This window comes from Leuciscus leuciscus (genome assembly GCF_965113295.1).
Source record: "Leuciscus leuciscus genome assembly, chromosome: 1".
NCBI classification, from domain to species: Eukaryota; Metazoa; Chordata; class Actinopteri; order Cypriniformes; family Leuciscidae; genus Leuciscus; species Leuciscus leuciscus.
Genome location: NC_138725.1, coordinates 77,052,694 through 77,124,782, shown reverse-complemented (window position 1 = coordinate 77,124,782; position 72,089 = coordinate 77,052,694). Strand labels below are relative to the sequence as shown.

Below are 72,089 nucleotides of genomic sequence, written 5' to 3'. Positions count from 1 at the left end.
GCTTTAGATGTTATTTTGTGTAAGTAGCGTTAGCTCTGCAGACGATGCATAATCTCAGCCTTGAAATGCATATTAAAGGACTAATTCTTCCAAAAATGATAATTCTGCCGTCATTTACTCACCTTCATGTGCAAACCCTTAAGTTTACTTTCCGTGGAAGACAAAGGGACATTTTTGAATTATGTAGCCTAATGGAGACTCTTCTTGTCGATGTAATGAAAGTGAATGAGTAACATTAGCCTACTGGGGGCTGTCACGCAAAAAATAATAATAATAAAAGACAACAAAACATCACAAAAGAATCATAAAAGTGATCTAACACTGTCACAGGTCGGGATGGGCCGAACCAGACTACACCCACCCCTAGACCAAGAACACTTTGAGGAGCGTGCCAGAGACGAGACCAGAGACAGAGAATAAAAGTAACAATTTTATTGAGAATAAAATAATTGATAATCCTAATCTAAAAGTCTTCTCCTCTCCCTCGTCCAGGGAGGATCCAAAGCGGGGCAAGCAGACACACCCTTCCCCACAGGCGGCGATTCCCAGTAAGGAGTGCTGGACAGGTAAGTATTGGACAGGTGAGTTCCTCACAGGTGGGTAGATAATCCAAGTTTCCCTTCCTCTTGCACGTGAGGGGAACAGTTCCCAGCAGTCAATAATAGGCAGGTAAGTATCTTACGGTAGGTTGTCAACGTTCCTTCTCCCAGGCTGGTATCAGGTGCACGGTGGGAGGTAATGGACGGGTGAGTTCTCCGATGAGCGGATGGTCAAAGCTTCCTCTCCTCTTTCGCGTAGGGGACAGTTCACGGCAGTCGATGATGGGCAGGTAAGTATCTTACGGTAGGTAGATTGACCGAGCTCCTTCTTCCACGCTGGTATCAGATTCACAATGGGAGGAGGTGAAACAGGTAAGTTCTCCGATGAGCGGATGGTCAAAGCTTCCTCTCCTCTTTCACGTGGGGAACAGTTCACAACAGTCGATAATGTGCAGGTAGGTATCTTACGGTAAGTAGGTTGACCGAGCTCCTTCTTCCAAGCTGGTATCAGGTTCCCAATGGGAGGTGGTGAACAGGTGAGTTCTCCGATGAACGGATGGTCGAAGCCTCCCCTCCTCTTTCACGTGGGGGGACAACTCACAGCAGTCGATAATGTGCAGGTAGGTATCTTACGGTAAGTAGGTCGACCGAACTCCTTCTTCTACACCAAGGGCAATTACAACGGTAAGAAGTGGACAGGTAGGACTGCAGCAGGTCCTCCGTAAACACCGTACGAGACTTCCCCTAGGGCAGAAGGGGGCAAGCTCAGGAGCGGTGTACAACTCTCACGGGTGTCTTGGACGGGTGAGTACTTCGCACCCTACAGATGGACTTCAGGGCTGTAGCGGACTCACGGTCACAGGTAGAACGGCTCACGTGTGTCGTAGGAAAGACGGGGACTTCACACCGTACCGGTGGCTTCAGGGCTGTAGCGAACTCACGATCACAGACTAAGCTGGGCTTTCTCTAGGGCAGACAGAATCATAACTTCACACAGCAGTCTAGTGTTTCTCACATGTGTCGTAAGGAAGACAAGAACTTCACGCCGTACAGGTGGGCTTCAAGGCTGTAGCGGACTCACAGTCACAGACTGAACTGGGCTTTCTTTAGGACGGACAGAATCATAACTTCACACAGCGGTATAGTGTTTCTCACATGTGTCGTGGAGAAGACAGGAACTTCACACCGCACAGGTGGGCTTCAGGGCTGTAGCGAACTCACGGTCACAGACTGAACTGGGCTTTCTCTAGGACAGACAAAATCATAACTTCACACAACGATATAGTGTTTCTCACATGTGTCGTGGGGAAGACAGGAACTTCACACCATACAGGTGGGCTTCAAGGCTGTAGCGAACTCACAGTCACAGACTGAGCTGGGCTTTCTCTAGGGCAGACAGAATCATAACTTCACACAGCAGTCTAGTGTTTCTCACATGTGTCGTGGGGAAGACAGGGACTTCACACCGTACAGGTGGGCTTCGAGGCTGTAGCGAACACAGTCACAGACTGAGCTGGGTTTTCTCTAGGGCAGACAGAATCATAACTTCACACAGCAATATAATGTTCTCACATGTGTCGTGGAGAAGGCAGGAACTTCACACCGTACAGGTGGGCTTCGAGGCTGTAGCGAACTCACAGTCACAGACTGAGCTGGGTTTTCTCTAGGGCAGACAGAATCATAACTTCACACAGCAATATAATGTTCTCACAGGTGTCGTGGGGAAAACAGAGACTTCACAACAACTGTCTTTTCAAACCCTTTCCTCTGTTGGGCATACTCGATCTCTCCAGGCTCTGATGATGTACAATATACCAGCCTGACTCTTGGGCGAGTGCACGGCAGTTAAAAGCAATCTTCCACACACCCACAGCAATTTCACTCCAATAGGAACTTCTTCATAGACATGAACTGGATTCGCTTCACCATCCGAACGGAAGGAGGAGAGAAGAACGGCAGAGAATCAGTTTACTTCACTCAGTGTTATTCATACAGCGCACTCCAAGCACTTCAACCCACATCTATCTCAGTATCAAACGTGCAATAGGAGATTCAATAATCAATTACTTATCTTCACTCTCCCATCCAGACGATGTGCTTTCCTCTTTCGCTCTCTCTTTCCGCCTTCAATTCCTCATACACACGATATTCCTTTTTCCTCGCAACAAGCCCTCAACGACACACTTCAGAGAACACTTCCCAACAGGAACAAGTCACATCCAAGCGGGGAAAGAACACCACAAACAGGGGAAGAACAACCCTCACTTTCTCTTCCTCTGACTTTTTATACTCTCATGAGCTAGTGTGGCCCCATTCAAACGCTCAGCGCAAATTACCCACACCTGCTGTCAATCCGCCACTAGGTTACCATAGCGACAGGCACTCACCCAGGCTTTGGGACGGTGTTTCACTTCCCAAATCTCAGCGGGGACATTTCTCTAGCAGGGATAGTCCCGGGCTTATTTGTCACCCCGTGACAACACGACTCGTCCGTTATATTAATATCGTTATTTATTCATATGATAGCTTTATGTGATGAACAAACTGCAATTTAAGTCGTTATAATCACTGATGAGCTTACCTCTTGATAGCTTTTAATCGCAGCCGAATTGTGAGTGAATCATTCAAAAAGATTCGACTCGAAAGATTCTTTCATTTCGATATTTGTGTGTATTAAACCTTCTCTCTGTAATTGAACATCTGTTCTTTCGGACAGATATGGCAGTCTTTTATGATATTCGGCTGATGTCTCTGGCTGTGCTGATGGACGGATTAGATAGATTCATTCATGCCAGCCGAACAGCTGCAGATTCATAGATTCATTCATGACATCGCCTCGACTCTCATGAACGCGCGCCATGAAGCTCTATGACTTAAGTATTTCTATATCATGAAAGGCCAATTGGGGCAAGTCTGGGGCAGATAATTAATGGACTAAAGAAAACTGGGGGTAACAAATAAGGATCGGAGCCTAAAATAGAATTTTTCTCCAGGTATCTCTGTCTCTCTCTCATTCAAATGGGCAGTTTGGGCGGCCATACCGGGCGAGTCGGTCGCAAATATGGCGGCGTTCTATTTGTAGTGACGTAGGTGGCATCTATGAATAGGGAGAATGTACAAAAATAGGCCTACTATAAACTTACCAAGCACTGCACAACACTGATGCTGCAGACTGATTATTTCAAGTATTTATTTCAATACTTACAGTATTTCTTACCATAATCAGTTACAGTAATCAACCAACAATGAAATCAATGAAACATAAAAATCTGTAGACATCAAAATTACTGCATGAATTACAGAGATGGGGGACTCGAGTCACATGACTTGACTCGAGTCAGACTCAAGTCGCAAATTTAAGGACTTGAGACTTGCTTGACTAAATTAAGAAAATGACTCGACTTGACTTTGACTTTGACTTGAGATCCAATGACTCGAGACTTGACTTGACTTGAACTGTATGACTCGAGAATGACTTGATATACATTTTTATATAAATCATCGCAACATCAATTGATGAACAAAATGAAAGCAACGGAACCATTGACGCCAGTCATCAGATTCTGCGCGATTGCGTGACGCTGCACAAGCCCAGAAAAAACATACATCGCGGTGAGCGCGCGCTTATACAAACACATCTCCCAGCATCGTTTCTTTTTGGATATAAACACTAGAAATTGACCATATTCATACAAGAAGATTTGCATAATAACTGGCAAGGGATATCGGACGACCATCACAACCTCGAACAGTCGAACTTCATTCACCACGTCTAAAAGTAAGCTATGGCTTGTTTAACCTGTTTATTATAGTTAATTTGACTATCTTTAAATCTAGAGAGAATATTGGTCAAAACAGCATGCCTCTTTATACACAATTATGTTTTTAAATGTAGCTTAATGTTGTCAATATTCAAATGATAATTTATGATGGCATATGTTTTGTATAACATTTGCCACATTTCTTTCAAATCATGCTTTAAAGCCAAATATGTCGTTCTTTCCAATGACGAAAAACAACATAGAAAACTGTTAATGTTTTGTCGTGTTTTATGTTTCTCTTAAAGCAGGGTTAGATGTTATCAGGGGGTTGGGGGCAAAATGCCAGCAGAATTAATATGCACCCAAAATTCAAAATGTGGTGGAAAAATTGCCCTAGTATGAGTTATTTTTATAATTATAACTTAAGATATTAAAAAATATTTCCAGAATATTGGCGCGATTGCAAATGTGATAATGATTTTATAAAACAGTTCAGTAAACAAAGAGTGAATATTGTGATGTGACATTTTAGACATAATATTCCAAATATTCTGTTTTTGCTCTATTTCTCCAATGACAATAGTTCCAAACAAGCCACAGAAAGAGTTATGCGTATTAGTGATTCAGTGACCTATAGTTGCTTAGTTCCAGAACGAATCTGCCGTTTTGAACAAATCAGTTGAATGAATGCTTCTATGAATCGTACATTAAGACGGTAATTTGGCGCCACCTATTGGCGGTTTTAACTTCATAAAAATATATAACTTATATAAAGGGGATGCCAGTTTGAAGAATGCCATTTGGTGGCATAGGAACCATTATACTTGAATTGTTTAATACCTTTTAATGGTCTTCCGCAATGTTTGAGGCATATTTATTTTTTCACGCTTTAATGTTGGCCTAATTTCAGTTACATTTAAGGCTATGTAGTTTGAACATTTGAGCTATGTAGTTTGATTTTTATTGTAGGAACCACTCAGCTGTATGTGGAAATGCATATAAAAAATATATATAAAAAAAAATATTGCAAATAAAACCATAGTCCACAACTTGTTTTAACTAGTTTAACTTATTTTAATATATAAATTCAGTGAAATCATCAAACGTTTATGACTTGCCAGTGACTTGTGACCCAAGCTACGACTTGACTTGCTTGACATAAAGCAGTGACTTGACTTGCTTTTCACAAAATTGACTTGGACTTGCTTGAGACTCGAAGGTTAAGACTTGAGACTTGCTTGTGACTTGCACATGTGAGACTTACTCCCACCTCTGTGAATTACAGTACATACACTTTGACTCTGAAGAAAAGTAAAGTAAACAGAAAACTACTGTAAAAGCAACAAGAATACTGTAACTATTCATCTCTCCGTCTGGCTGGATCAGGCCATAAGATTTCATCCACATCACAGGCTATGTCTTCATTGGGGCACCGTTGGAAGAATCACCTTGTGTGACGAATCCACCCCTGCACTGAAGCTGCTTCAATATGATCACAGGCCTGCTCCATGGCCTGAATGAGGGGCAAACGGTCATAGGGCCACAGGTCATATACCTTCCACCGCCACGCTGAAAAAAAAACTCTTCGGATTCAGGAAGGGGGAGTATGGGGGAAGGTATAAAACTTCAAAATCAGGGTGATCATGGAACCAGTTCTGGACCAGAGCAGCCCGATGGAATGAGACATTGTCCCAAACGACAATGTACCGCATCTGGTCCACTTGGTGTAATGCTGTGACAATCTCATGCAATCGGTCAAGAAATGCAAGTATTAGATTTGCATTATAGGGTCCCAGATTTGCATGGTGGTGGAGGACCCCATTTTGTGTGATAGCAGCGCAAAGGGTGATGTTACCCCCTCGCTGCCCTGGCACATTGGTGATTGCCCTGTGTCCAATTACACTTCTCCCTCTTCTTGTTTTCGCAAGGTTAAATCCAGCCTCATCCACATATATAAATTCATGTTGAATTTCTGCAGCATCCATTTGCAAGACTCTCTGAAACACATTAAAGACAATAGGATGCTATTCAATATCTATTGCACAGTATTTTTTTTGTGCCAGAACATTATGAGCAGTGCACAATACCACACCATAGTAAGATGAACAATACATACCTCCACATACTCATTGCGCAGATGTTTCACTCTCTCTGAATTTCTGTCAAATGGTACCCGATACAGTTGCTTCATGTATATTTGATTTTTCTTTATGATTCGACCTAATGTTGACAGAGAGACTCGTTGGATGTTATTGAAAATATTGTCATCATTGATGATATTGGCTTGGATTTCTCACAGCCTGATACAATTATTGGCCAAAACTATGTTCACAATGGCGGCCTCTTGTGCACGAGTGAACATAGGGCCCCTTCCACCTTGGTGTCCTCGACCCTCAATCTTATGTAAAAAAAAAAGAAAAGAAAAGGTATTATATATATATCACCCGCTGCCTTTTATAGGACACCTGAGTGCTGCGTTTTCAAATTAGCACATGTGTGCTTCCACACCTGGTGGATGTGATTATCCAATTTGTTCATTAGTGTGGTCATTGGCAATCCGGTGCTTTGTAATGACAAGGAAGTAATCTCACAATCCTTATCTGTGTCTAAAGGCGGGCATACACTGTGCGATTTTCGTCCGATTTTGAGCCGAATTCTGACTCTTGCGACTCTTTTTCGGGTCGGGCCGATTTTCAGGTTTGTCGTGCAGTGTTCGTGCAGTGTACAGGGGGAAACGAGAGGCGATTAACCTCTCACGACCGGCAATCGGATGGTCGGATGAATTTACTGGCATGTTAGAAATTTTGGTCGCTCCTCGTGACTATATCGCACAGTTGAAGCAGAGCTACGAACCGATTGCCCTAAACTCAGTGTTTTTTCCCTCACTGCGCCTGCGCGAAAACAGTTTCATCTGCAGCAAAAAGAAAAAAAAAGAAAAAAGGGAGATCTTTAAGTTCTGTAGTTCAACTGTTGCTTACCTCCAGTTCGTGTTGCAAAATGGATTAACCATTACCCACTTCTTCCAAGCCACCTGCGATGTACACTTTGCCTCTTTTATTGTTAAATATAATTTTTTTAAATAAAGCTGTTTTTAATTTTCATTGATGAATTATTGCAGTGTTCGGACATATTATAGACTGTTAATAATTAATTATATGTATGTAATTCATTGTAATCGACCTAAATGTTTTAGACAATTTTTAATGGGGAGAAGTAAGCTTCTATGTAATATTTTATTATCCTCACAGCGCGTTGGTTATGCGGTGATGCGCTATGAAATTGTTGCGTGGCAATTTAATTATAATAGCCTATCACTTTAATAATAAAAGTAGCCTAGGCCTTCCCTAATAATAATAATAATAATAATACAATAATATTATAATTTAATATATAAATTGGAAATGCTAAATCATCTTGATATTGATAGCTGATGCTTTTTTTGACAATATCTCTGGATAGGATACATGATATCGTTCATAGACGCAACCCGGCACGAGGGTTTATCGCGCTGATTCGCGCATATTTCACACGTATAGTGTGAGCAGTGAAGTCGCAGCTCGACGTTCGGACCGTACAGTGTGAGCACATAAATCCTGAGCTTTGGCTTTACATTGCATGCGATCTACTCGTTCAGTGTGAGTAGGTTCCTTGCTGAAATCGCACAGACATCGCACAGTGTATGCCCGCCTTAAGGTGTGAAATTGTGTGTAGAGTTTTACAAATCACTGTGTGTAATGTTTTGCAAAAAGTGTGAAGCAGACATTGTGTGTAATGCAAATCTGCCAAAGTGTGCAAATCTGTGGAGGTGTTTTGCTCATTGGAGTAGAATTTAGCAAATTGTGTGGACATTTTTATTTTAGTATGTAAACAATTGAAAAAAACTGTAAGTGCTTTGTTCTAATCGCAATATGCAATAGTGTCTTTAAACCGCAAAAAGACTGTTTAAATGTGAATCGTGTGTCTGTGTGTGCATGAATGAACTGCACAGATACTGTTGTTTACTACAGAACAGCTGGCATCTGTGCCGTTTAGCTTTTACCAAACTATATTGCTATACTGAGATGAGTAAAAATCGACTAAAATACGTTGAAATAAAATGTCTTTGTATAAGCAACGTATTAAACTGCAAATTAACATTTATATGCTAATATATCATAAAAACGTTTTGATACGTTACAGATATGTTACAGACGAAATATGAATGTTTTATCTCGTGGCAACAACATATTATCACGTTCCCACGAGTTTATATGTTGTGGCCACGACAAAACTAAGGCTACGTTCACACTGCAGGCTGAAACGACCCAATTCCGATTTTTTTGCCCCTATGCGACCTGTATCTGATCTTTTCATGACAGTCTGAACGACACAGATCCGATCTTTTCAAATGCGACCCAGGCCACTTGGGTATGTGGTCCCAAATCCGATACATATCCGATCTTTTCAAATGCGACTTCAGTCTGAACGGCCAGGTCGCATGTATCCGACCCGCACGTCATTGAAACGCGAAAAACGTCATAATTCTGCGTTGAAGTAGTCGTCGTTTTGAAAACGGACTGCATATTCGTCGAGCTGAGGTAAATCTGCCGAACGGGTCGACCTCGACGAGCCCGTTAATAAAAAAATAATAATAAAAAAGCCTACGGCCATTATATATACGTTATCAGGGCTCGCAAAATCGCCCGCCCGACGTCCCGGGGCTATTGTGTTTTCCAGTCGGGCTACCAAAATGCATAACCGGCCGGCCCGACGGGCTATCTGAAATAGTGAAATCAAATTCCTCCTTTTATTCACATTATTGACTAGTTAATTTCTTCCAAACTCGATAAAAACCACAAGGTTTCTTCACTATGATATTTTGCTTTTGAACAGCTCGTGCGCGCGTGGGTGTGGGGACATTATGTGGACGCGCTTGAGAAACTGAAACTAACGTTACCTCTCGTTGCTTTCATTCGGATTACTTAAACATAGAATATTTGTTTTTTATATAATTAACATCATTTAAAAATTAAGACATGTCTCATGCCAGTGTGGCAAGCATCCGCTGAGTTAGGGTAGACTAGCTGTGTAGAGTTGAGACCTGTGAAAGATCATTTTCTGTCGCGTTTCAGAATGAACTAAAGTGAGACGGCAGAACGCGCATCATGTTTATTTTCTTTATTTTACGAAAAACACAACATTTTGTTTTTATTATGAGTATACACAAATAAAAGAAGACATTTAACAGTTTTAAATGCTGTTTAACACTTGCCTGTATGAAGCAAAATATGACCACGCAAGATTTCGATCATGCTGATTTACTCGCAGCGCAATTTCTCAAGAATCTCCATGCCTGTTTTAAGAGAAACGGATGATCAATAAAAATGAAAGCTCCACTTTCACACGAATGCTTTAGTTTGCGTGTCACTGTAAAGCTGCTTTGAAACAAAACAATCTGTATTGTAAAAAGCGCTGCGTGAATAAATGTGACTGGACCATCATTCAGACCATTCTGCTATAGCTATAAACAGCATAAAATAATTAGAGCACCATTTTCTTGCCTCAAAAAAGTCTGGTATTATTATTATGTATGTATTGCTACACTTCAATATGTGAATTATTCAGAAAATTAACACTTTTAGCGCTGTCAGGATTTAAAACAGAGCTTCGCGCTCTGGTTTATGGCTGCTTTACATTTTACCTGCCACAAGGTGACACTGTTTTCAAAACTCCCGATGCTTAGAATCTTGTACCGAAACAGTCAGAGAAACATATCAAAGCTTCAAAGAGTAATTATTTCTCCATCCCATCCGGCATCCAACTGCAAGTTCTGAGCGTTTGGGAAAGACAACTGGTGCTTCCACCCCTTTATTGTTGTCAATTTATTGTTGCTAAGCGATTGCGTGCGGGCGAACATTTCGAACATCGCGTGTGCGCGTGTGACGATGTTAAGAGGAGCATGGATTTACGGCAGTATTTCAGTTCTACTCGGCCCCCAAAAAAAGTCCAGGATGAAGAGACATACAAAGAAAAACAGACAGCGACAAAGCGGAAGAGTTCAGAAAAATCTGACTATGAGACCAAAAGAAAGCGCAGCTTTTTGATGTCATGGACAAAAGAATTTCTGTGGCTTGAACATGACAAGGTAAACGAGACAATGTTCTGTCGAGTTTGTCGTCAATTCCCCACTATTTCTGACTCAACGAGTGTGTTTGTCACTGGAACCAGTCATTTTAGGAAAGACCCCATCAGAACCCATGACAAATCCCTGCATCACAAAAAGTGCATTGGTGCCCAGTCTGCAGTGTCTTTCCCAGAAAGAACGCCAATTGCAAAAAACATACTAAAAATGAGCCAAGCACAACAAGAAGTCCTGAAAAAACTTTTCAGAACAGCATACTATGTTGCAAAAAATGAACTACCGTTGGCCAAATTTAGCACTCTTTGCAAACTTCAAACGGCAAATGGCCTAGACCTTGGTTCCACTTACCACAATGACCATGCTTGCAGAGAGTTTATTGGAGCAATAGCACAAACCTCAAGAGACCAGATTGAAAAGGAAATTCAAGATAGCAAGTTCTTAACAATTCTTGCAGATGGCAGTACAGACACTGGTATCATAGAACAGGAGTTGGTTCAAGTCAGGTATGTGAAAGACAATGGTGACATATCCACATACATGATCAAATGTCAGCCAGTCAAGAGATCAAATGCTGCAGGTGTTTTAGAAGCTATTGATGAGGCAGTGAACACCATGGGTATCAGGGAAAACACATGGAAGGAGAAAGTAGTGTGTGCAAACTTTGATGGAGCTGCAGTGATGATGGGTGCGGAAACAGGTGTAGCTGGGAGACTGAAACAGAGGATACCCCACATCATAACAATCCACTGTGTGGCACACAAATTAGAGCTAGCCGTGCTGGATAGTGTGAAAGGCTGTGAGTACCTGGTAAAGTTTGAGGATACACTGAAAACCATCTTTAAGATGTACTACTATTCCCCAAAGAAGCGAAGAGACCTGGCTGAAATAAGTGAACTGCTTAATGAGAAAGTGGCACATTTCAGTGGGCTGAAAAGCACAAGGTGGCTCCCAAGCAGGCTAAGATGTCTGAAGGCTGTTGAAAAAAATTACACTCCCACTGTTGTACATATGGAGAATATGGCAGGAGGAAGTGATATTAAGTCAGAGGATGCTGCCAAAGCAAAGGGGGTGGTGCAGGAGATGAAGACTGAGAAATTTGTTCGTTTCCTACATTTCATGTTGGACTACAGCAACATATTATCCATGTGCAGTACTGGTTTCCAACATGACAACTTATACATCACCCGAACCAGTCAGTTGGTTGAGAGCACCACATCACGTTTACTCAGCCTGAAAACAAAACCAGGAGAATACCAGAAAGCCTTGGACACAAAGATCACAGTGAAAGATGATGGTAGCATGTGCTACTGTGGAACTGACCTCACAAAAAGCCAGCGACCTGCTAGAAGAGGTGAGGGCTCAGACAAAGACACCATTGGTGCTGAGTTTCAGAGGATTATTGACAACACAGTAAAGTACATGGACAGCAGATTTAAAAATCTGTCTGAAGAACCTCTGTCTTGTTTCAAAGTTTTTGACCCTTCTACTCTCCCCCACTCCAGAGAAGAGCTGGCAAATTATGGGGACGAAAAGGTGGATTATCTAGTCAAACATTTTGCCAGTTTGCTAAATGAGGAAGAGAAGGAGAAAATTCCACAGGAATGGATGGATCTAAAAATGGGGCTTTCAGAGCACCGGGGTATCAAGCAAGATTGCTTGTACAAAGATCTCCTCACTGAGAATCCAGAACACCTCTCTCATATCTTGTTGTTGGTGAAATTACAGTTTTTTTCAATTGCTTAAGCACAATTTTGAAAACAGGGCCCGGTTTTTCAAACCCCTTCACACAATTAGCACAACACTACACCAAAGTAGCACAACACCTCAGATCATTTGCAAAATGGAACACTTTTGTCAAAACTATACAATGTCTTATAAAAACCTTATTTTGTTATCATAACATAAACACAACCATCATATGGGCTGGTTCTGTTTGAATCAGTTAAACACTCCTGTGCTCAACCTAAAACACTTTTAGCATTTACACAGAGAAAGTGTAAAAATAAATTCACCAACACCAGATCACTGAAAATATCAGTCAATAGTCAGTCAATACTGACATTTCAACAAAACATTCATAACAAAACATTTTCCAGTTTTCATACAGTATTACTGAATGTATCAATGTACTGTAAGCTTACAGTAATACTGTAACATAAATTACATATCCAGTTCAGTACCGACCCCCCAGGGCCTCGTCAACATCACATGCTATATTTACATTTGCAAGGCAACGTGGGAAGAATCTTTTGGAGTGACGAATCCACCCTTGTATGGATGCTGCTTCAATTTGATCACATGCTTCCTCCATAGCTTGAATGAGGGGCATCTGGACATAGGGCCGGAGATCATAAACCTTCCACCGCCATGCAGAGAAGAACTCCTCGATGGGGGTTTTAGGAAGGGGGAGTATGGTGGAAGGTATTGAACTGTAAATTGTGGGTGTTGATGAAACCAGTTTTGGGCCAGAGCAGAACGATGGAAAGCTACATTGTCCCCGACAACAATGTATTGCATCTGGTCCCTTTGGTTTGCTGCTGTGATAATATTGTGTAATCGGTCTAAAAATGTAAGAATGAGGTCAGTGTTGTAAGGACCCAAGTTGGCATGGCGGTGGAGGACCCCATTCTGTGTAATGGCAGCACAAAGGGTAATGTTACCCCCACGTTGCCCTTGTACATTGACAATAGCCCTGTGGCCAATGAAGTTTCTTCCCCTTCTTCTCACTCTTGTCAGGTTAAATCTAGCCTCATCAATTTATATAAACTCATGCGGGACTTCCTCCGCATCCATTTGCAAAACTCTCTGAAATACAGCAAAATATTACATTTTGTAGATCAATATACTTTAGGTCTGCTATACAGTAAAATTACATGTACAGTAAAAAGGTTATGTGTGCAGTACACAATACTACAGTCAGTGAACAAAACGTACCACCACATATTCATGCCGCAGGACTTTCACCCTGTCTGAATTTCTTTCAAATGGCACTTTATACAGTTGTTTCATCAGAACTTGATGTTTTTTTTAAGGATACGGGCTATTGTTGACAGAGAGACCTGTTGGACATTATTGAAAATTGGGGGATCATTGACAATATGGGCTTGAATTTCTCAAGCCCATATCTGATTGCATTATTGGCCAAAACGAGGTTTATGATCTCTCTCTCTCTCTTGCTCATGTGTGAATATGGGGTCCCTCCCTCCTTGGTGTTCTCGACGTTCAATCCTATGTTGGCCAAACAAAATACATTTAGCTTACTGTAAAATGATACAGGAATAGATACCAAAACTGTTGATATACTACATGCAGTTAGCTATGGATTTTCTGTTGACAGAAGATAAGTTTCTCACCTGTGCTCTTAACGAAATGTCCGAACTATTGATGCCACCGTGTAACTGCTTAGGTTAGGCTGTACTCTCAGTCCAGCCTCCCTCAGTGTTAGTCCATGGTTTATTACATGGTCCACAATTGTAGCACGAATTTCGTTACACTGATTTGGTTATCTTCTTTTTTGTGCATGTCCTACCCCTCCTCCATTTCTTCCTCTCCCTCTCCCTCTTCCTCTTCCTCTACCTTGGCCTCCACCTGGTTCTCTCCGGATTCCCCTTCTCATCCGCACTCTCCCTCTTCCTCTGATTCCGTTAATTTTTGTTGAAGACAGGTGAACTTACCTGTTGCCTTTTTATAGTGCTTAAACCTGATTGGTGTGTCTACAATTAAGCACCAGTGTGTGTGCACACCATTGGCTGTGTTTAACCAATTGGTTCATGGGTGTGTTCATTTGAAAGCCTTTGCTTTGAAATTGCAAGGAAATGACATCATGATACATTTCTTTGTCAAATGCATACAAAGTGTGTTTAGTGTTTTGCAAATCACTGTGTGTAATGTTTTGCAAAAAGTGTGAAGCTGACAATGTGCTTACAGTTGTGTAAATTCAAGCCGGTGTTTTGCTCCTTGATTGTAAGGTTTTGCTAATTGTGGGAAAGTTTTAATTTTAGTGTGTAAGCAATTGAAAAAAACTGTAATGCTGACACTAAGTCCATCGACAGCCATCTGTGAGAGAGGATTTTCCTGCATGAACCGAGTGAAAACATCATATCGTACTTCTCTACAGTCTGAAACACTGAATGATCTCATGCAACTCTCCATAAACGGGAAAGAGGTTGAATCTTTTTGCCCCGACAAGGCAGTTAGTTCCTGGATGGTTTCTGGAATTGGTTCAAGACACCTGAAACATAAAACCCCAGCAAAAAAGAGCAGAGAAGTGGAGATTGATGCACAGGAGGAGAAAGCTGATGAAGACGCTATGCCCTCAACATCGAGTGGCATTTTCTCTGTTACTTCAGTGGAGATCTCCGATTCAGAATCTGACACAGACTGAATCATGTTCCATACTGTTCTCATAAATTTCAGTTCAGTTAGAACCAGACATTTGTATTGATGATTCTAATTTGATTATTTTATATCTGATTGTTGATATTTGTGTTTTGAAAAAGTTTTTGATTGATGTTTGGACTCAATTGACCAATTTTCTACAATAAAAATTCTCTTTTAATTTGGGCTAGTGAAATTCATTTCGGGCTACCAAAATCTGAAGAGTGCCTGCCCGAAGGGCTACCAGCGATTTTGAAATTTTGCGAGCCCTGGTTATGTTAACTTATTTGTGCTGAATCTGATATTAGATAGGTCAGCGGCTGCTGTCTGGCTCTTGTGTAACGGTCGCTGCGTGCGCTCGTGTGTGTGTGTGTGTGTAAGAGAGAGAATCACAGTTAAAGTTTAGCTACTTCCGCAAACAACAAGTGACGTCGTTGACCGTTGAGTACTCTTCTGCGCATGCGGGTCACTTCTGGGTCATTTCACGTTCACACAGGAGATCACAAAAGGTCGCATTTAATTGGAAATGTGAACGGCCTTGCAAAAAAATCAAATTTTTTCAAAAAATCGGAATTGAGCATTAAGCCCTGCAGTGTGAACGTAGCCTAAGTGAACCGAACATGTCCCCTCCCGGTCACCGTACGGCCAAGCCAATGAAGGACTTGTGTTGGGTTTGCCAGGAGAATAATAGTCTCATCTTCCGTAGTGCGAACTTGACAGACGTCCCGAAAAGAGACCGTGAAAAGCACTCTCATCTTTAGTATACTTTGCCATAATACTAAAATAGTTCAAATTGTAGAAAATTCTTCAGATCGTTCACATGCACAGAAATATTTGCAGATACACACACATGCTGTTGAAACATTTATTTTTTTATTTTTCATCAAACAAGTCAGTGCAACATATGCACAGCAGATATATTAAATATGATCACAAAAAAAACAAACAAACAACAACAGTAAACTGAAAAAGATTGAAGTGTTAACAATGAACTATTGAGGTGTTTGGTCAGGTGGCACATGCATTGGCCAGTTAGTTCATGGAGTGTCATTTTGAATGGCAGTGTTTTGAAATGGCAAACATGTGACTTTATGTCAGATTGTTGTGTCTTATGCATAACCGTGTTCAGTGCATTTAAAAAGTGCCATTTTGAATTGCAAAATGTGTGTTAAGCAGAAAATGTTTTTAGACTTTGGGAGACTTGAGAAGAGGTTTTGCTCTCTGTGTGTCAGTTTAAATAATTGTGCTGTGAATGTAATTTTAGTGTGTTAGCAATTGGAAAAAACTGTAACATGGTCACAGAGGCCAAGAAAGTGTGTGCTGAGAATGACATCAAAGACCTAAGCAGCAATCAGCCATGTAGTCGCAACATCACTATGCACTACTCGTTTGACTATGCCCAGCAAGTCCACCTGCCAAGTAACCCCTTGCAGCCAGGACAAATTTATTTTCTAGTGCCAAGGAATTATGGGTTGTTTGGTGTCTGCTGTGGATGAAGCCCATCTCATAAGTAAAGGCTCAAATGCGGTGATTTCATACCTGCATTTTTTCTTCAGCAATTATGGCATTGGAGAAACAGATGTGCATCTCCAAAAGCCAATGGCAACAAAGTTGAAAAAGGTGACAAACACATCTCTTTAACCTAGCATATACATAGAACATTATCAATTTCTATTATGCAAATCAGTTAAATGATTGTTAGGCTGCATAAACTAGGTCAGCCAGAACCAGGAACACTTCCTACACAGTAAAATCCCCAGTGTTAATTCAGCACTGCTCAGAGCAAATACGATTCCTGGCTGCATTTCAATATCCATGGATCACTGGATCTTTAGTTAAGTTGTAAGGAACACTATATCGAGTCCAACCTTTAGGTGAAACTGATAACTGTTTGTTTTACTCGCGTTATCCCAGTTTCCCCTATTAAATCCAGTCACGCAGCAGCTCTTTTGCCACTCAGTCTGGCTGAGCGGGTTGTGTTCCGGCAGGAGAGTGACGTAATGCATTCCCTCTATAAAACTCATGGCTACCAGCATGCATTGCAGCATGAAGCATGTCACCATTGTTGAGATTCATATGCTGATTCTTGATGTCTTTTTGTGTCTAAAAATAACCTTTATATTTACTTTTAGTAAATAACTAGGATCGCTGCTGTTCACTCTGTACATGCTACCATTAGGAGATATCATTAAGAAGCATGGCACAGAGTCCTGCACGGGTCCATTTTTGGAGACCCGCCCCCGCCCGTACCCGCAAAGTTCAGCACCAGATCCGACCCGTCACCCGTGATAATATCAAAATTAAATCCGCACCCGCCCAGACCCGTTAATATTTGGCCCGTTACCCGACCCGTGCCCGCGATAAACCACACAGGTGACGCATTCATGTAACATAAGGGTGCGCTGCCAATAACACACCTAAAAGCTGTCACAAAGAACTGGGAAAAGTAATGATTATTAATAGGCCTGTCAAATATATCAATGAGACATTTCAATTGTTTATTAATAAGCAAGTGTTTTCTGTGTCAAAGATGACGATGCTGACTCGCGATCTTCACAGTAGTGAACGCGCCAGAGAGAAATGCACATTTCATACGGATTATAAGCATAGAACAGTCTGTTTTCTTTCGTTTTGAATTGTTTTGTTTAAAAGTACACATTTCATGCTTTCTATTTCTCAGGTCTGTGAGGCAAGTAGCTTATACGTTGAGTTTCGGTTCATTTAAGAGACGATCAGTTCACGCGCGGGCGCCTCCGGCCGTGTCCTGATTATATTGCCTGCCTGCTATATTCTTATTTATTAAATCCATGAATTTGGTAGATGAAACATTGATTAAAATTAAGATACAATTAATACAAAACGAAATTCACTTTAAAGAAAGGCTTAACAAACTTAATGAAGTGGTCAAAATCATGTCTGCCCACTCCATTTGTCTCACGATATTCGGGATCATCTTATCTTATTCATGCTTTTCACTTTTCATATAATCAACATGAAATAAAAATAAAAAAGTATATTATTTTATTTAAACATGAATATGAAACTAAATAGTTTTTTAATGACTGGGCTACAACACATAGGCCTATTAGCCTACAGTACAGAGAAATTTAATGTCGCAACTTGGTCGGACTAAAAGGGGAGAAAAAAATTAAATTGGGTCGGTCCTAAATTGACAGGGTCGGTCGGGTTACGGCAAACAATAATATTTTTAAGGATGGCCTTACTAAAACACATATTTGCGTATGTGTAATGCTGGTAATTTAGACATACAAAATATTGCACATATTTTTCATCCGCTACCCGCCCGCAAGGAGTTCATTATCCGCCCGCGTCCCCGCCCGTGAATTTTAGGAATGTCACAATCCACCCGTTTTAGCCACTTTTATGCGGGTACCCGCGGATACCCGCGGGTACCCGACCCGTTGCAGGACTCTGGCATGGCATTAGTTTTCACTGTTATGCTGATGATACGCAGCTCTATATTTCTTCACGCCCAGATGAAACTTACCAATTCACAAAATTAACGGAATGCATAGCTGATATAAAAAATTGGATGACTAGCAATTTCTTACTACTTAATTCTGAAAAAACAGAGATTCTAATTATTGGACAAAAAACGTCCTCACGTAATAACCTAGAATACTATCTAACACTTGATGGCTTCATCGTCGGTTAGGAACCTGGGTGTGCTCTTTGATACCAATCTTTCATTTGAAAGTCACGTGTCTAGTATCTGTAAAACCGCATTTTTCCATCTTAAAAATATATCTAAATTACGTTATATGCTCTCATTGACAAATGCGGAACAGTTAGTTCATGCGTTCATGACCTCAAGGCTAGATTATTGTAATGCTCTACTGGGTGGTTGCCCTGCACGCTTAATAAATAAACTACAGCTGGTCCAAAACGCAGCAGCTCGAGTTCTTACCAGAACTAAGAAGTATGACCATATTAGCCCAGTTCTGTCAACACTGCACTGGCTCCCTATTAAACATCATATACATTTAAAAATATTGCTGATTACTTACAAAGCACTAAATGGTTTAGCTCCGCAGTACTTGAGCGAGCTCTTAACGCATTATAGTCCTTCACGTCTATTGCGATCTCAAAATTCCGGCCAGTTGATAATACCTAGAATATCAAAATCGACTGCTGGCAGTAGATCCTTTTCCTATTTAGCACCAAAACTTTGGAACAATCTTCCTAACATTGACAGGGAAGCAGACACACTCTGTCAGTTCATAGCTAGACTAAAAACACACCTCTTTGGCCTAGCATACACATAACACATTATAGACTTCTATAATTCCATATTAGGCTGCATAGATTAGGCCAGCCGGAACCGGGAACACTTCCCATAAATCCTGATGTACTCGTTACATCATAAGAAGAATGGCGTCTACGCTAATATTAGTCTCTCTGTTTATACCGAGGATTACCGCAGTCCGTCGGATCCAGGCCATATCCAGATCTGAAGAAGGACCAGCGCCTGGACGCGACGACAATGCAGTCCTGAAGTGTCAACAAGACTCTCCGTTTCCTGAAGTGAGGTGGACCTCGGCCGTATCCAGATCAGATGGTGGACCTGCACCTGGACCTAACCATGACGCATCCTGAAGTGCCAGCCTCATCAGCCCTGTGAAGGCCTCATCAACACGACCAATCTGACTTCTGACCTGTAACGCTGCCTGGATCATAATCATACACTGTTCGCTCGTTGGTCAGAGGAGAACTGAGCGACTGAGTCTGGGTTCTCCCAAGGTTTATTTCTCCATTCTGTCATCTGATGGAGTTTTGGTTCCTTGCCACTGTTGCCTTGGCTTTTGGCTTGCTTAGTTGGGGACATTTAATATTCAACAATATTATTGATCTGCCTTATTATGGGTGGATGATGATGCAATTTTCTTCTAGAAACAAACTTTGTTGTATTATTTTCATGTTATCAATGTGAAGCTGCTTTGATACAATCTGTATTGTAAAAAGCGCTATATAAATAAAGGTGACTTGACTTTAGTGAAGACACCTGATGATAATAAGCAGAATCACTGAAGAAAATAGTCACCATTATTGTGATCGATGTTTGATTTAGTTGGGCTCTTGACCCTTACATTTTTAACTTTAGATTTTGTTTGGCTGCTGTAACTGATTTAAAACAGCCATATGAACAAAGAGAAAATGTGATGTGATGGTGTTGGTTATGTTTTAACAAAGTTATAATTTTTGGACCTGAATCACTGAATTCATTTAGAGCCTAATTTCTGAGTTAGATTTACTTTATTGATTATAGCTGCACTTAATGAATCCCTTAATTATCTCATTAACTTTAACTCTGATTCAGTTACTTTAACTCTCTGTAAAGTGGGACCATATGTACTCTGAGCAGAGTTGATTTAAGTCTGGGGATTTTGCTGTGTTCACTAAAGACATATGTGATTACATGAAAACTGTCCGCTGTCTGAGAAGCGGCTTTCTGTGCGCGTGCTTAAGGTGTGAGTCAGACAAAGCGAGTACAGCGATGTTGTTTTCCACAGCTTATTGCGCTTAATAACTCTTTTTAACATCAAGCAAATCACACGCTCAGTCTATTCTCTGCTATATTCGTCGACCTGAAACTTCGACTTTTTACAACTTTTTTATGTAGCCTAGTAAAATTTACGATATCGCAAACCCCTGCGATATGCATATCGCGATATGTACATTTGCGATATATATTGCGATAATTTCGATATATAGTGCTAGTAACAGTGTCACAATGGACTTTTTTCATTTAGATTATCAGATTAAAGCACTGCTGGATCTCATGCTGTCACAGGGCTAGTATAATCAATGACTCTAATGAAATCAGTAAATGAGGCCAATATGTGATGATTGTCAATAAGAAGCCAAAATCATATTATCACTTTTTCTCTTTCTGTTCTGGCCGTAATAAGTGGGTACAGCAGCCAGAGAAAAACTAATGAATGAGGCATTTATATAGTGCTTTCATATGTACTACTGTAAACCCAAAACACTTCACAACCATGTCAGGGAATCTCTCCTCAACCACCACCAGTGTGCAGCATCCACTTGAATGAATAGAGCCAATTCAATGGAAGGGGATTATTAGGAGGCCATGATTGGCAAGGGCTCTGCTGGGTGGAATTTGGCCAGGGAATTTGGCCAGGGCACCGGGGTTACACCCCTACTCTTTACGAGAAGTGCCATGGGATTTTAATTCACAGAGAGTCAGGACCTCGGTTTAATCTTTAATCTTTAGTTTCATCTAAGGCTGTGTCTGGAAGTCAGTTGTTCTTGTGTTTCTCTTTTTTTCTGTTCTTGTTGTTTCTCTTTTTCTCAGTGATTCTGCAGCTATCTTTAATAAGACTCATTCATCACTTAATCACTTAATTATCTCATTAACTCCAACACTGATTCAGTGTTTCATTTAACACCCTGTAGTTTGCAAACTGGGCTGTGTTCATTTCATCTGGGCAAACCATGTGGAGCCTTAAAAACTGAGGACAAAACTGGCCGAGCCCCAGTTAGAGAGCAGGTCAAACCCATCTGGGCCCCATGGCTGTGCTGGCTGGGTAGGCATTATGTATTATAAACATTAACATCATGAATTTCTGCTTTGAAAAGCTACATTGAAACTAGTGTTGTCAAAAGTACCAAATTCTGTACCAAGTCAGTACTGAAATTAAAAAAATGTGACAATACCAGAATTTCCCTCAAGCATTTTGAGCGATGTTGAACGGATTCTCAAACACCTCTGGTTGGCAATTGCGTTCAGGCGCTCAGCATGTGTGTGTGTGTGTGTGTGTGTGTGTGTGTGTGTGTGTGTGTGTGTGTGTGTGTGTGTGTGTGTGTGTGTGTGTGTGTGTGTGTGTGTGTGTGTGTGTGTGTGTGTGTGTGTGTGTGTGTGTGATAAAGCCAGGTAATAAGGCATGCGGACACATGATTTCCAACAAAAAATAGTTTTTATTGTGACCAACCAATCAAAATTTTTTACTAATACAGAATACAAACTTAATCAACTTAATTCAAAAATAATGTAACAAATAATAGCTAGACTTAAAATAAACTTCAACCTTCACCTCAGTATAAGGAAAAACGAAGGAAAAATGAACAGAACAAAAACAGTGTTTAAGATAAACCGTGAGCCCACTTAAACAAGAAATGTTATACTTATAATTCCTCTAATCAAAGAAAATATAATAACAACCAAAACTGAATAATAATACAGAACAACAAATGTTGATAATATAGATAAAAACAAATCAAAATCAAGTTTTTTTCAATGCAAGCTAGCAAGTGTGAGCTCCAAAACAACGATGGAAGGACTTAAAATGACTAAATAATAAGTATTGCAATAGTGTCAACCAAAATCTGTGTAATGTTTTTATCACATGCATCATAAACCTTAAATATACAGTGTATTATAAACTAAATTAAAGTAGTAGGAAGAACTACTTCCGAAGGGTTTCGTACCCTCCGCTAATCAGTGTGTGAATGAATGTATAGTGAAACGTGTGTGTAATGAATGAATGCGTGCCCCCTGTAGTAGATTTCTCTTAATATGAAGATTAAACTGGTAGAAATGTATGAGGATATCTATAAAGAAAAGAAAAAAAGTCCCATTCACCCGTAGTGTGATAATAGTGTCACCGGTTGTGGTCATTTTCAGGACTTTCGTCCCGGGTAGAGATGTTGGCACACATCCCACGTTGTTCAATGGGGTCATATTAGTCTATAACAGTTGAGATATTTTCCGCTAAATGAAGCACATATATAGCATCATGCAAGGTTGGAAATGCCACCAAAATGAATAAAAATGCCCCCAAAATTCAGGATATAAATGACCAAATTTTGTGTTTATAAGATAACATATTAAGCAATATCACACGAGCACAAGTGTTATTTTCTCGAATATCAGCACAATTGCAAAATGTAAAATTCATTTTATACAACAGTTCAATAAACAGTTGATTATATGAATTTACTATTTTTAAACACACCATTGTCAAATTTGACTCTTTTTGCTAAATTTTCCCGGGCGAGTCAATAATTCAATGACCCATTCATAAAGTCAGTGGACCCCAATACCCTCAAATGGGGTGTTATTTGAGGGGACGTTCATTTGTAGTGGTGTCCGAAACCATAGTGGACGTTATTGAGTGCACTCATTCAATCCCACAATGCACCACAATAACGAGTGTACAGTCCAAATTCACTAAATCGTTTTCATTTCCTTCAAGTGAACAGTATTAGTGGACTAACAATAGGGAATAGTGAATGAGGGTTTAGTGGGTGACTTCGGATTCAGCCTTTATCTTTCATGAATGAATCAGCCGGTTTGAACGAATTGGTTGAATTAATGATTCTATGATTCACTTATTATAACTTGCTGCCACCTACTGGTGGTTTTAGTTTCATATATAATAGCATCATTTAATTTTTCTCAACATTACATTTTTCCATATTCAAAATGTTATAATTAGTACATTAACCTTATTATATTATTTGGGCAATTGTAATTGCAGTGTACATGGATTTTGATAAATTAATTAGAATATGATCAACTATACTGTATGTAACTTTACTTTTTATTAATGATTATAAGAGGGATATTCTTTTTTCACTTGAGATACTGTCTGAATCTTTGTGTTTTTCCCATGAATTATTGTGTACTAAACTCAATATAAACTTTATATTAACTCTTTATATTAAAATGTAGTGTTGTGTGATATCTCAAGTATAAGACATCAATATGGAATCCAAAGCTTCCCAAGCACAGACAGAAACACAGTAGTAGTGATTAGGTAAATAACTAAGAAGGCCACATCTATGATTCTTGCCACACTGGTCAAGGACAGAAATGTCCTCTGTCGTTGTTTTCGTTGAGTTGCAGCCTGACATTCAATGATGATCTGCTTCAGAAGCTCGATGGTATAAGACTGCTCCTCATTCTGATCTCTAACTGAGTCTGGAGGGTTCTGCTGGATTTTTATATCTCCTGTGAGAGAAAAAAAAAACAAAGCAAGTATCTGAATGCTATTTTGTGTGGTCTAAACAATCTCAATTATATATACGATTTTTCAATGTGGAATCTTTGTTGATACTCTGTTATAGAAAAACAAATTAATTTCATGTGATGCTTTAGAGTGGTTTATTTCATACACAATAACGTGCTATTTTCATCCATCCATTATCCAAACCGCTTGTACTATTTTAGGGGCACAGGGATGCTCGAACATGTTCACATGTCTAATTTACTCAAAGATACATTTTCTTTGCTTTTCTTTGCATATGTACCAAAGAAACAAAACAAACAAATCTTAAGATTAATTTAACAAATAAATTTTGTTTTAGGGGGGGGGGGGGGGGGGGGGGGGGGGGTTTGCTCCAGCACCTGCCCTTTTGCCCCTTGGTGCCCAAAGTGCCCTTTTGTCAAGGCAAAATTTCCTCTCCTTTTTTTTTAATTAAAGGCCCTTTTTTTGGATGCCTGCCCAATCTAACTATTAGTAAAATTAATGAATAATAATTTAGCCGTAAATAAAATGACCCACATGATGACCTTTCACCTTACGAACTCATCCGGGACGATTCTTCACGCTGCACGCGCATTTTTTTATTTCGCGCGGCTACGCGCACTACCACAGGATATCTTCAACTCTGCGGCTGCTGGTAAGTGGTGTTTCATTCTCAGTAGGGATGGGCATTCGATTAAATTTTCTTAGTCGATCGTCGGGAGAATTAACGATCGACTATCGATTAATCATTAATATTTTTATATTGAAATTCATTATTTCTTTAACTTTTTATAAATTAAAAATGCAATGAAAATACAAAAATACTGTTTGTTTGTCCTCGATGAGATCTTTATTACAAGATCATCAACTTGTGGCAGTGAAACTGGACGTTCGGTAGACTTGAAGATTCCTGCGGTGCTCTAAACCAGCGGAACCTGCAGCTGCGAGCCGGCATTCTTAAACAGAGACCCATGGCCACTTCATCCGTTTTCTGTGATCGGATAGCTATCCGGTCGTGAACAGACCAAATCTAAATGCCCTCCGAAACGCATTCGAGACGGATTTAAATCCGATCGCTCAAACCACTTCAGGAGGAGATCTGAGACGCATTCCAGACGAAACTGGACAAGAGTAAATGCATCTGGTTGTTGAAACCACAAATGTAAATTTGACTTATCCCAAAAATGATAAGAAATAAACGCGTGAGAGCGTGTTATAGGCTATATGTCATGTTATATCCAGATATGACGACGCTACTTCAACACGCATCACCACAGATGAGCATCTATTCATCAAGCCAGCCAACGTGCAAACTATCGCAAATCAAAGTGAAAGTCATTCATCAACACACAATCATCTTCATTAAAAGTAAAGAACCGAAATGATCTTACCAGGGCTGTTGCCGCAATATCTTGTTGCGGTCTTTGATTTAGAAATTTTCGCTGATGATCAATAAAATGCAGCTCATATTGCTTTCGATGACGTGCAACAATTTAAATATGCATATAGCGCGGGAATTCAAGATCGGATTTATATCCGTTTTGCAAAAACACATTTATGTGACGAGGTGTAAATGGAATCGTTTTGATAAATCAGATAGCTATCCGATCTGAGAAAACGCATGAAGTTCCCATAGAACTTCTGCACCAGTCTACTGATTTCTGTTGAGAAAGATAAGCATGTTGACATGATCTGGGATCAGACGCGACCGCAACCTGGTGACAGCCAGTCCAGCCGCCGAAAACACCCGCTCTGAGGGGACTGACGTTGCCGGGATGCACAGGTAACGTTACCTCCGCGCTAAAATTAATTCCATTGCATTAATTCCACGCAACCTGCATTAGTTTAATCGATAACAAATAAACGTGATCGACGAAATTCTTAACGATCAATTATCGATCGTCGATTAATCATGCCCATCCCTAATTCTCAGCGAAGTGTTTTTGATGTTTGTTTACTTATTATTATTATTTTACAAGAACGACGTGAAGAGAGCATGCAGACAGAGATGTTGTTTATATTGCTGTGTGTAGGCTGTAGAAGTAACGTTAGCTTGCTGTTTTTATGTTATTTGACTAAAAACTATTATTTATACTTTAAACTATTGTTATACACAACACTGGTAAGGCTTACCAGTATCTTATGTTTTGTGTGCAGCAGCCTCTGTGAACATCTCCCCTAGCAGCCTGGACAGAGTCAGCTTTACAGCAGGTCCGTGAGCTAGTGAGCCAGTTCCAAACACTATCAGCAATCTTTACATCTTGTCATGGTCACATAAAAATTGTTTAATCAGCTAATATATCTCCTATATGTTTGTTTTAATGTCTACAGTCTCAGATCAACTCCAGCAGTATCATCATCATCAGCAGCAGTAGGACTAACAACAACAACAGCAATGGCAGCAAACTCACTTAAGGACTTTAGTAAGAATTTACCAGAACAGGTACCACATTAATGTTAAAAATCTTGTAAAGTATTAATTGCTGTATTTTTTCTGTTTGCTTTGTTTTTATTTTCATTGTATAAATGTAACTCTTGTATTTTTGTAAATCAGTTTATGCCATGAAAGTAGCCACAGATGCTGACATGGCATTAAATAAAACTGTACTGTACTGAACGAAACATGGGCCACGTTGATTTTGTCCTACACAGTTTACTATTACAGCTGTTCTTTATTATTCTGTTTAACAGAGAAGAAAAAATCCATCAGGTTGGGACAACTTAAGATACTTCAGTTTCTAATCCCAGAGTTATTAATAGGTGCACATACATTTTTTTTTTTTTTTACTCTTAAACTTAAAATTAGTCTTTTCTGTTCTGTTTCTTTTTCAAAACTGCATCAATGCATTTGCTGCCGTATCGATACAGAATCATCCATATTGATATATTGCTGTATTGATATTTTGAACACAGCCCTATTTAAAGCCTTGTTCCATGTGCCCCCTTTTATACTTTGAGCACCTGCCCCTCCAGAGGTCTCTGCACGGCCCTGTTCCTCATAATCATATGCGGTATCGACTCTTACCATCCTGGCCACTAACAGTAGATGTTGTTTCCACTGAACTCTTCTTAGCTCCATTAGCCTTCAGATAATTCACAAGGATGGTCTCCACAATGCTGATGCCAATGAGACAGAAAACCGCACAGCAGTAAATCCCTGTAAAAAAAGGGTTTTTTTACAGGTTTTTACAGGTTTTTTACAGGTTTACAGGTTGGTTTTTTCCAACCCAACCCAACCCAATTCTGAAAAAACAGAGATTCTAATTATTGGACAAAAAACTTCCATACTTAATAACCTAGAATACTGTCTAACACTTGATGGCTGCTCTGTTAAGTCTTCGTCGTCGGTTAGGAACCTGGGTGTGCTCTTTGATACCAATCTTTCATTCGAAAGTCGCGTGTCTAGTATCTGTAAAACCGCATTATTCCATCTTAAAAATATAAATTAACCATATGCTCTCATTGACAAATGCGGAACAATTAGTTAATTTGTTCATGACCTTCAAGGCTAGATTATTGTAATGCTCTACTGGGTGGTTGCCCTGCACGCTTAATAAATAAACTACAGCTGGTCCAAAACGCAGCAGCTCGAGTTCTTACCAGAACCAGGAAGTATGACCATATTAGCCCAGTTCTGTCAAAACTGCACTGGCTCCCTATTAAACATTCTATACATTTTAAAATATTGCTGATTACTTACAAAGCACTAAATGGTTTAGCTCCGCAGTACTTGAGCGAGCTCTTAACGCATTATAGTCCTTCAAGTCTATTGCGTTCTCAAAATTCCGGCCAGTTAATAATACCTAGAATATCAAAATCGACTGCTGGCAGTAGATCCTTTTCCTATTTAGCACCAAAACTTTGGAACAGTCTTCCTAACATTGTCCAGGAAGCAGACACATTATGTCAGTTCAAAGCTAGATTAAAGACACATCTCTTTGACCTAGCATTCACATAATACATTATAGACTTCTATAATCCAATGTTAGGCTGCATAGATTAGGCCAGCCGGAACTGGGAACATTTCCCATAAATCCTGATGTACTCGTTACATCATAAGAAGTAGGGCTGTCAAAATTGCTCAAAAATGACGTTCGAATATTCCCCTCTAAAAAACACACGATATTCGAACATCTGGTTGCGCATTTTGTCAATGACGCAACCTCATTATGTCAATAACAGGACAAATTAATACAAAGAGACATAACTACTTGTATAGGTAGTTGATTTAAGTTTAAATTTAAGTTTAAACATATTTGACAATGTATTACCAACACAAAACCAAGTAAATAAACGAAATGGCCAAGACCGCAGACCTCTCGCTCACTCGCAGGCACTCTCTCCCTCTCTCGCCCTCGCGCTCACGCTCTCTCTGCGCATAACGGTTTAAATTAACAACAACAATAAGCACATGTTGAGTGCTGATCAAGAGTTTTGTGCAAGCAATTTAAGGTCGCGACTCTTGTCCCAAATATAGCAGGCTTCATTCAGTGATTGAAACAAATGTATTAACATTAATTGAAGTTTTACAGTATAGAACCGACATTGAAAGCTCCGAGTGAGCTATGCTGTGGTAAACATGGAACTTTTCTGTTTAACGTTAAATAAAATGAGGCACACAATTCCGAGAAATGTGACAACAAAGAACTTTTACCCTGAGGTTGATAAAAAATAAAGTGCTATTAAAAAAGAAAAAGGCTACTTACATTCTTGGTACTTATATTAAACAAAGGAAAAAAAAGAAAGAAATTATTGTCATTATGCCATGCTCATTTGGGTGCACATTTTCGAGATGTGACCTCATGTTGCTGGTCGATTGGTATGCTAGCTGTATCTTACCAGAGACAATTTATATAAGAGTCATGCCACTTCCTCAATCCTCAATACAACTATATAAGGAAAACCCGTAACGGCAAAGATGGCGGTTGTATGCACATGTCCCGCCCCTCCCGCTGGAAAGCCAATCATCTGCTTTTAACGGTCAAGCCGGGAAACATTTAAGCCTATCGTCTGGTTCCACTGACGCATGCGCACAGTTGAGGTTTTGCGACAGCTACCAAGGTAGTTAAAGCATTTTATATCGACCACAAATATGTTACCTTACATTCTAAGTAAAAGACACAAAATATGTCTTATTTGATCGGTGAGCAATGTAGCTGAACTGCTGCGCTTGTGACAGGGCGCATATTTAACTGAAAGAACAAGCAGAGAGAGAGAGCGCCCCGGTCGCGTGCGCACTCTCTCTCTCTCTTCGGAGCCAGGCGAAAGTGTAAACAAGACTTCACAGTCTCCAAATTAAGCGCTGTCTTGCTCTCTCTCCCTCGCACATATTAATCAAAATAAAATGACATGATGGTAAAAGGTCGGAAGACCAAAGTTTCATGTGGAGCATTCGGAGAATTTTTTTTTTTTTTCTGAATTACCGCTGGGTGTGAATTGTGCTAAAATACGTTGCATGCCTTATCTTCTCTGAAATGCGTTCCGCACATTCAGCTGACATAAAATTACTCTCTAAATAAACGAAAAAAAACTATCCAGTGATGTAATGTTTTCTGTGTTGACACTAACCTAACAATGTCCTAACTGCTGGGATAATCACACAACTGTATGACACGTCCAATTTGCGAACTAATGACTCATTTGAACCGATTCATTTTAATGAATAGTTAAAACAACTGATCTATACAATACATTGTTATTACTGATAAAGTGCAAACCTGCTTATATTTAAATAATGGAGAACAATATTGACATATTGCACAACACTGGCATTCTGGATAGAGACGTAAATGAAGTTGGTATCGTGAACCCTTGCGCATACGTAGTAAAAGTATAACCTGTGGGGGAAAAGACGTTTTAAACCTTATTTTGGGGCAAAGTCATCAAACTTTTTCAGCGATTTTTATCATATTTTACTGTTGTTTCTATACATGCAGTTTGTATGTCCCGGTGACCAGTGAAAGTGCAGTTCTGACTCTCTGCCCATTCATTTAGATAGGAGCCTGGTCTTGTTAGTCCGAAATAGTTGCCCGGAGGCGTTGCCAAGATGGCAGCCGAGCGGAACGACTTGCCTAAAAGGACTTTGATCTTACATAGCTTGCATACTACTTTATCTCGCGGCTCCACAATTTTACCTTCTACCGACCAAAATCCAAAGTACTTCCAGGCATGGCTTTTTAGATTTTGGGGAGTTAAAATCACTTTCTCTGCTGCGGTCGAGTTGGGCTCTGCACTTTCTGGCATCTTCCATAAGTCAATTTTCAGCAGTGACGCTGTGCTAGACAGTGCGACTCGTGTGGCCTGTCCCTGACGCCTCACGGCAGCGCGCCCACTCGCAAAGCAGACAGCCGCGCCTCTGCTTCTGCGGGCGTGTTTTTCCATATTCGAAATTCACATTTGAATATTAATTTTCACGTTCGAATTTCTGTTTTTTAAAACTATTCGAATATATATTCGAATTTAGAATATTCGTTGACAGCCCTAATAAGAAGAATGGCATCTACGCTAATTTTAGTGTCTTTGTTTATCCCAAGGTTTTCCCGCAGCCTGCCGGAATCAGGCCGTATCCAGATCTGACGAAGGACCTTCGCCTGGACCCGATGACAACACAGTGCTGAAGTGCCAACTAGTCTCCCCCTGTGAAGGATCCCTTTCCCACTCTACAGATAAAACGTTTGTCGGGATAATTTCGGTTCCAATAATTCTGTATCAAAATTTTAAGGCCAGACAAGTAGTTTAAGGCTTGGTTTGTAGGGAATTACAAACCTGCGCACATATATTCAAATGCGCATAACTATAGAATTAATTCTTGATGCGCACGTGAGCGCCATCAGCGTTTCTCAAAGGTTCACATTTAAAAGTCTGTGTAGAGAGAACGATGTCGTCTTAGCGGCCTCTAATTTAATAACTAATGATCCTTGCGACGGAAGTGAATCAATTAAAACTAACTTTAGCTGGAAAATATCTTTATTCAAGAACCGCTATAAAGCCAAAACAATCTCTGTTACCTTAAATTATCCGTTTGTTACTGTAAAGCCGCTTTAAAACAATCTACATTGTTAAAAGCATTATATAAATGAAGATAACTTGACTTGACTTGACCACTATTATGTTTGTTTTTTGTTTTTTTTACAGTGAGGTTTAACAGTGTGTTAAACGTTATGGTCGAAAAATGGCCAAATTCTGACAGTAACATACCATTTTCCATTAAAACGGTAATATACTATAGAAAACCATGCATTCTGGGTTATATTTATCATTTTCGAAAAAATAGCCTACAGGAATATACTGTAAATTAACAGCACTCCACTGTAAAAAATTGCGCTGTAAAATAACGGTATTACAACGGCCAACGTCTCCTCGAGTTGTGCGCTGCTCATGGCCTATGCTTACCGGGTTCCTTCTCATCTGGAACTATCAGATCCAAGGTTACCTGGATGCACCCCCAGTCTTGGCAGGAGGCGTCAACTCAACGCTGTCAAGAGGTACAGGAGTACGCGCTCTGCAGACTGTGACACCGACCACGCCCTTGTCCGCTGCACTCTAAGACTCACCCCAAAGAAGTTTCACAGTGCCACTCCAAAGCCCACTCCATAGCTAAACATTGAGCTGATGCGGAAACATATCGTGCAGAAACGTGGCAAGTTTCCATGTGCGAATGGAGGGCCTTCACTTCAAAGTTGACAGCACTCCTGAAAACACCTGGGCCGAGCTAAGAGGTTCCATGACGGAGGCTGCATCTGAGGTCTTCGGCCTTTGTAGAAGAAAACAGCTGGATTGGTTTCTTGCAAGCTCTGCTACTCTGCTCCCGGCCCGAGCTGACAAACGTGCTGCCCGTCTCAGTGCTCTCCAAGACAGAAACAACTCCACCATCGCTCACTATCGTAAGGCCAGGAAAGACGTCAAGCGTCTTTCATGCCAGGCCTACGAGCAGTACTGGCAGGACCTCAGTGAGAAGTTAGAACGGTGTGCAAGTACTGGGGACATACGCGGCATATACAGCGGCATCAATGAGGCACTGGGTCCTACAGCATAAAAAACAGCATCTTTGCGAGCCACTGATGGCGCTGACCTCCTAGGCCAGCCAGGCCAGCCTGGTCAGGCGGCTTCACTGCTTGTTTCGATGCTGTTGGTAGAACAAATGCATCCCTAGCGAACTCAAGAATGCCAACATCGTCACTCTTTATAAAAATAAGGGTGATAGGCATGACTGCAACAACGCTCCTTAGCCTTCCGGGAAAATGCCTTGCCCGTGTAATCCTCCCAAGACTGCAGTGCGTTGCTGACCAGGTGCTCCCGGTGCTGGTTGCTCGACCTTGGACTAGGGTTGTGCCGATGGACGATATCTGACCGACATCACGATGGAGAGCCACCATCGTGATGCCACGCCCCTCACCCTGTCAGACCAGCCCAGTCTCATGGCAGTTTGTGAAAGGTCACGTAATTTAATCTATTGATTCGTGTACACCAGTGGTTGGGAACCTATGACTCGCGAGCCACACCTGGCTCTTTGGCAAAAATCATGTGGCTCGCAAGGTCTCTCACCCTTTACCAACAAACGATCGATAACAAAATTAAGACACATCAACAGAGATCGGCTCTCTGCAGAAAAAGCAGCCAATTACAATTCCCTTCTTGTACAGCCTACCGAAGTTAATGAAAAGTTTATGATAATAATAATAATATTCAAGTTGTACCGGAAAAGTGCGTGTTCAGTGCTGTTCGCGAGTGTCACGAGTCACCACAGCAGTCAACTAACCGCTTATGTTTCTGTGGTAAGTTGTAACCTACAGCTCCTGCACTGGGATTCAAGCAGCTGCAGATTGTTAAAGGTAATGGCGAAAATCATTTTAGAACAGCAGGGAAAATGTAAAAGTATATAAACTTTAATATATCCTTTTATTGAAACGGGTGCTTTGCTGTGCAAAGAGACATTTCGAAACATTTCACCAGCTGGTACTTTCACTTTTGCCGCAGATCCTTTATGTCCTATAAATGTGTCGTATTTTTGATAATCCACACAGATTTCAGTTGACGTTTCTGTTTAAAGTTATTAATAACAAAACATGAATGAATGAATGAGAAAGAAAAGAGCAGGATGTGCTTTATATTAAAAAGAAATACTAAAAGCGCGATAAGTCGCGAAAGAGAACTGAATTCTACTGACGGGATGCTGTGCGAGCGCTCCGAGCACAACACAGACAAGTAGCCTTTGTCTTTGGTTGCGCGCCTAAACGGCCAAATAAACACAGAAATATTTCAAAATGCCAAGTCGAGTATTCCCGTAAACACAGAAGATGTTAAGTACTGTGTGCATTCTCTCTCTCTCTCTTTTCGTGATGGTCAGCACGATTCCATAGCAATAAGAGTAAAGCAGGGGTGTGTCCTCGCTCTCACCTTGTTTGGCATCTATTTCTCGACTGTGCTGCGACAGGCGTTTCCTGATCCAGGTGGTGTTCTGCTGCACATCAGGTATGATGGCAACTTTTTCAGTTTGGCTCGCCTGATGGCTAGAACCAGGGTGAAGCATGTCCTTGTGAGCGAGTTGCTGTACGCAGACGACTCTTCCTTCATGGCTCACAATGAACAAGAAATTCAGGAGATGTGCAATTCTTTTGCCACTGCCTGCACAGAGTTCGGACTTACCAAAAGCCTCAAGAAGACAGTGGTGATGGCTCAGAACGTTCCTGCTTCCCCTCACATCACCATCAATGGCACAGTGCTGTCGGTTGTCGAGAAATTAATCTATCTCGGCTCAACCTTGACAGCAAACAACAGTCTTGATGCTGAACTGAATACCAGGATTGGTCATGCCTCAACAACCTATGGGCGGCTTCAGTCTCGCGTCTGGAACTTTCTTTCAAAGTAAAGGTACCCGTTTATGAGTCCTGTGTGCTCTCCGTCTTGCTATATGGAAGCGAAACGTGGCCTACATACCGACGGCAGGACCACAAGCTTAATGCTTTTCACTTCTGTTGCCTACGACAGATCCTTGGCCTGTCATGGCAGGATCGGGTCCCGAACACCACCGTGCTGAAACTCACTAACAGCAGTGACATGTACACCGCGTTCCGGAGGAGGTGTCTCAGATGGATCGGCCATGTACGTCGTATGCCAGATGAACGTCTCCCAAAGTCCATCTTCCATGGGGAGTTAGCTGTGGGACACCGCCTCCGTGTCCGACCCAAGCTCCGCTTTAAGGATGTTGTCAAGCGGGACATGAATGTCTTTAACATCAACCCTGACCGATGGGATCACCTTGCAGAAGACCGGGCAGCTTGGCGGTCCGCGCTGACAGAGGGCACGACTGCCATGTTTACACCAGCTTTTGCACAGAAAGACGGCATGTTAGACACCGTTCAGATCGGCGCTTGCGCTGCAAAAGGCCTTGATTAAAAATACCATGAAAGGTAACTCGTATCATTTGGGAAACCAATTGCTTCAAACAGTTTGAGTTTAAAAACTCAACTGTGAACTTACTTCATTGGGTATATATGGAAGTATATATGGAAGTACGCCGGCAACATACAGATATGTCTTCGCTGAGGAGCCGAGACTGAACTCTGGCGTTCCAGCGGTACAGTGGAAGTGGCAGGGAAACGTAACGTCTTCGTTCCCTACTCAGGGAACGAGGGTTACATACGTAACTGAGACGTTCCCTTTCGTGGTTCCCTTTCGACGAATGGGATTCCCAGTCCAATCACGCCACCTCGGCTGTCTTCCAGTGCCCTGCATAAGTCTGAGATCCCTGTCGTGAAACTAGCACGGACGAAGGACTCCTACTTAACACAGGAATACCAAGGTACACTGGAAAGCATATCTCAGTGGAAATATCAGTGTTGAGAAGAATGGAGACATGGAAGTAGGCATCCTTCAGGTCGATCGCTGCAAACCAATCCTGTGGCCGCACACATTCGAAAATGCGTTTGGCCATGAGCATCTTGAACAGGAGCCTGTGAAGGGACCGGTTCAAGACGCGCAGGTCCAGGATTGGTCGTAACCCACCGGTTTTCTTGGGCACAATGAAGTAGGGGCTGTAGAACCTGGACCTCATTTCGGCTGGAGGGACAGTCTCGATCACAGGCGATCTCTGCTCTCATGACAGGGGCATTGCCACCGACCATAGTAAAGCGGACTCCCCTGAAGCGGGGAGAAGACCGTGCAAACTGAATCGCATAGTCGAGCCTGATGGTTCGGGCGACCAAGCGGGACAGGTTGGGAAACTCTAGCCAGGCTCCCAAGAATTGTGCCAGCGGGGTCATGCGAACTACAGACGTACCCTTGGTGGTGCAGCGAGGTGGAATGACCGGCCTGGACGTGGGCGGCGTAGCGACCCAGTGTGGGGGCATGGTCATCAACCGCGTCCTGCCAGAAGAGGCCAGGGAAGGACCAGTGTTCCACGGGGGCGTGCTCTGGCAGGGGTCTGGCGACAGAGGGGGACGAGAGTGGCGAGCCTCGGTCATCCAGGACCTCTCTCATATCGGCCAGGTTGAGCCACAATTTTAGTTTGGCAATTTTAGTTCTCCAGAGTTCAGTCTGGAACGATGGAGTAGTGACACATTTAATTGGTCTATAATACAGCAATCTTATTGGCTTAGACAATTCAAGCCAGAGCATGCACATTCCTTAATAATTTGGCCGTATTAAAGAAATATGAAATGGTAACTCTAATCTTATTATCGGTTTACCATGGTAATTTTAGTTAGAATCTATTGGCTAATGTTTTATTGTACTTAAGACACAGGATAGATGAAGTTATTATTTAAAAACAAATGCTTGGTGACGGCACCTTAGTGTAGCGCGTCATTCACTTGGCTTCTTCATATTTCCATCAGGATAGGTGGATCAGCACAAACTTAGTGTAAACAACAAAACATGAAACTCTGAAAATGATGACATCATGCACATGCGTGTTACCTATTCAGTCTATAGTGTTTCATCGCCATCTACTGGTCTGGCAGCAGAATACAGTGTTTTTAGTCATTTTCGCAGATCCGTGTGAATGGGGATCGTTTTGACAATGGTGTCGTCTGTACGCGGAAAACTAAATGGAAAAACATCTCCATTTTAAGCATATCGTTGTCGTGTAAACATACCCTCAATTAATCACTTAATTATCACATTAATTTCCAACACTGATTCAGTGTTTAATTTAACAGCCTGTAGTGTGCACACTGAGCTGTGTTCATTTCATTTGGGTTAACCCATGAGAGGCCTACATGGAAACTATGGACATTACTGGCCGGGCCCCAGTTAGAGAGCCCAGGTCAAACCCATCTGGGCCCAACATGGCTGGGGATTCAGGAGGAGGTTGATCTTGTCTCTGTTTCCCTCTGCTGGACAGGTCATGGTGTGACAGGAAGCATCAACATTCATTTGACTTGAGAAGGATTTGCCAGAGGTGTAAAGTCCAGGTTCAGAAAGTAAAAGTCCTCCTCAGTATTTTGTTCCAATCCCCTGGATTTGCTAATTACCACAGTTTTTCAGCCAGGAGATCAACTGGCTGAGTTCATGGGTGGAATAAACATATGGCAGGACTTTTACTTTCTGACCCCTGGACTATACACCTCTGCAACTATTCTGCCTTAAACCCTTAGATTATCAAATATATTTAATTTAAAGAGAATACTCTAGTTTTAATTCATATTGTTTGATTGTTGAGACTTAACTTGAACTTCAACAAAAAAAAAATATCAATAGTCATATTCAATAATCAGGTCAAAGTTAGACTCACCAATCAGAGGGATTTTTTCAGCTGTAGAGGGCAGAGTGTTACTAAGAATCAGCAGCATCACAGAAATAGACAGCAATAAAGTCACTTTAAAGCTCAGCTTGTCTTCTCCATTTGTGTCAATGAAGAAGGAGACCACATCCAGCAAGAGGAAGAAAAATACTGGTACTATAATGTTTATGACATACAGTAGAGGTCTCCTTTTTATGGTGATCTGCCAGAGAGAGAGAGAGAGAGAGAGAGAGAGAGAGAGAGAGAGAGAGAGAGAGAGAGAGAGAGAGAGAGAGAGTGAGAGAGAGAGTGAGAGAGAGAGAGAGAGAGAGAGAGAGAGAGAGAGAGAGAGAGAGAGAGAGAGAGAGAGAGAGAGAGAGAGAGTATTAGCATCATTTCAATGAGCAATACATTTGTTACAGTATTTATTAATCTTTGTTAATGTTAGTCATTTGTTAACTACACAGCAAAATCCCCAGTGTTAAATTAACACTCCTCAGTGTGCAAGCAGTGTTGAAGTTAATGAGATAATTAAGTACGGTGGCCCAGTAGTGCACAACAAATTTAAAAAGCGAACAAAAGTTCACAACACAACGAAACTGAGACACAACACAACGAAATGAACCCACAACACAACGGAAATGAGCCACAACACAACGGAAAATGTACAACACAAAGAATAAAGCCGCAACACAACGGAAATGCTCCCGACCACTAGAGGGCTCTCGGAGCCCGGTAAAGTTAGTTTTGCTTGCCATTGTTCTATAGAGTCGGCAGTCTTAATATATCAACACCACGATTAGTTTTAACAGTAAGTAACCACTGTATATCGACATAAAATACACTTTAAAATCACCTACATGAATTATAGCTGCGTATTTATTCTGGAGAATGCTTTGACATGCACAGTGCATAATCCTTAAGGGAATGTCTGGCAATTCCACCAAGTGGTTAAAACGTATAATTTATTATAATATAATTTGATAAATAAAAATAAAATCCATTTGCTGAATTACAGGAAGGTATTGGCACAATTTCACCTGTAATACGTCAGTCTGGTCACTAGGAACCTACCACAAGCTTTGGGACATAAAAAAAAAAAAAAACCTTTAGGTGAATTTGAGTAGGCCTAATGTTTTTATAAAAATCTAATTGTGTTCTGTGCATACAAGGAGCTATTGGCACAATTTCACCTGTTGTAAGTCAGTCTGGTTAATAGGAACTACAACCTTTGAAACATGATAAAAGAAAAAAAAACTTTTATATTACAGAAATTTCCTAAAAAATAATTGTTTACTGTAAATACATGAAGGGAGGTATTGGAAAAAAGTCAGCTGTAGTAAGTCAGTCTACTACCAATACAAGTACGCTTTGGATTTGGAACATGTCTGTTTTTGAATGTTAAAAGTAATTTTAATTAATACACATTATACGTTTTAGCAACTTGAAGGAATTGGTGGACGTTCCCTTAGGGATCATGCGCTGTGGCATCCCGTCAAAGCATTCTAGAGTATAAATGCAGCTATAATGCATTTCTGTCAGGACCACTACCGTCAAATACGATTGACAATTAGCATGCAGTTTGGATTGGCGGTATGGTTCCGTTCTGGGTGAGAACTCCCTGCGCATCCATGAGGCCTAGCATGGAAGAGCAGGAGAGCAGCAATAACCCCCCTTGGGGTAAACAGAACAGAACCAACATGAATGTTTGCAAATATATTTAATTCAAGATTTTAAAGTACAACATAATTCGAGAATTTATTCTGATTCAAGGGGAATCACAATGCCAAATCCTGACTGACGAGAGGAGGAGCTGGGGAGGGAGGAGGAGCTGGGGAGGGAGGAGGGTAATTCGCTCCTGAGAAACGCGATAGCTGCTGAGAATACTGAAGGAACTTATATATGTATACGGTGATAGGCGTCATATTCCTATAGGTAGATATGGATCAGCTGAGAGTCAGCTGATATGATCAAATACATACATATTATATTTATAAATAAGCCAACACAGAAGTGTCAATTCAAATAGTATTCTAAAATAAACTATATACACGTTTACAGATTGTGAGCCCTACAACCTAATGCCACCTCAATGCTGCTGTGCCAATTCTTCATCTATATTTTAACAATGGAGCTGACCTCCGCCCCAACCTTAAAAGAGAATTTAAAGTTTTGTTAAAAAAATTTACTTAATGCTGTTAAACTGATTTTTTCTAAACGGTTTGCTGAAATAACCACAACATTAACAACAGCACTGAAATAAAAATAAAAAAACCCCGCTGTTAATCTGTCAGTCAGATTCAGAATCCAGGCGCGTTGTTTATGAATCATGGCAGGTACTGATAAAAAGTTCTCAATTTCGTCACTTTAAAATAACGAGGAACAGATTGTTTTTCTAAAATAAAGTGTAGCAAAAAGTCTGATATTATGCTCAATGTAGTGCAGAAAATAAAGCTTCACACACACACATATAACACGGCAGACACGTTGGCCTATTGCAGTGTTATTTAGTTATCATACAACTGCATGACCAATGACACCTTCTATAAATAGGCTATGTCTTGTCTTGATACTGATAACAATTCTGATACATCATTTTCATTTCCGTTCTCATACTATGATGATATGAAATAATTTTAAATAACATAAATCATTTAGCCTAATTCATAATTAATTCCTCTTCCTGAAGACCTAAACCTCCTGCTGTGGATAATCAACCAATACATTTTTTTTAAAATGTTGTAGGGCCATTCGTGCATTATAGCCTAAAGACCATGCAGCTTAATTTACCAAAACACAGATTTCAGGGATATTTTGCGAGTTACAGGCTAATGTTTTCCCCCCTCTGTGCATTATAATGAAGGCATAGATATATACACACTAGATGTCGCCTTGTCTACGGCAGTTCATTGGAACGAATGTCTTTAAGGCGACATCTAGTGTATATATCTATACACCAGTCTGCGTACACGTCAGATCAGATCACTCGGACATGTCTGCGTATAAGTGGTAAAAACGATATAAATACTGTTCGTTTTCTCACACAAACCGCTCGTTTCGTGTCTTAGGCCATCAATGTGTACTTACGATGGGGAATTGTTTAATTTGGACGACGGGGAATTGTTTTAATTTGGACTCTGTGCTTGTGTTTTGAGACCGTGACCATAGACCTGCATTATATGACTGACAGACAAGAACGGTTTGACCTAAAAATATCAAAATTGAAACTACTGCGGAAAAAAAGACACCTACATCTTGGATGCCCTTGAGGTAAGCTAAAACATACCAAAAATTAATTTCAAAGTGAACTATCCCTTTAAAGCCACTTAATGATGTTTTATTAACAAAGTTCGGGAGGAGCAGGTTCAGATAATTAACCAAATTATGCACAGCTGGAGATGAATCAGTAATCAACTCAATGACAGAGTATAAATTCACAGCAGACCTATCTCTGTTCATTGAAAGTTTGTCAGCATCCCTCCTCCACCCCATCGCCTCACTTCCAGTTCCATCTACACTTACCAACTAGGGGGAGTACTCTGGGTTCGGGCCTAACTCCGAGCTCGGAGCCCTCCCCCCGGACAGCACGCCTAATACGCATAAACTTATTGTACTAATTATATGTAGATGTGAACTCGTGAAATATAAAGTGGGACCAAAAAAATCGAATTTCTGAATGTCTGATCTGTGGCAAGAATGTATTGACTGTGAATATAAAGCCACTTAGAGCCACAAATAACCACTTTTGTGAAGGGATATGATTAGTGACTTAATTCTACTTTAAGATGCTTAAAACTATATCACCTGATCATGATTTCTGGCTTTCTTTGCAACAAATTATGTGTTTTGGTAAACACTGTTACAAAGACCACAAACGCACATCAAAAGCCAAGAGTCAAACTGCCCAACTAACTATAACAAACACTGATCACCATAATGTTGACTAAATATTTTCAATAAAACATCAACACCTAAACCTTTATTAATTCTCAATAAGAACTTCTATAGCCGTAAAACCAAAATAAAGTCAATCTAGTGAGTAATAAGTGAAGCTGTTTAATCCTCCTCTGCTGAGATCTTGAGAGATTTAATGTCTTATTTTCTCTTCAGTTGATTTCATCTAAAGCTGTGTCTGAAGTCAATTGTAGTTCTTGTTGTTCTTTCCTTCAGTGATTCTGCTTGTTATCAGCAGGTGTTCATCACTAATGCTCAGAGTTATTTTAACACTCTGTAGAGTGGGGACCATTTGTTCTCTGAGCATGAATTAAGCAGAGTTAATTTAACACTGGGGATTTTGCTGTGTAGTTGTTCTTTGGTTTTTGGTTTTATAATTTTATTTAAATATTTAATATTGGCTTGCACTCCATACCCTGTGCTCTGTACCTGATATATCAGCTGATCGAATTCAATATCCCTAAAGAGTGTATTCTTAGAGTAATTTATACTGAGGAGCTCCCACTCTCCCTCGGCCTGAAAGAGCTCCTTTGAGAAATGATTGATGAATGGTTGGTCACTCATTTGTCTAAGTATAATCTCCTGCACTGTGGGAACAGACATTAAAATTGTATTTCATATTAAAGGCAAATTGTTTAGAAGAATAAACCATGTTATCTTGTGTTTGTTTGTCAAAGCTGATTTGTGTGTTTCAGATGTACTTGAATATGCTGTAGACTGAAATGTTAGATTGCATCTTTGGGTGTCGAAGGGAAACCTGTAGAGATCCATCTTACAGGCCGTGGTCAGAGATAAAGAGTCAACTGAGACTGTTCTGCCGTAATGGAACAACAGCACATTTGGAGAATCCTTTGTTCCAAACTCTGTCCTGATGCTAAATTGATAAAATATAAATTAACACTGATTAATAAAGACATGATGATTGGAGACAGCAGGCATTCAAATCATTCAAAATTTAATTCAAATTCAAAGCAGTAGCATAAGCCGTCAGGCAAGTGTTATTTAAATAAACTCCTGATGGACTTACAAACTTTCCAATGCCTCGTTTTATGAGTACAGAACCTATTTGTACTAATGTAGAAGTTTGGTACCATTATGGGCATTATTAGTGAGGTAATTTACGAGATACAACCTTGGATCCATTAGCGCCTGCACTAAGCCATTCGGCTGATTTCTCTAAATAAGCTCTAACTTTAATAATGTTTGACCAAGGGAAAAAAAAGCTTCTGGGTTTGGCTCGAGGTCATGGTGCAAAGGACCCTAGGTTAAATTACTCCGAACCATCCCTTAAACAACGGTTAGGAAAAGGGTATTACAGAAGCATTCTAAGAACCTACAGAAGCGTCTTAAAGGGTTAGTTCACCCAAAAATGAAAATTCTGTCAGTAATTACTCACCCTCATGTTGTTCCAACCGCGTAAGACCTTCGTTCATCTTCGGAACACAAATTAAGATATTTTTGATGAAATCTGAGTGCTGGGTCACTCTCCATAGGCTGCTAGGTGGCCCAAACTTGCTGGCCCAGAAAAGTTATTAAAGAGATCGTTAATATAGTCCAAGTGACTACAGTGGCTCAATCTTAAGTATATCAAGCGACGAGAATACTTTTTTTACGCAAAAACAAACAAAAATAACGACTTTATTCCACTATTCATTTCCTTCTCTCTGGGCCTCGTAGTGTTTTTGCGCTGCTGATGTTATACATCATCACGCATCACACACATGACAAGCGTCGGCCAATAGTGAGCCTACGTGGTGACGTGTAACACAGACGCGCTGCGCAAAAACACTACGCGAACCAACTAGAGGTCCAGAGAGAAGGCAATGAATAGTGGAATAAAGTCGTTATTTTTGTTTGTTTTTGCGCACAAAAAGTTTTCTCGTCGCTTGATATACTTAAGATTGAGCCATTGTAGTCACTTGGACTATATTAACGATCTCTTTAATAACTTTTCTGGGCCAGCAAGTTTGGGCCACCTAGCAGCCTATGGAGAGTGACCCAGCACTCAGATTTCATCAAAAATATCTTAATTTGTGTTCCGAAGATGAACGAAGGTCTTACGCGGTTGGAACAACATGAGGGTGAGTAATTACTGACAGAATTTTCATTTTTGGGTGAACTAACCCTTTAACTTTAGGATAACCCGTCCTAACTTCAAAAGTATTTGAAAGCCAACTATAAAAATCTCACAACAATAACCCTGTCAACAAAACAAAAAGTTCCTTATGTGTGTTCTTTAGCCTGTTAATTTTTGTCCATGTCATTCAGCTGCAATGGAATGTTTTGCAATAAGACTTAGAATAAATGTGAATGATATCTAAAAAATTTACCTAATTGGAATCAAAAATAGGAATCGAGTGAACAATTAATCCGTGCAAGTTAATACACAGAAAACAATTGTTTGCTGTGGTAATCTTTAATCAAAATCTGAAAAGTTACTTCCGGTCTGGAATGGCGTTCCTTCTCTGATGACGTAAGGTTTGACGGCTTGGGTTGGGAAACGCTTCACCGCTCTCCTCAAACCGTTAGTCTGCTATGAGCAGAGATGGAGAGGAGGAGCGCTAAAGTAAAACCCTGCCCTCTGTTCAATATTCCCTTTCACTTGGAAATACGTCACAACACTGGAGAAAAGTCGTTTGCAACTTCCGGTTCACGCAGACTTTAAGCAGAATCAGAATCGGAATCGTTAAAATTCAAACGATACTCAACAGTGCAACAACAAAGAGCTTTTTTAAAATGTTTTTTAAAGCTTGTTTACATTTTAGACATGTCAAGTTGCGATACTGAACATCCTGCAGGACCACATGGTGATACAAAAAAACCAAAAAACACCTAAATAACCTATTTGATCTGACTGCATTATATCCCAGTCAACACGTTGATCTCACAGTGATCCCTCCATATCACCACAATGTGAGTTCACAGTGGCTGGGGACTACAGCTGGAAATTAGCCGTAGAGGCTAAAGCTGCTCTTTTCATTAAAAAGAGGTTGTCCACATTATTATAAACCAATAAACTAAACTAAACTAAACAGTGAGCTAAAAGTGTAACAGCACAGTGCACTCACTGTGTGCTCATATTAAGGACACAATGTGAGTCACCCTAGCTAGAAATGTTATTGGACATGGACTCCAACATCGCTCAGATGTCAAATTTTGGTTGAAAATGAAAATTGGGTTGACATCTTAAACATTTGATGTCAGGCTCCAACGTCATTAAACAACTCCACAAACAACATTACCAGCTTCACTTATAACAAACCAGATTTACTTCTGTCATGTGTACAAAAGTCCTTATTGAGATTAACAGAGGTTTAGATGTTGATGATTTATGGAAATTAATAGTTTGGTTTGATGTTTGATGTTTCAATGCTCATTTTGCTCTGGCTGTTATAACTGTTTGATATAGCACAAGAAAAATGTGATTATATGGTGTCAGATACTTGATGATTTGATGAAAATATTTTTATTATCGTCATGCATTGCTCTGACAAAGTGATCATTTCTTGACCTGTATATTTGTTATCAATTTCATTTAAATAAGTACTACGTTTTTTTCTCAGACACATTCAAAGCTCAAGAATCAGCACGTTAATCTCAATAATGGTGACATGCTTCATGCCGCAATGCATTCTGGGAGCCACTGATAAGTTTTGTATGGTGCTCCCAGAATGCATTGCGCATGCATTGAAGCATGTCACCATTATTGAGATTCACATGCTGATTCTTGAGGTTTGTTTTTGTCTCGATGAAAGCGTTTAAAATTTGTGGTGCACAGTTTTAGTTTTTTTTTAATATTAAATACTTAAATAGTTTTTCAGACTATATGCTGCAGGATCTTATGCTGTAGAAATTTTGGGTTGTTATGAACATGTAAAATAGATACCATAGACTTTTGCTGCGTTCCCATCTGTTTCACTGGTTGAAATCAGTCAACTACATTTTGAGAATATCTTTATTATCAACAAGTAACCAATTTCAACAATTCATCACATTTTTTCTTGCTATAACAAACTCTTACCGTAGCCTGAGAAAAACCAAAATCAAATAGTCAAGGCCAAAGAGCCCAACTAAAGCAAACACTGACCTCCACAATGATGACCAAACCAAACTATTACTTTCAATCAAACTTCAACATCCTACCTTTTAGGAGAACATTCTGGTAACAAAAATAAAATTAGCTACAGAAAACATTACAAGAACATAACATAATGTTCCTCAAAACATTCATAGAACAATAACATTTCTAGAAGGGATGAGCTCATGTTGTGGCCATAGTATGAGCACACAGTGAATGCGCTGTGAGGTTACACTTTTAGCTCACTGTAAACTCACATTGCTGACGTTGTGACCACATGGTGAGATCACTGTGAGATCAATGTGTTGACTGGGTGTTTTATGTGCAGAATGAACAAAGCCTTTGAATCTGTTTTGTCATTTCCATTTAGTCATACCATCATCCTTATTATATCCATCATTTTGCAACCTTTCTGATCTATCACTATAAGGCAAAAACAACCAAAATAAAAGGTTCTGACAGAAGTAATTTTTATACCTTTCCATTATACCAATGTCTGGAGTCCAAAACATATTTTTGGGGGCAACAACTTTTCTAATTCCACAAAATGTATTTAGATCCCATGCCATATTCCAATTTGGCCACTCCTGAAAAAGTTAGAGTTATAGAGAAGTTAAGAGTGATTATAAGATAGATACTGTATGCTTGAAAATCAAATAAAACCTCTGATCATGTGACAAAATTCTGTAAATTAAGTAAAACTTTGTGAAATAAGAATGAAATAGTTTTTTAAACGCTTACTGTTAGCACTTTGACCTGTGTCGTGAGACTCTGGGCTTTTTCATCCTGTAGATATAAGATGTGTTGAGAGATGATATTACAACTGCTTGACATCCCATAATGACTTGAATGAGAAGATAAATCATGCTGGACACATACCACATTTATGATGGAGGTCACATACAGGTCCACAAAAATATAGAGAGGGGTGAAAGTGAATATTATGGGCCACATTCTGTTGTTCTGAGAGTCATTCTTGTCCAAGCCGAGATGTTCAAAAAGATCCTTTTTAGCTGTAAGTTGTTTTGAATAATTGCAGTATTGAGCATCAGACCACCCTGTGCATATGAGACATTCAGTAACACAGCAGAATATATTCTCCAAGCACACAGTGAAAGAATTTCATGTTTAAACATTCATTCTTCTACATGTCATACTCTTGTCAGACATACACAGACGTACACAGACGTACACAAACACACACAAAGGCAAACGTAGACTATTGCTCTTAGGTGGTCGTCCAAATGTTATTTTTGTACATATTTGGGCCATTCTACAGAATTGGTGCAAACTGCTGTCCCTCATCCAAAAAAACACATTTGAAAAGCATTTAATTATTAAAATCTTAGATGTTTACTAAGATCCTTCAATTATCTATTGAAACCCACAATATTATTTAAGATATCAGTAAGCTTTAAATATATAATCATCATTTATGGGCTATTTCAATTAGGAGGTGGCTGTCCCAAACCCTAACCCCTAAATTTCAACTTGTGAAAATGATATTGAAAAATTTTTTGCACATTTTTCCATTCTTGTTTTAAAAAATATAAATATATATATATATTTTTTTAAATGAAGTTAAAATATATATATATATATATTATTTTTAAATCATGAAACTTTATCTAAAAAAAAATGTGTCCTGCATTTTCATGTCACTACCAAAACAGTGAATGTTGTAGTCCATTGGCTGAGACTGATTTTAACCACACCCCTACATTTTTGATCAGGAAATTTTCCTGTGTCCCTCTCTCTCATGTGCTATGGTGAGTAGATTGATCCCATCATATGTATATCCCACAATATGTGTGTAACTTTAAGGAATGTCACTACCAAACTCATTTTTTCTGCTATTGAGAAAACGTTTTTGGATGTTATTCCATAAAATTTAGTTGTTATATGTGTTCAACTGTTCTGACCAGTGATTGCTAACCATGTGCTGATTAGCATCTTCGAGCTAGGCTCAAAAGTATCTAAAATTGTCACTACCAAAACAGTCACAACCGAAACATGTCTTGAAGTTACGGTTGTGACATTATTGTTTTGGTAGTGACAAAAGGGAACACACAATCCTTTATTTGGAGGAATAAACTACATTTTAGTACAGTTATGCAAATAATTACTACTGTAGTATGTTTTAGTAGTGTTTTAGTATGCAAGATTCTGTTAAAATTCTGTAATGTGATGAGGTTATAATTACTTAAGGTTGCAGTCCATGATACTAGCTTAGGTGTAAGGTTGTTGTCAGTAATGCTAATTTCTATGATTAACAGGGAGAATGACATAAAACACCAACATGCCTAAAAAAAAATAGAAAAACAACAACAGAGAGACAGAGAGAATACAAACAAAGGCTGAGGGAAGACCCAGTGAAGTACGAGGAATACTTAAGGAAAGAAAGAGAAAGAAATAAGAAACAAAGGGAAGAAGGAAAGTTGAAGAGTTGAATTATCTGTCCCCCGGAAGAAGTCACGAGTAGGCATGTCCAGATCAACCCAGCAGTATTCGAAGCAGTGTGTGAAAAGTTAAACTGTTGAAAAAGTTCAACTCTCTCTCTCTCTCTCTCTCTCTCTCTCTCTCTCTCTCTCTCTCTCTCTCTCTCTCTCTCTCTCTCTCTCTCTCTCTCTCTCTCTCTCTCTCTCTCTCTCTCTCTCTCTCTCTCTCTCTCTCTCTCTCTCTCTCTCTCTCTCTCTCTCTCTCTCTCTCTCACTCGCGCACACACAATTGCATGTCTAGATCAACCTGTTGAATACTCCTACACACAGTTCAGTGGTTCTGGAGATTTATCTGAATGACTCATAAACAAAATGTTGAAAATGTGAAAATAAAACAAAGTGGTTCTGAAACCAGAATCTTTTTTTTTAGGAAGAAAAATCTATGAGCATACCTCTTCTCACTTGCACCTCAAGACCCAAAGTATAGAATAGCTCTAGGTGTTCTTATAAGATATTTACTGTCAGATGTGTGTCTGCTATATGTACTGACTGCATATGTGCATCATAGTTATTTATTTATATTAACATAAAATGTGGACAGTCTGATTCAGCCATGGCAAACTAAGTATTGTGGTCACTACCAAAACATTACTGTCACTACCAAACATGTGCAGTCACTACCGTAACATGGGATGTTTTGTCAAAAATAAAGTATACTGAATTATCAACTAAGATGTTATGATAGTGTTTGGTTCAATGCATATTCAAACTAATGAATCCTTAACTTTGAAATCAGTACGATAAACTTTATGCCTTAAAATACAACAAATCTCATAAATTACACTTAAAATATTATTAAAATTATAATCTTTATTGATTTAACCTGTAAAAATATTTTTTTGGAAATAGAAAAAATATATATTTATAAGACAGATGTAAACAAAATCTTAATAGGTCATTATAAGCCTTCTTAATAAATTATTTAATATTGTGTTTTGGTAGTGACAAATTTGGGGAGAAGGAAAATATTCCAGCATTTTCTGAAAATACAATATGAGAATTAACTGCACAATTACTAGAAAAGCGTACCTTGGATATTATACAATTTGCATACATGCAAAATTTGTGGGAAAAAAACAAAAAAAATGTCAAGATGTTTCCAACTCTGACTTTGCACCAATTCTGTAGAATGGCCATTTATAGATATAAGAGGTAGTCTAGAATAAAAAACATGAGGGGCTGCTGATTTTACTTTCATTTTGTGTTAGGTAATTTTACGAAGCCCCAGTGTTACTTTTCTCACTTAAGTATCTAATTAACTCTAACACTGCTTTGGTGTATCTTTAACACCCTGTAGTGTTGACACACGTGTACACAGTAAATTCTATGGTGTTGAATTAATACCGCTTTGTGTTCATATGTGAACCACCCGCAGAGTGTTGCAGTTCTTTATTTCTGCTCATCTCTTTTTCTGTTCTCTTCTTTCCTTCAGTGATTCTGCTTGTTAACAGGCTTATTAAGGCTGAAATGACTCCATATTTAATATACACAGACTTTGTGGCTCAGATAAAGTCCAGTTCTGGTTTATGTATTTGCTCTTGGCTGACATGTGGCATTGCTATGGCCTGCTTGTGGCCCAGATCTGCACTGTTAACCCTTGCTGTAAAAAAAGGCCAAATTCTGACAATATCATACCATTTTCCATTAAAACAGTAATATACCGTAAAATAGCCTACAGGAATATACTGTGAATCAGGCCCGGATTGGCTAATCGGGAGCATCGGGAGAATTCCCGGTGGGCCGGTCTGTTTTATTGGCCAGGAGGGCCGGTGTTGTCATGGCACTGGGTTGAATGCTTTCCTTATAGGCTCCAGTCATAGCGCAGCCCCACTATTTTTTTTTTATTATTATTTTATCGCAGCCCCACAAAAAATAAATAAAGTCACTTTGTTAGAGATGTACGGACAAAAAATAAGAGATACGAAACATGGATAATAGCCTATAGGCGCAAAGGCGGCGCTGAAAAGGCCAGGGCTGCGTTCTCCGAAACTACCTTAACGCTACGTCGTTCTTAAGTTGTACCTTAAGAAGTACCTTATCGTTAATACGTGGTTTCCGAAACCTTCTTAGTTAAGTATACCTTCTGTAAGTCATACTTTCGGAAGGTTGGTCTGGACCACTCTTAGCTTTACCTTATCACTGTTGCAGGGCTATATGAATATAATTCTGAAGTTTTAATACACCCAGACAGTGTTCAGTTAGGCTAATTCAAGTGTTTTCATGCAAAGAATAAAATTGTCATTACAATGATTGTTGTTAGAATTTTAATTATATTATTATACAATACAATTTTATAAATGTATTTTAATTAAAGAGCGCTTTTAAAGGCCAGTGAAATAGGCTACTGTCAGTTAAGTCCTATTCGGACGCTAATATTGTTTCTCATGGGCTCGTACAGTATTTTAAACATTTACAGGGGTAAGTCTGTGATTTTAGTGCCGTCCGAATCCATATCAGTGTTTTTTCTCACCCAACCCGCGTAAAAATCCCTGGCCAAATTAATACCTACTGTTTTTTGACAAACAGGTCGTGTGGTAGCCTAATTTAATTGCCGTCTGAATCCACATCTCCGAGTTTACAAAAAGAGATTCAAAATCCACTGTTTAAATCCTTTTTGATCACTGCCGAGCACCGTACGTGACGTACACTTTTGTTTACTGAAATGCTGGAAAGTATTTATAAGAACAATATTTCATCGCAGCTCCACCTCAGCAAACAAAAATGGGAAAGAGAAGAAAGCACATAAAAAATTAAATTGGTTATTATGGCAGCAATATACAGTATGATAGCCTACAATTTAAAAATATGTAGGCAAGGCTAATATAGGCTAGTATAGTTTGGATTATTTTTTTAAATATCCCATGAGTCCTAATAAATGCAATTTAAGCTATTTCTGAAGTGCTTATTTTATAAAAAAAAACACCGCTTTCTCATATAAACAGCCCCTGCACGAGAGAATAATTGATTCTCGAGCCATCGATATAAACATTCAGCACCATCGCCACGGACAGCACTGGGTAACGTCGCACGTAAGAAGGTATATCTTAAGCAGCTTCCTAAGGTATAGATCGGGGAACACACCTAGAAATGGTATACCTTCAGTTAAGTTATACCTTAAGAGTCTTTGTAGCGCGCTAAGAGACAACGTTATCGGAGAACGCACCCAAGAATAATAAAATATCTCTAGAAACTCAAGCGGCCAAATAGCCTACGAGTCAGGGCCGTACCGACCATTAAGGTCTCCGAGGTCCGGACCTCTGTAATTTTTCCTGAGTGTATAATGAACGTTGTGAAATAATTGACTAATATTAACTGCTGCAATGATTCGCATATCACGACGATAACCGACCTCATCATCTGAGCTGCTTCAGCACTCAAACACCGCTCGTCAGCAAAGGCAAAATGTTTGAGATGACCGATCAAAGCAAGCGGGATTTATGTTCACAGAAGCGCGAGCGAATCCCAACGCGACGCTTCACAAGATAAGGTGCAAGTGGCTAAACTAAACAGCTGTTTTACGATAGAAATTTTAAACGACCGACATAAATAATCACTTTACAAAGACTGTATCAATCTAAGCTCATCTTCTTCAGGAAGGGGAGATTTACAGGTAAAGATAAAGAGACTGAGAGAAGAAGAACGAGAGAAGGAGATGGAGATAAGAGAGGAGAGCAGGTAGAGCAATAATGAGAATAACTTTATTACAATGGATTCCTATTTAACACAGTCAGATGTTCTTTGCCAATGACAGTGGAAAAATAATATGCCCCCGAACCCCCTAGATCACTTTTGGGACCTCTGTATTTATAAAACCCTGTGTACTGATATCGCACTGAATAGAAAATTATATTTTTGAAAAATACGATGAATTACAAGGCTGTACAGAACAGTGCACTATTGCAGACTTAGGCTCAATCCCAATTCACCCCTTGCCCCTACCCCTCCGTTTTGCGCGTTCCCGTGAAGGGGTAGGGTTGTCTCGATTCTTTTTTGGTTAGAGGGGTAGGGGTAGTGGTAGGGGGAAGGGTAAGGGTAGGGGTAGGGGTAGGGGGAAGGGCAAGATAGCCCTTGAAAGATTGGGCCTTATATACTGAGGGTTTAATTACATTATTTTAATAGTCAGTCGGGAACTAAAGTGGGCCGGTCTAAGGCATGAAACTCCAGGGCTGAAAATAAGTCCCACTCCGGCCCTGCTGTGAATTAACAGCGCTCAAAGTCGACACTCAGAGGCTGTTTTCCCAATCACACCCTATACCCTCATTCACTATTCCCTACATTAGTTCACTTATATAGTCCCCTTGACAGAGTGAATGAAAAGAGAGTGAATTGAGACACTGATGAACACCTGATAACAACTGACTTCCAACAACACTGAGTATGTTTTTAACATTATTTAACATTCGTACAAAAGTTATTGTTGAGAATTAACAGATATTTAGTTGTTGATGTTTTATTGAAAATAATAAAGTTTGTAGTCACCATGATGGAGATCAGTATTTGCTTTAGTTGGGCTCTTGACCCTTGACTTTTTAACATTATATTATCTCTGGCTGCTGTAACTGTGAGTTTTTTAAACACATTTGTCATGGCAAGAAAAAGTCAAGAGGAGGATAATAAGGTGTTTTTGACTGTTGTGATGATTACATAATCATCCTGGACATGTCTGATTATCTTAACTAGTGAATAAGCATTGAATTTGTGGATATTTCGTATTTATCATACTGTATATCTGTTAATCTACAACATGAAATAGAACAATGTTTCTGTAATTAGTTATTCTGAAGAATATTGAAATCAAATAGTGCTTTAAAACATTTTGAACTCCTGCTAGACTTAGACACACACAGACATAAACAATCAACACATGAATCTCAACAAGGGTGACAATCAAAAGTCTCATGTCGCAATGCATGCTGGGTTCCAGGAGAGCATAAAACTCCCAGCATGCACTGCTGCATGAATAAATAAATAAATACAGATAAATTATTGCCACCATTGATGAGAGACATATGCAGATTTTTTATATCTCTGTGTTTCTACAAGACAGTGTAGTTCTGTTTCTTTTTTAGGTTGTGCATGATGTGTTAAAAAAAATCATCATAACTTATTACTGTAGTTTCTCAGTGGTGGGAATAATGTAACACTTTTGATGCAGAATTAAAAACTGAATGTGATTTAGTGAATGAACAGGCTATATGATGATTTTGTCATCATAATCAATATAACCACAACCATTTACAAACTGTGTGTATGCACAAGCGTGATTTGCAAAAACACAGTTCAAGCAGTCAGATAAAAATCTAATGATAAAAAGTCAAGGGTCAGCATCCCTACTAAAGCAAACACTGACCTCTATAGTGGTAACATTTTCAATTAAACATCTCAATAACAACTTCTGTAGATGTATGACAGAAATAAAGTCAAACTGAGTAATAATAAGTGTAATGATTTGTAATGGCTGGAAGTCAGTTGTAGTTCTTCTCATTCACTTATTTCACTTATTCACTTATTATTCAACATATTAACTTAATTATCTCACTGCAACACTGTCTCAATGTTACTTTTACTCTTTGTAGTGTGGATTTCCCTGTGGGGTTGAAAGGGTTAACAGTGTAAGATAAAAAGTCAAACCCACTGAATGTATTTTAACAGTAATAAACTGTAAGTTATAAAACAGGTTTATACTGGCAACACTGTTGCCAGTAGTTTACTGTAAAATAATTGTTTTGGGGTCACCGTTGTGGTGAAGAGTAAAGCCTGTGCTTCAGTCCAGGAGAAGATCTACAAACATTGATGATATGCTGCATGTTGCTTTATTTAACAGGCGGTGACTGTGCAGTTGCTGGTCCACTGGCAATCTTTATGTTCAGTAGTTTTTTAGTGGTCTCAAATGAAAGAAGTTCACAATAATACTTTGCTCACATTATTTATGCATTATAAATTTTAGTTAATACATTTAAATGGCAGTTGGTCAATTTAAGGCAGTCGGTTTCTCCAAGTGAAATTAGTTAACTCAAGTTTTAATTTAGTGCATTTTACAGTAACATACTGTAGATTACAGTAAAGAACTGTACAATTAACAGTATATTAATTTTACTGTAAAAAAAACCTGGTAAGGTCTAACAGTGTGGCAAACAGGAGCGGTCCGCCCAAGTGCCATCATTCCACGCTGCATGTGACCCAGATCCGCATAGAGTTAATTAAGTTATTAACCCTCTGGGGTCTGAGGGTTTTTTGGGGTCCTTGAGATGTTCTGACATGCCCTGACATTTGTGTTTTTTTCAGTTGCTTATAAACATATTAATGGCAAAGGTATAATTACACTCTATTTAGCAGAAACAGGGCTACCATAATATGTGAGTAACATGCATGTACATGCATGTTTGTATTTTTGAGAGAATAATGTTTATGCATGGTTATTGAAAAAACTAAAAACTAAAGTTTCTGAAATAAGGCCACAAAACACATACTAAATATGTGACAATAAGACTTTTGACTAATGGATGTCGTTGCCTAGAGTTTTTTCTTCAAAATTATGTGAAAATCATCCTACCTAATCATTCACATAACAGGGTTAGGGTTAGGGTTAGTAATTTAGTAATTGTGCTTGCAAATTGTATAATATCCAAGGAAAACATGTCTAGTAATTGTGCAGTTAATTCTCATACTGTATTTTCAGTTTTGGAATATGTATCCTCTCCCCAAATTTGTCAATAATAAAACACAATAAAAATTATTTAAAGAAAAGGCTTATATTTACCTTTTAAAATTTGTTTACATCTACCTTGTAAATATATATTTTTTTATTAAAAAGGTTACAATTACAACAACAATTGAAGTGTAATCTTTCTTTGTAAAAACTAAAGTATACATTTTATCATACATATTTCAAAGTTAAGGATTCATTACTTCGAATATAGCCTACATTGACAAAACATCCTATATTTAACATATTAGCAAAAATTGGCAAACAAAAGCATATTTGAGGTGGCGGATATTTTACAGTAAAAATGTGTAATCTATCCAAAACTAATCAACGAAATGTTGTCTTTCATATGTCTGTAACATAGGTATTTCGTTTTTATTATAAGGAATATAAATGTTAATTTGCAGTTTAATACGTTGCTTATACAAATACATTTTATTTCAACATATTTCAGTCGATTTTTACTCAGTATAGCTAAATAGTTTGCTAAAAGCAGATCATTCATTCACACACAGAAACGCAATTCAAATTTAAACCGTCTTTTTGCGAGTTGTGGTAAACAGCGCATCTCTGCGTTCATTCATTCACACAGAAACGCGATTTACTTGAGAATGAAAAAAAAACTTACTACAGTATTCCATCCGTTGCTCCTCGAAATACCAGCACTTCTGAGGTACATTTTCCATTATTATTATTCCTCACAGCGCTGCGAGACAGTGTAAACAAGTACACTGAATAAACTTGATGTGTTTTCTCGAGCTGATATGGGGGCGTTCACATGTTTGTATGGGATCGTCTCAGTCATTTGCGTTTGAATAGCGCGCGCTCTCCGTGGGCGGGGCAGATTAAAACGTAATGAGCTGAGATGAGAACGACTGACATCTCTCTCTTTTCATAAAGATTACATAAACAGAGAATATTGTTTTTAAATAAAAATTACTTCATTTAAAATAAGAGAATTCAAGCTTCATGCCTGTGTGTCTGTATGCCTGTTTGACTGAGTATTCGCTGAGTTATGGTTCATTTTCGGACGCGTTTCAGAATGGACTTCACTGACAGAGAGGAGGCAGAACTCGCATCATGTTTATTTTTCTTTATTTGGCGAAAAGCACAACACTTTGTTTTTGTGAGTATGCACAAAAATAATACACATTTAACAGAATCGATTGATGTATGAAACTTGTTTGTAATATCAAAGTCAACAGAGCAAAATTAATCTCTTTTGAACTGATAAAAAAAAAAGCGAGCTGGTATCGCCGGCGATACCGCCGACCCCAGGGGGTTAAGTGATCAATTGAGTGACAATATGTATATAATTTGAAACAACATCTTCATTTATGGCTTGTTTTACAACAAATTATCTATTTCAGTTCATATTATTACAAAACCACGAACTGATATGAAAAGCAAAAAATCGAACTGCCCAACTAAAGGAAATACTGATCACCGTAATGGTGACCAAACATTTTCAATAAAACATTGACACCTAAACCTCTGTTAATTCTCAAAGAGAACTATAGACAAATGACAGAAATAAAGTCAGCCTGGTTTGTATTTTCTTTTCAGTTGATTTCATCTAAGGCTGTTGTAGTTATTGTGTTTCTCTTTCCTTCCGTGATTCTGCTCGTTACCATCAGGTTTTTTGAAGGATAATGTGGAGTCAAGCATAATACTGAGATATTTAACATGAGAGACTACTTGGATGATCTTTCCAGACACATAGACTTTGGGATCTTGAAATTAACTCATTAGCCTACTAACCAGACTGACTTTATTTCTGTCAGATGTCTACAGCAGCTCTTATTAAGAATTAAAAGGTTCAGAGGGTAGAGGTTTAGATATAGATGAATGATCGCTTGACCAAAGGAGAAAATCTATTTGTTTAAATCACCATCATAGTGATCAGTGTTTACTTTATTTGGGCTCTTGACGCTTGACTCTTTTTAAGTTACTTTTTTTTCAGCCATTGTAGGTGTTTTCAGAAAACATTTCTGAATTGATAAACCAGACCAATCTGTCTACTTTTTTTTTACTGGTCAATTTTGAGATTTGGGGATATTTGTCTTCAATAACATGTCTTCTTTCAGACTTGTGGTGAAAAAAAGTCCGAAATACACATTTAGGTCTTTATTTTACTACACTTTGTCTTTTTGCGTCTGTAGAATCCTCATAAATTCAACATAAGTTTGTGTTCTTAATCAACATTCTGCTCCGTGATCTCTGCCGTCATCCTGTCATCACATGCACCATTAGGAAGCTCTCTCTCTTCTGTACAATCCTGTCGGATCCAAATATGGTCATTTCCTTTTTATCAGCAACCAATCGTGAAAGTAAAAGGACTGAAAACGCAATCTCATTGGCTGATGATAAATCTTTAAAGCCGTTTTCTAAAAATGACTTTTCTCTCATACTCCAAGTCCGAAATCTCCATTTCAAGCACCTATATACACCAAACTTTCCAGTCTTGTACCTAGTTATATTATGAAGACATTTACAGAGGGATTTGTAAATATATTATTCCTAGCCATTTTATTCCAAAAAACATGGCGAAAATCATTTTTTTAAGGCTATTGACAGTATATTCTGATTTACAGGATAACAAAAGTAGATATCCATAAATCCCTCTGCAATGTTTTTCCCATCTAATATGTGAACACAAGGAAAAACATTTTTTTAACCTGGCTTTATCCAATACTCAGATTTCGTTTTTTAAAATATATGCAAATTAGCACATATTTAATTAGATATTGCCTAACTTGCATATTTAAACATTAAATTACAGAAAACTTGTAATACATTTTTTCTCATCTTAATGTAGGTAATCAACTGGGAAAGTTTCATGGTGATATCTGCTACCCAGCCAGCACAGCCATGTGGGGCCCAAATGGGTTTGACCTGGGCTATCTAACTGGGGCCCAGCCAGTTTTGCACCCAGTTTCCATGTAGGCCCCACATGGGTTTGCCCAGATGAAATGAACACTGCTTAGTGTGCACACTACAGGCTGTTTAATGTAACACTTAATCAGTGTTGGAGGTAATGAGATAATTAAGTGATTGAATAATGATTGTGCATTATTGATGAACACCTGCTGTTAACAAGCATAATCACTGAAGGAAAGAGAAACAAAAGAACTACTTCTAGCCACAGCCTTGGATGAAATCAACTGAAGATAAAATACATCAAATCTCTCAAGATCTGATTAAACAACTCCACAAACAGCATTACCAGCTTCACTTATTAGTAACCAGACTGACTTTATTTCTGTCAGACGTCTTCAGAAATTCTTATTGAGAATTAACAGAGGTTAAGATGTTGATTATTTATTTGAAAGTTATAGTTTGGTTTGATGTTACCATTATGGCGATCCGTGTGTGCTTTAGTCGGGCTCTTGACTTTTTAACATTATTTTTTCTCTGGCAGCTGTGTCTGTTTGTTATGGCAAGAACAGCAAGAGAAAATGTAGTCAGATGCTTTAAGCTGATTGATGATAAGAATATAATCATCATCATGTAGTGGCTTAACTCACTGATATTATGTGTGAGGTTTATACAGGTAGTATGTTATTCACTTTGTTTTATTGTTGTGATTCTGCACCAAAAGATCCAGCACAGTTTAATCAGAACAGTTCAATCAGAACATCAATCTCTCGCCTGGGTCTGCATCTTCGCTTAAGAGACCTACCCTCCCCACGAAGCAGTGCAGAACAACATCGGCTCTCGTTGGTAAAGCTTACCAAGCTGCAGATCAGGCTGGTGCTGCGCTGTGTTACAGGCGTACACAGTAGTCTCCAGGTTCAGAGAGGTTAAGAGACATGAGGAGGCGTTTGTTCAGTTCCTTCCTTGAAAAAGCAGAGCTTGGCGAACCGTGCTCCCCCTAGTAAGAACTGGGGACAGGCTCGTCGCGCTCAGCAACCTCCTAAGCCAGACCTCAGGACTATCATCAACAGAAAGAAGAAGTCCTGATGGTCTGATGCCCAGTCTGGTGGGGGTAGCCCCCGCGGGACGGGGCACGTATTACATCTGACCGCCCCTTCTCATTACCCCCACGAAACCTCTCCATCCCTGCCACCTCTGGTGCTTCGGGGGGCAGCGGTTTCCAGCGAATTGTTAGATGTTCCATTGCTTCCTGCTGTCATCCAGGACACGGAAAATCTAACATCCCCTCAAAAGGAAGTGTTAAAATTGATACCACTCTCAGAGAGTCTAGCAGCGTGGAAACTTCTGCCGGTCGTGTCGCAAATTCAACATCACGATTGGTTCGTCACGATCAATCTGATCGACGCATATTTCCACATACAAATATTGCCAAAACACAGGAAGTTCCCGAGGTTCGCTTTCGGGGGCGAAGCATACCAATTTCGGGGTTCTTCCATTCGGCCTAGCCTTGTCACCCCCGCACGTACACAAAATGCATGGATGCAGCACTGGCTCCATTAAGACTCAAGGGGATTTGCATTTTGAATTACATAGACGACTGGCTAATACTAGCACAATCGCAAAAGGTGGGGCTTCAACACAGAGACATCGTGTTAGCTCATCTAGTTTCTCTAGGGTTGAGACTCAACACCAAGAAAAGTGTTCTTTCTCCTGCCCAGAGAACGACTTATCTCAGGATCGTTTGGGATTCGATCATGATGCGGGCACAAATGTCTCCCACTTGAATCGAGACCATTCGGCTAACCATGAGCAAAGTCAGGCTAGGCCAAGATTACACTGTTCATCAGTACCAAAAAATGTTAGATTTCATGGCCTCAGCATTCACGGATCCTTTGGGGCTGTTGCACATGAGACCATTTCAGTTGTGGCTAAAAGCCAGGGGATTTCATCCAAGGGCTAATCCTCAAAGGCAAATAAAAGTGACGCGTCGAGAAACACTATCTCTGTGGCTCACGCCTCTATCTCACAGTTCCTCGCCTTGGGTCCCACTCTAGGGGCACCTTGTCGTCGCAGATTGCTAACGACAGACGCCTCCCTGATGGGCTGGGGAGCAGTCTTAAGTAGTCGTCCAGCTCAAGGGGAATGGGAGGGTCATCAGCTTGATTGGCACATCAACTGCCTCGAGTTGATAGCTGTATTTCTGGCCCTGAAATACTTTCTCCCCCAGTTGAGAGGCTGTCATGTCCTAGTGCGGGTGGACAACACAGTGGCAGTCTCTTACATAAATCACCAGGGAGGTCTGCGCTCGCGCAATCTGAACAGAATAGCGAGGCCGATTTTTCTCTGGGCCCAGGAAAATTTCCTGTTACTCAGGGCAGTTTACATTCCGGGGTATCTGAATGTCAAGTCAAGTCAAGTCAAGTCATCTTCATTTATATAGCGCTTTTAACAATGTAGATTGTTTCAAAGCAACTTTACAGAGATAAGCGTATAATTTAAGGTAACAGAGATTGTTTTGGCTTTATAGCGTTTCTTTAATAGAGTTATTTTCCAGCTAAAGTTATTTTTGATTGATTCGCTTCCGTCGCAACGATCATTTGTTATTAAATTAGGGGCCGCTAAGATGACACCATTCTCTCTACACAGACTTTAAATGTGAACCTGTGATAAACGCTAATGGCGTTCACATGCGCATTAAGAATTGGTTCGAATGTGGGAGCGGATTTACTGTCCAGAGAGAAACTACAGATGGGGGAATGGAAACTCCACCCAGAAGTAGTAAAACAGATCTGTACCAGATTTTACGAAGCGGAAGTGGACCTCTTCGCCTCCCAACAGACAGCGCAATGTCCCCTCTACTTCTCTCTGAGTCACCCAGCCCCCCTAGGTCTGGACGCGATGGCACACACATGGTCCAAAATGCGCCTGTATGCATTTCCTCCAGTATCTCTGCTCCCGGGAGTTCTAGCCAGACTTCGCCAACAAGGGTCTTGCCTCTTACTGATAGCGCCACGTTGGCCGAACAGAGTATGGTTCTCGGAGATAATATCTCTCTTCAACGACTCGCCATGGGCAATTCCGGAGAGGAGAGACCTTCTGTCCCAGGCGGAGGGCACGATATTCCATCCCAGGCCCAACCTGTGGAACCTTCATGTTTGGCCCCTGATGGGTACCAACTGAGGGACACTGGGCTTTCGCCTGCCGTTATTGAGACAATTCTAAGTGCTAGGAGCTCCTCCACTAGAAAGAGTTATGCCAACAAATGGGGTGTCTTTGAAAGGTGGTGTGTTGTACATAATGCAGATCCGGTCAACTGCCAGTTGGCTTCAGTTCTGGACTTCCTGCAGGAAAAATTATCAACAGGCACATGCCCCGCCACTGTCAAGGTTTATGTGGCTGCTCTTTCGGCTTGCCACGCCTTGGTTGACGGGGTGCCACTCGGGAGACATCCTCTTCTCGCTCGCTTCATTCGTGGGGCCAGACGACTGAGGCCTCCCATAAGAACCAAGATCCCTTCATGGGACTTAGCTATAGTCCTCGAGGGTCTGGTTGAGACCCCCTTTGAACCTCTAGAGTCAGCGTCTGACAAACTTCTGACCCTAAATATGTTTTTTCTTATGGCTATAACCTCTCTAAAACAATCAGGGATATGCAGGCACTGTCAATATCGCCATCCTGCTTAGACTCTGCACCAGGATTGGTGAAAGTGATTTTGCATCCTCATCCTGATTACCTTCCTAAGGTACCTTTCTCGGCTGTACATCCAGTCACTCTTGAGGCCTTCTACCCTCCGCCGTTCACAACGCAGGAGCAGGAGAGATCTCACAGACTGTGTCCAGTCCGTGCTCTTCAGACCTACGTCCACCGCACTAGCCAGTGGCGTAAGTCAGAGCAACACTTCGTTTGTTATGGGGCAGCAACAGGGGTGCTGCCGCCACCAAACAGACCATGTCACATTGGGTCAGGGATGCTACTGCTCTTGCTATGAGGCGTGCGGCCAAGCTTCGCCAATGGGTCTAAGGGCTCACTCCACCAGAGGAGTTGCCTCCTCTGCTGCCTTGGCAAGAGGTGCCCCCTTGCAATTTGTTTGTGATGCGGCAGGCTGGTCCTCTCCACACACATTCATAAGATTTTATAGCTTGGATGTTCATGCCACCTCGGGCTCTCAGAGAAGAACGTTCTCTAAATATTCAGTGTTGGTTCTGGGAACGTAAAAAAATTCCAGTTCCCTTTCAGTCGAGAACGTCAGACGTAGTTGTCGTCGACTGAATGGGATCCTGCTAGGGAGCCAATTGTCTTCGAGCATGCGAGCACGAGCAAATGAAATTTATACCCGCGGTATAAATACGGAAGTGGATGCACGCACTAGTAGCTTTTTGCTTCGGAGCCGTTCGAATGTGTCTCTGAAGAGTGTTGGTGAGTTTCAACGAGCGAGTGTGTCGGTGCTTCTTCAAGGAAGACTCTCCCAGCTGCTGGTGGTTCTACAGCGCGAGTGCAGCGGTGATCGCGAGCTTTGAGCTCTCAACTGCTGTTTTAACAGCAACCAAATTTTTCTTTGTGTTTGTTTGTCTGACGGCTGGTTAGAGGGCGGAAAAGTGAGTGCTTCACTGTTTCAGTTCAGTTCAGTTTCAGTGTTGCCGCGGTCATTCCCGTGTGCTCTGGCACTGGTGAGAGTTTTTCACTTCCTGAAAGAGCAACACGGGTGCGTTTGCGTCTTTTTCAAGATGCCTTTCCACCCGTGTGTTTCTGGATGCGATTGTTTCCTGTCCCCCCATATGGACGGTCACAATGGTTGTTTCAAGTGTCTGTATTATATATGTGTATATAATGTATGTGTATATATGCAGAACGTTGAAGAAACTTTTTGTGGATAGTTCTGTTCTCATTGCGAGGATATGACTATCGCGATGTTGTGATCGAGACTCGTCTTCATGCGTGAAGTTGGAATCCCCATTACCACGCTTCGCTATGGCGCCGTGTGGGATGGGTGATCAGAGGATCATAGTGAGGCTTCCCCGCCCGGTTACCAATACCTGTGGGCCCCTCACTCCTCTATCACATCGCAGCCGGTGGGCCCCCGTTGAGCGTGCTGGTCCCTCTGTAATGGACCGACCAGCCATTTTCATTCGGGCTTCTCCAGGGGACCGGATGCCGATTGCAGCATCAGAGGGTGAGCTGACCTCTGGAAATGATGATTCGGCTGCATTATCTCCCTCTGGGAGTGTAACGTTGCCCGAGCCAGATCCAGAAACATCAGCTATGCTGAATCAGGCCGCCGAGACTGTCTGGCTCGACTGGAATCTTCCACCGTGTCCCGAACAGTCTCGGTTAGGTGATTGGTGTCTCGGGACAGCCCGCGCTGGTTCTCAGCTCGCCGCCCCAGTGCCTTTCCTTCCGAAGTGCATGGGGAGCTTACCAGGTTGTAGATGGCACCTTTCTCTGCCAGAAACTGCCTGAATAAGCTTTTCCCCCTCACTACCCTGACGGAGGAGCAGTGAAGGGTTGCAAGGCTGTCCCTCCAATGGAGCGGTCTGGCACGACACAGGTGCACCTGTGTCCGGCGGCCGCTGCTTTTTGGATGCGGCCCCTCATCTCCCCCTAAGGCCTGTGAGTTCTCGCCCGTTCCGACGTGCAGAGTTTACAAAGCCTGTGGGCAAGCCGCCTCCTCTTTGCATGCCATGGCACCGCTTCAGGTCTATCAGGCCAGGGCACTCATGGACATGCACGAAGGTAGTCCAGACCGTGCGCTCATAGGTGAGCTCCAAACCGCATCCGACCTCGCCCTCTGGGGCACGAGTGTCGTGGCGTGCGTGATTGGTCTGGCGATGTCAAAGTTAGTGGTCCAGGAGTGCCATCGTTGGCTCAGCCTGTTCGTATGGCGGATGCGGACAAGGTTCGGTTCCTGGTCCCCCCAATTTCCCAGGTTGGGCTGCTCTGCGATGCGGTGGAGAACTGCAGCCAACATTTTTTTATTTGCTCGTACTCACACGCTCGAAGACAATTAGCTCCCTAGCGAGATTCAATTCAGTCGACGTCAACTACATCCTCCGTTCCCTCCTTCAGGGAACGGTGGGTTGCATACGCAACCAGGACGTTTTCTTGACGTTAGAGGAACGTGTTTTAAAAGGTATGATTTTCCTCAAACGTAAATCTCTGCAGAGGAGGATTAAACAACTCCACAAACAGCATTACCAGCTTCTCTTTCTTTCTTTCTTTCTTTCTTTCTTTCTTTCTTTCTTTCTTTCTTTCTTTTTTTCTTTCTTTCTTTCTAAGGACAACACACATTAATCAACATTTCTGTAAATGTGCCATTGTTAGTCAGCTGGCTAATTAACAACTGCAGTCATTTGGCAAGATGTTTTTGAAACCCTCAAAATAGTTAATAAAATAAAAAAGCACAATACAAGGACATCATAACTCCATAAAGACAACAACAGCAACAAAATAATAATTCTCAGCACAGGACACAAGCAATGCGGAGCAACAATGAGCAGCAAAACATCAGAACATTCAATCAGCATTTCCACACAAATAGCCATACAAGCATACAACGCCACAACACACTACCTTCTGTTGGTATATGTATAGGCATGCAGGAATAAACAATAAACATACGTAAAAAACATTATATTAATCTCGATAAAATATTAGAGACACAGTTACAGGTTAATAAAATGTTAGCATGCATCTGAGTTATAAAACAGCACTATAGAAGAACATACCAGACTGTTAATAAAATACAATAATCCATACATACCATAATATTGCTGCTGGACACCTGGCAACAAGCAAAGGACATGGAACACATTAGCAGCAGGTTAAATAATAACAGCAGTAATAGTTAAACAAGCAATGAACTACAGAAATTATCACGTTTGATTTTCTAGAAGCCAGGCTTTAAGACTTTGTGTAAAGGAGTGATATGTGGTACAGTTTCTTATTTCAGTTGGAAGTGTGTTCCTTACGGAAAAGCATGAAAGACTAAAGGAGAATGACCTAAAAGGGATTACACAGTCCCCTCTTTGAGCGGATCTTGTAGATCAGTTGTTGGAATTATCTGCTTAAATAAAAATATTAAGGGGTTGAGGAGCTTTTCCATTTAGAATCTTAAACAGCAAACAGGCGTCAGTGTATTTTGTTATATTTTACCAGCTAAGGATATCATATTTTCCCAAAATATCGCAATGGTGGTAGGTATTGGGTTTTCTGTCTAACACTTTATAGGCCTGCATATATGTAAGGAAAGAATGGGCTTCAGTGTTTTACCTTTAGCTAGCGACCAACTTGTCATACAGTATGTTAAATGAGGGATAATCACTGAATTTAAATATAGTTTTTCTGCTGTAGTTGTTAGGCAGTTTCTTATGTACCTAAAATTAGCCAAATTGTATTTAGTTATTTGCAATACTTTCTTCACTTGTTTTTGAAGGATGATGTGGAGTCGAGGATAATACCGATATATTTAACATGAGAGACTACTTGGATGATCTTTCCAGACACATAGACTTTGGGATCTTAAAGTGAACTCATTACTAACCAGACTGACTTTATTTCTGTCAGACGTCTACAGCAGCTCTTATTGAGAATTCATTAGGGTTGGGTACCGAAACCCGGTTCCAATAGGGAACCGGTTCCGACGTAAACGGTAGTAACGAGACCGAATAAGAACGAAACTTTCGGTGCCTGACTTTTTTCACCGCCCCCTATAAAACATCTCGCGGCACGAATGATCCAATAACAAAACATCTCCAGTTAACCAGCAGAGCATTCATTTAGTTCTTTGTTAACCCTCTGGGGTCTGATGTGTTTTTGGGGCCCTTGGGATGTTTTGACATGCCCTGACATTTGTGCTTTTTTCAGTTATTTATAAACATGTTAATGGCAAAGGTGTAAATTCACTCTATAGCACAAACAGGGCTACCATAATATGTGAGGAACATGTATGTAGATGTTTGTATTTTTAAGAGAATAATGTTTATGCGTGGTTATTGAAAAAAATAAAAATGAAAGTTGCTGAAATAAGACCACAAAACACATACTAAATATGCGTCAATAAGACTTTTGACAATAAGACTTTAGACTTTTAATAAGACTATACACAAAAATAATACACATTTAACAGAATCGATTGATGTATGAAACTTGTTTGTAATATCAAAGTCAACAGAGCAAAATTAATCTCTTTAGAACTGATAAAAAAAAAAAAGCGAGCCGCTCATTGGCTCGGATACAGTGTTTTCTCTCGCGCGCTTCAATACGTTGCAGAGATCGATCTATTTATGAGGCGCCGTCGCTAGCTATGTTTCCATCAACACGTTTTTATCCGAGTTATGTGATATCGAATGAAAAATGCCTTATGGAAACAGTAAAATTCGATTGAATTTCTTGAATATCGACTAAAATGAAATACGGTCGGTCTCATCGGATTTTATCTTGATCGATATACGGTTTATGCGATAAACGCTGATGGAAACGTTATTTGCCGAATAAATAATGGATTGCGATTAAGTTTTAGGTCATTTTATGGGTACAACCCGCCACAAAAGAAGTTTTAGTTAATTTCCGCCCAGTTTGCACCCATTATATCCTGTCTGGTTTGCACACATGGCCGGTGTCAACAAAGTGGACAAACGAGGAGACGAGATACTTTTTGAATTTAATTTAACAGAAAAATAAAACGGCTATTATAGCAAAAATCTAAGAAATGCCATAATAGTCAAATAATGTCGCTATCAGCTGTCACATAAGCACCTAGAGTCCTGCCATGAGTTGGGTACCCGCATAAAAGTGGCTAAAACGGGTGGATTGTGACATTCCTAAAATTCACGCAGGCGGGGATGCGGGCGGATAATGAACTCCTTGCGGGCGGGTAGCGGATGAAAAATATGTGCAATATTTTTATGTCTAAATTGCCATTACACACTCGCAAATATGTGTTTTGGGCATCCTTAAAAATATTCTTGTTTGCCGTTACCCGACCGATCCTGTCAATTTAGGACCGACCCAATTAATTTTTTTCCCCTTTTAGACCGACCGACTGGCCGGTTGTAAACTTGCGTTAAGATCGACCGTTTTTTTTTTTTTTTTTTTACTCTTCAAACAACTAATACAAATGCAATAAAATAATATTAATTATATTTTAGTAGGCCTAAGTATTGTGTAGGCTACGCTCTTTCTTTTAAATAAAAACCCGTCAATCAAGCAAAATAATATTCAATGATTGTAGGGCAGGCTAATAAGCCTATGTGTTGTAGCCCAGTCATTAAAAAACGATTTAGTTTCATATTCATGTTTAAATAAAATAATATATATATATATATATATATATATATATATATATATATATATATATATATATATATATATATATTTGTTTAAAATTTCATGTTGATTATATGAAAAGTGAAAAAAGCATGAATAAGATAAGATGATCCCGAATATCGGGAGACAAATGGAGTGGGCAGACATGATTTTGACCACTTTATTAAGTTTGTTTTTGTAGAACGACTTTCTTTAAAGTGAATTTCGTTTTGTATTAATTGTATCTTAATTTTAACCAATGTTTAATCAACCATTTTCCTGGATTTATAAATAAGAGCTAAATATAGCAGGCAATAATCAGGACACGGAGAGGCGCCCGCCTGTGAACTGGAGGTAGCCTAGGCTACTTGAATGGCCCAAAACAAAGCGCACTTTAGCGCTCATTAGCCCATTCATGAGGCTATTGTGATGTTGAAAGAGGTGCGAGATAAAAAAATAAAGCACTTTAAATGGAATGATTTATCGCGGGCACGGGTCAGATCTGGTGCTGAACTTTGCGGGTACGGGCGGGGGCGGGTCTCCAAAAATGTACCCGTGCAGGACTCTGCACTATTACAACTTGTGCAATATTGATCATTTGTTGGCAGATGGCGCGATCCATTTTGTCTAGCAAAACTTTGTTCGCAAATGTTTGCTTGAATGTTGTGCGATTCAGTGCGAAAATGAATGGAAACACCTTAAAATGTCTCAAATCAATTCGATATACCAATTTGATCGCAAAACAGCATGTGACGTCATTACGCACAGGTTTTTATTCGCTTTAAAGCCGTTTGATGGAAACACACTTTCATCAGCTTTATTCACATGATTTTTTTTTACCGAACTTCAGATAATTTGATTGAAAAGTTGATGGAAACATAGCTTACATGTGTATGTGCGCGGAGAGTTTGTGTGTGCGTGCTCGCGTCTCAGATGAGTATGTGCACGAGTTTGTGTGTGTGTGTGTGTGTGTGTGTGCTCGCGTCTCAGATGAGTATGTGCGCGGAGAGTTCCACGCATCTTGTGTGTGTAGAGTTTGCGTGTGTGTGCGTGAGCGACTTTAGATGTGACGTTGTGCATTTCATATAGTTTGAGCATTCAGCAGTATACATGTATGTGTGACTACTTAGTATATGTGTATGCAAGCGTTTTATGTGTGCGTGAATGAAGTTCGATTTAAGCCCTAGACGGCGCCTCATATCTATTCGTTCTGGTGAAATCACAAAATATAATGCACACAAAGTGTTCCTGCTTGATATACAACCACTGATGAGCATAATCGGTAAAAAAAATAAAAAAAAAAAAAAATATGAATGCGGATTAGAACCCAAAACCTCTGACACTCTTGACTAAAGTTCAAGTTCAGCTGCAGTGTTCCTCTTCGGGTAAGTCTAGTATTTTAATGCCAACTGCAAATCTTGCATATCAAGTATGAAGTATATCAAGTATATTTATATGAGGCTATACTATGTGTGTTAAATATTTCTGCTCAGTGTCAGATATTTCTCTGTTTTGTAAAAGTCTATAATATATAATATGTAATATAATATATATATAATATATATAAATAATATGAGAAGACAAAATTTTGATCTTAACTTAAGTGTTTTCGGCTACATCAGTAGCCTCTTAAACGGCACAATTTTTAATTTAATCAGAAATCAGAAAATCTTTTTCAGAAAACACACACAGGTATTATTTTTTTGATAAAGTGTGTGCGGTTTCATTTTCTTAAGTACCGGTTTAAGAACCGTTTAAGCACCGGAACCGTTACCGAGTAGGTACTGGTATCGGATAAAACCCAACCAATACCCAACCCTAGAATTCATAGAGGTTTAGATGTAGATGAATGATTGTTTCGCTTGACCAAAAGAGAAAATCACAAATTGTAAGTCGCCATCATGGTGACATTTTTTTTTTAACCATTATAGGTGTTTCAGAAAACATTTTTGTTTTGTTAAAGCAGATCGATATTTTTACTTTAATGGCTAAATTACTGCATTAAAGTGGTTTAAACAACTGCTTATTACTCAAAGAGAACTGTAGACAAATTAGAGAAATAAAGGTTTGTAATAAGACAGATTTATTGTTTTAGTCAGTTGTATTTCTTATGTTTCTCTTTCTTTCAGTGATTTTGCTCGTTGCCATCAGGTTTCTTCAATAATCAAGCAAAAGCAATCATCACTCAGTTAATCACTTAAATATCTAATTAACTCTAACACTGCTTCTGTGTTACTTTTAACACCTCGTTAGTGGTTCCCATATGAACACAGAGCGGTGTTAATTTAACAATGGGGAATTTCTTTGAAACCCTCAAAATAATCAACAAAATAAAAAAGCACAATACAAGGACATCATAACATCATAACATAAAGACAACAACAGCAACAAAAGAATAATTCTCAGCACAGGACACAAGCTGTTAGGGGGGATTGGGGGATGTAAAAAAAAAAAATTGCATCACAATAAGTGTATTGTGATTGTCAAAACATTTTAGTAACTAAACTGAATTTTATTAGGTTTACTGACAACATGTTACAATGTTTACATGGTACAATTTCTGGTAAGCTACGCTTTTTTATTTATTATTTCAATTCAATTCAATTATTGTGATTTGATTTAATATTGACTCATTTGGATAAATATTAGGTAGGCTACACAAGATATAGGAATTCATTTTTCTCAAGAAAAAAACAACTCACCTAATGCTGTAAACATACAGAGAGCCCTATCAGCTGGTGGTATTATTTAAGGTTAAAAATAACTCAAATTAAATATAATGCGTTTTTTTTTATTATAATAACAACTTTATTTAATGATATAAGTACAAAATATAATAAATATGTAATATAGTACACATATTAAGCAAAATACTCTCCATAGTATGGAAGTAGAATAATGTCAAATGTTTTTGAAATAAAAAGCCTGTTGAATTGCACTACTTGAAAAAAATAGGCATTACATTAACCATGCTTGCATTTTAATGCATTGTATTTTTAGTGCTTACATTTTTATGGGCTGAAATTCAACATGGTTGAATATTTAAGCTGTCAATATTTCAATTAAAAACATTTCAAACACCTTTTCATTATTAAAAATTCAAAAATCCATATTCAGCTTTCATATTTCACTTCCAAAATATTCAAACTGTTTAAAAATACAACCTATAATATTCAACAGGCAATTTTCGGTCCATTTTATTTCGCTTTGCAAATTCGCTTCCACAAATTCAGTGGTTCAAATTCGACAGTAAATTCAACATTGACGTCCAGGAACTGCAGGAAAAGCAGTAGATTGCCGAGCATACTCTCCATCTGCTGTTAGTCGACCTCACCATCAGATGGTGCAAAAGCGCTTGTTGCTGACGAAGACATTAATAAAATGAAAATGATTATCTGTGTCAGTATATGCGGAAAAGATGATAAACACACAAAAGCTGTGTTTATGTTTCATTCAATAACTTCATTGTTACTTTCCCTGTGTATTCTACATGTCATCAGCTTTCTCTACCATGAACAGGATTATAATCGGTTTCCCTCAATACCTCATACTCAAGGATTTCCCTTCCGTTGATAGTGATATGAAAGACCAATCTTGCACCTTATTAGGGAAGTAGGCTGTAGGCTACAGGCAAGAAGATGGACTCAGAATATGAACTTAACGCGCAAAGTTTCATGCTGAGCGTTTCGTGATATACTGGCATAAAATCAACACATACATATACACTCACCTAAAGGATTATTAGGAACACCATACTAATACTGTGTTTGACCCCCTTTCGCCTTCAGAACTGCCTTAATTCTACGTGGCATTGATTCAACAAGGTGCTGAAAGCATTCTTTAGAAATGTTGGCCCATATTGATAGGATAACATCTTGCAGTTGGTGCAGATTTGTGGGATGCACATCCAGGACACGATCCACCACATCCCAAAGATGCTCTATTGGGTTGAGATCTGGTGACTGTGGGGGCCATTTTAGTACATTGTCATGTTCAAGAAACCAATTTGAAATGATTCGAGCTTTGTGACATGGTGCATTATCCTGCTGAAAGTAGCCATCAGAGGATGGGTACATGGTGGTCATAAAGGGATGGACATGGTCAGAAACAATGCTCAGGTAGGCCGTGGCATTTAAACGATGCCCAGTTGGCACTAAGGGGCCTAAAGTGTGCCAAGAAAACATCCCCCACACCATTACACCACCACCACCAGCCTGCACAGTGGTAACAAGGCATGATGGATCCATGTTCTCATTCTGTTTACGCCAAATTCTGACTCTACCATCTGAATGTCTCAACAGAAATCGAGACTCTTCAGACCAGGCAACATTTTTCCAGTCTTCAACTGTCCAATTTTGGTGAGCTCGTGCAAATTGTAGCCTCTTTTTCCTATTTGTAGTGGAGATGAGTGGTACCCAGTGGGGTCTTCTGCTGTTGTAGCCCATCCGCCTCAAGGTTGTGCGTGTTGTGGCTTCACAAATGCTTTGCTGCATACCTCAGTTGTAACGAGTGGTTATTTCAGTCAAAGTTGCTCTTCTATCAGCTTGAATCAGTCGGCCCATTCTCCTCTGACCTCTAGCATCAACAAGGCATTTTCGCCCACAGGACTGCCGCATACTGGATGTTTTTCCCTTTTCACACCATTCTTTGTAAACCCTAGAAATGGTTGTGCGTGAAAATCCCAGTAACTGAGCAGATTGTGAAATACTCAGACTGGCCCGTCTGGCACTAACAACCATGCCACGCTCAAAATTGCTTAAATCACCTTTCTTTCCCATTCTGACATTCAGTTTGGAGTTCAGGAGATTGTCTTGACCAGGACCACACCCCTAAATGCATTGAAGCAACTGCCATGTGATTGGTTGATTAGATAATTGCATTAATGAGAAATTGAACAGGTGTTCCTAATAATCCTTTAGATGAGTGTATATATATATATATATATATATATATATATATATAGTATGCATACGTGTATTGCATTAGCTTAAACTGTCACAGCACTTGCATATTGTCCTCCTATAGTTAGTTTAACTGTAAATCGCTTTGGATAAAAGCGTCTGCTAAATAACTATGTAAAAATTGGCTTGATATTGGACATTAGCACATTTAGTCTCTAAAGTTGCATATAACATTGGCATACACGTTTCTAACTTCAATAGCAAACTTAAATTTATTTGAATAAATATCAAAAATCCAAAGGGTGCACATTATGCCTGACACTAAATTAACACTTTACAGTTGGTTTTATGACTGTAAGTCGTTCTATTCAAATGCTATCGGAGTTAGAAACGTGTATACCAAAGTCATATACACTTTAGAGACGGTCCCTAAATGTGCGAATGTCCAACATCAAGCCATCTGTATGCCAATCTATCACTGGGAAACGCTCAGCATTAAGCTTTGCGCGTTATTCTGAGTCCATCTGCTTGCCTGCGAGTTTGGTCTTTTACATCACTGTAGTCCATTAAGCTACGTTAAGCGTTGTATATGTCCAGCAGGGGAATCCTTAAGTATTGAGGGAAACCCTAATAGCCTGCATGCAGCACATCGCCACAATATAAAGTTAAGGCAACTAAACAACCAAGAGAAATATATGTCAACCTCAAAAATGTAACATTGAATCTGTATATCCGCATCGGGGAATAACATTATAATCTCGTTCACGGTAGAGAAAGATGCATGTAGGCTACACAGGAAAAGTAACCGTGAAGACACTGAATTTAACATAAAACAGCCGTCATAATAATCACAAATACACTTACATTGCTGTAAATGAGTTTTATGAATGAATGACATGTTCTAACTGTTGCTGGTCTTCAACACGCGCTTTTGCACCATCTGCTGGTGAGGTCGACTAACAGCAGATGGAGAGTATGCTCGGCAATCTACTGCTTTTCCTGCAGTTCCTGGACGTCAATGTTGAATTTACTGTCGAATTTGAACCACTGAATTTGTGGAAGCGAATTTGCAATGCGAAATAAAATGGACCGAAAATTGCCTGTTGAATATTATTGGTTGTATTTTTAAACAGTTTGAATATTTTGGAAGTGAAATATGAAAGGTGAATATGGATTATTGAATTTTTAATAATGAAAAGGTGTTTGAAATGTTTTTAATTGAAATATTCACAGCTTAAATATTCA

The 72,089-nt window shown here is 39.8% G+C and overlaps 1 protein-coding gene and 2 long non-coding RNA genes across 3 annotated transcripts; 1 reads left to right on the top strand and 2 right to left on the bottom strand.

The window, feature by feature from the left end:
* Positions 1–23,075: 23,075 nt before the first annotated feature.
* On the bottom strand, positions 23,076–45,516 carry LOC309476972 (5-hydroxytryptamine receptor 3A-like; the record flags this gene model as incomplete). The annotated part of the gene is made up of 8 exons (XM_082140111.1): positions 23,076–23,793; positions 26,835–26,966; positions 36,543–36,753; positions 40,914–41,071; positions 41,186–41,358; positions 45,040–45,149; positions 45,304–45,348; positions 45,442–45,516. 8 exons carry the CDS (start codon positions 45,514–45,516, stop codon positions 23,543–23,545), a joined length of 1,155 nt encoding a protein of 384 aa, XP_081996237.1. The 3' UTR covers positions 23,076–23,542.
* Positions 24,298–26,803, top strand: LOC309512943. The gene is made up of 3 exons (XR_014211228.1): positions 24,298–24,464; positions 25,967–26,020; positions 26,141–26,803. It is a non-coding gene; the product is annotated as an uncharacterized lncRNA (long non-coding RNA).
* Positions 45,517–59,357: 13,841 nt separating the features above from the next.
* Positions 59,358–60,771, bottom strand: LOC309508886. Its single transcript, XR_014209734.1, has 3 exons — positions 60,415–60,771; positions 59,821–60,368; positions 59,358–59,616 (listed from the first exon to the last, which is right to left on the bottom strand). It is a non-coding gene; the product is annotated as an uncharacterized lncRNA (long non-coding RNA).
* Positions 60,772–72,089: the final 11,318 nt, after the last annotated feature.